This window comes from Centroberyx gerrardi, chromosome 3 (assembly GCF_048128805.1).
Source record: "Centroberyx gerrardi isolate f3 chromosome 3, fCenGer3.hap1.cur.20231027, whole genome shotgun sequence".
NCBI lineage: Eukaryota > Metazoa > Chordata > Actinopteri > Beryciformes > Berycidae > Centroberyx > Centroberyx gerrardi.
In genome coordinates this window covers 10,120,276-10,192,154 of record NC_135999.1, presented here as the reverse complement: position 1 = coordinate 10,192,154, position 71,879 = coordinate 10,120,276, and the positions used below count along the sequence as shown (strand labels likewise).

Here is a 71,879-nt window from a genome sequence, read left to right as displayed (position 1 = left end):
TTGAATTAAACAGAAAATGCGAATGAAAAATAGATTTTTACTGTTTGCCAATATCATTCGAATCCAAATGTTTCAATTTCAAATTTAACCTGAAGATCTCAACACTTTCTGACAGCTCCTCAAAACCTTCTAATGGTTTCTAGCATTTTGTATTATTATTGTTTTATTATTATTATTATTATTAATGCAATTTTAAATCAATATGAACTTCAGACCTCTCTCTGCCAACCTTGGTTTTATTCTAACCTTGGAATGGAATTGTTTTGTAGTCACTCTCAATCTACAATACTCTGGGGTGCTTACAAGCAGCCCTATCTTAAGATAAAATACAAAACAATAGAGGCTGGCCGTGAAAAACAATGGCACAAAACAATATGAAATGTTCTTTGAAGAAAACTGCATATATTTTCATAAACAGCAGCATTTGAGGAAAACATTAAAACGCAAAGAGAGTTCACGTTGTGGTGGGTGGATCATGCTGGAAGGAGGAAAACAGTCAGCAAGAGACCAAAATCAACCTTGACAAGAGAACATGAATCAACATTCAAAATAACTGCCAAGCATTACCTAAAGCATTGTTGTTTTCCCAGTTTTTTTACTTCTTAAAACCAACACGACTCTGGGTGTTCATGTGCTCATGGCAGTAAGCTGCATGGGTTTCAACTCAATTCTGCTTTTACTGTACTACTTTCCCATTTTTTCTCCCTTTCTCTGTAATGTTTTGGTCTGTTTTGGTCTTGGTTTGGTTTGTTTAGGATCTCCAAGCTGTTTGTGTTGGATGGAGGTTCTCCAAATAAACAGATCACTACTGCTTATCTCCCTGTCCAGTGTGTATCTCTCACTGCCCAGGCCCAAGTCCACTTTCCAGAGGCAAGCCACCATTGGTAGTGATGATGGTGGTGGTGGTGTGTGTGTGTGTGTGTGTGTGTGTGTGTGTGTGTGTGTGTTGGTGTTTGTGCGTATGTGCATGTTACACCATATTATTCGTATTATTCAGCAGACTGTTGGAAGTTTAAGGCCATACTGTATCTTGAAGTTGCATACAGACTGTTACACAGAGTATCACAGTGATAGATAAATAGCAGCGTGTATTAACAGAGTGAACTGAAGTGTTTCTCTGTGGTATGTTTCGTGTATGTATATTTCTGAGTGTGTCATTGTTAAAACGTATAATAAATGGATTGAGATGTGATGAGAACCTAATCTTTCATGTACATACTGAATCCCTATCTGCATCTGATATCTCCCCTAATTTCTAAATCAGAGTCATTCCAAAACAACCAAGACCAACCATGTCTCTGCCTCGCTGTTGTTGTTATTGTAACTTAAAAGCACATTTAATGTACTTTTTTTTTTTTGCTGCATTTCTCTTGCAGTTCTTAATATCTTAAAATCTTAATTCCTTCCCATATCTCCAGAATCTAATCTCATCTATGATGTAATTTCCCAGTGAATATCTGAAACAGTGTAACTCATTCCTAATTCTAAAAGTATCTCACTCCCAGTCATTCTGTTTCTCCCCTGTGAGTGTGCTGGTACTCTGGCATATCTCAGGTCCGGTGCCATGGCTTCTAGGACTCCCAGACAAATAGAATTATCTCAGAACATGCCATTCCAACCGAACAATCATAATAAGGTTTGCATTCCGGAGCTGCCATTACAGTCCAATGCATATTTTACACTGCTGTTAGACCTGAGGGGAAAGACCAAAACACTTCACTCCAATCTAGAGCTCAGGCTCACAAAAATATCCTTAACTTATCGCTTTGCCCCCTTCACCAAAATTAGTGTTGTTTTTATACATTTATTATAAAAATCAATGATTGAATGAATTAAGTCTGAACCAGAATTAATCTAAATTGAATTTCCTAATCTACATGCGCAGAGTTTCCCCACCATTACTGTAAATATACCATGCAGGAACTTGCCTTCTGGGGTGAATGTAAATATGTTGTTCAAATCACGGCACTGCCAGAGGCAGAACGGACAGCATTCTCATGTTGACAGGTGGTGCTTATGCAATCCGCCCCTGATGACACTCTTCTTGCACGCTCCTCCACCTGGAGATAGATGCCTTCTCCAAATGGCATTAATGAAGCATTGGTAGAGTGTGATACACCCCTCCATTTGCACATTGTTAAAACAAATCTGTGAATGCAACACATTTCCCCCATCTGATAAGAGTGCTCTTGTGAGGCAGAGTTGCAAGTCATAAAACAAAGCTTTTAAATGCAAAGAGGGTGAGAGGCGTATAATTCTGCTAGTAGTTTACAATGAGACTCGAGAGCCGAGAATAGATTTGCATAAAAGGCAGCAATGTTTATCTTCTTTGTTTCACCTCGAAGCAATGTGGTACCAATTTGCAATCTTTTAAAAAGGTGCTTGCTCATGGGACATGGACGCCCTCAAAATCTGCACAAACAACACCAAAATGCAATACCAGTAATATTTGACAAGATGTGAATGAGCATTGTGTTGGTTTTGAGTGAAACGCATGAACACATACATACCTGCACACCTACACACACACACACACACACACACACAAACATACATGTCTGCACCCTGGTCAGTTGTTTCCCTGGCCAGCACATGTGGCAAACCAAGACCCGATATGATAAAGTTCTGACCGTCTGACCTTTAGAGACAGTTGAGCATCCAAACACACTTATGTGAAGTCATATCACAGCATGACATGACACAGTGTGGCCGACTGAATCCCAGTGCTCTGTTGAGGACTGATAAGGCGGCACACAGTCAAAGTCTGGGGCGGAGGATTACCATATTGAGAGTCTGATGGAAGAGAGAGAGAGAGAGAGGGTGTGGTTGTGTGTGTGTGTGTGTGTGTGTGTGAATGTGATGTGAGTGTGTTCACATGCATGTTTCATGTATGACGGTCGGCCACAGCTATCTTGTGTTCGCCACAATCTGAGATAGGTGGAACGAGCTGCATCGTATCAATTGTAATAGTTACATATGGAAACATTAGATAACACTAACCACTTTCGTCCTCCCAGGTTTCTTTAGATATTGAGATATTGAGCTTGACGCTAGTCTGCTGCTGAATGACGGCTGATTTCCCTTCAAATCATAAGACAATATCCTACTGAGAATATGATGTACTCTTCCATTATATCATATTTTTTTAATGAAGAGCTAATGAATGCATATTGGTATTCCCAGTGTTATGCCAGTTACGCCAATGAGGGAGGCCAATTAAAGCTGTGATGGCCATCAGTGAGCCCCTGAGACACGGTTGCAAGAATGACATAAAATCCATCTGACAGTAAAACTGATGTCATTTCAAATATCTGGGTTAGCACCGTAAGAAATGGGAGCAAAAATCTGAGGAGGCAATTTCAAAGAGCAACAAAAATGCCCTTTCTTCTCCTCTTTTGTCAATTTTTGCAATATCATTTCTAACAGAGATTGAAAACCATAAAAACATAGCAACTTCAATTGGACATTCAAAGAATGGCACGTCAAAGATATTTTATTTGGAACATTTTTAGATCATTTTATTTCATCATTACTTTCCAAAATGGTCACATCACAAGAAGTAGGATGAAGCAGCATGTTCAGAAATCCACAGGCAGGTAATTAAATCCAAATGGCTGAGATTATTTTTCTACTAGATTTCTGCCATGCATGCAGATTATCAAAGGAAATACCAGGCATTCTGATAGAGGTCAAAGGTCATTTGACTGAGTGCAGCTGAAGGGACGGTTGTGTGTGACACAGACCGTCAACAGTGGAAATTACATGAACCTATTAGTGATTTACATGTCAGAAACAAGGCAGCTAATTAGCTAATGAGTCACAGTGCATTACAAATTGTCTGGATGCATGACTTGTATTCTAATAACTGCATTCCTATTACCCTTATGTTTATGTTTATTTAATGTGAAAATCTAAATTATGGTAAAATTATACTACAAATAGCATGTTGGACAATACCATAGAGATGTTACCATTTCCTTTGTATGGTTAATGGAATCTTAGAAATAGTGTTGGTCAGAATTGAATTTTAAAACATTTAATGTTTTTGTATGTTCTTTATTTTCTACATAGATGATGATATTTTCTACATGATATGTTGCAATAAGATACCCTAATCTAAAATACAAAGGGCCACATTCATGAGATTCAATGGTAACAGCATTGCAGTGCGCAAAATCTGCAGCTCGATAATTTGAATTTATTCATGAATTTAGGCTACCAGGGCCGTGATTACACCAAGGCAGGCATCTCACATAGGCCTATATGACTATTAATATATGCTGTGAAAGGACATTTTGCAGTTTCACACCATATGCATTGTATAGATTTATACAATTTTTCTCATTCTGTACACCCTAACAAAAAATTTCTCTTCTTTCCACAAGTGATAACATTTTCGCTTTTATTTTGAAGTCAACATCACTTTACTTCCAGTCTTACTGGAGTTCTCTGCAGCAGCTGCGGTTCACACAGGCGTGGATCATCAGGGTGGCTGTTCAATATGCAAAGTTTAATTAACATATTGATTTTCACTGGCTGTCATCTGGGTTGTTGCTGAGAATAAGGCAGAGGTAATGAATATGAATTATGAATAATTTCAAATTACTGAGTTGTAGATTGTGCACAATGTTGTTACTGTGTTTTCTGTATATATCGCCCAGAGTGTTTTCTTATTCTTAAACGTGAATTACCGGCTCAGTCTAAATATACCGTCTTACTAGAGTAGGAGGTATTTTTACCGCTGCTGTGCGCTCTTATGAATTGCTTCCAGAACATAAAACGATCAAAGGGAGTGATGGCGGCACAAAAACGCTGTGTAATGCTGGATTTATAGGTACGAAAACACTCTACCTTGACTGTCTACCATGACTGTCTGAGCCCATAAGTCACCCTAACCCTGCTGGTGAGTTCAGGGACAGCTCTACCCAAAATGCACATAGACAGCATTCTGCCACAGTCCATCACAGTGCGATATGGAAACTGCACGAGGGGGAAGGAAGGCAGGAACATCAAAACAGCGTCAGAGATCACAGGCTGTGACCACCTGAATATCAGCTTAAATTGGGTCTGCAGGAGATTTACCCCTCGCTCATATGGAGGAGCAGGTGGTTCGGATGAGGTTGGATCTTGTGGCTGGATCCGATAATGAGGATGTGCTTCTGACAGATGAGCAGACTCACGTGGAGGAGAGACAGAAATGGTGTCGTTCCCTGCCAGAACACTGACTCTGCATTAGGCCTATTTCGCCAACGGACCCTGTGTTCTTTTCTAAAATTGGAAAACTAATAACAGATGATGTCGATTGGAGGTAAACAGATGCAGAGGAAAGGCAACAAACTTGTCTTTTATTGGGCTTCTGTTTCAGATGGGCACCAGTACAAAGACAGAAATAGAGAAGTGAAATGACTGAGTGGATTTGGAGAAGTCCATAAGTACTGTACCATATGGTGGGGACTTTGCTAAATAGCATTGGCCAATACATCCTTAAAAAACAGACAACATGGTGAAGATGAAAGATATTGTTACAATAAATAAGTGCTTGAAAAAGTTATGTAACATGAGGTTTCTGCTTCACCTGACAACTTGATCAGCTTTAATTCTGGTGTTTTTAATTTATCTGCATCTCACACACAGAGGCCAGAGCGTTCTCCCTCTGCAAGGCTATCCAAACAAAATGTATTCTGACAGCTCTTTTTTGGCAGTTTGCCTGCACAATATCATTTTGTTTATATCTATTATATCTATATATCTATCTTTTGTTTTCATATCTTGTTTTACTGGAAATCAGTCATTCAACAGAGTCATTCCTTTTGAATATCCTTTATTTTAGTGTATCATTTTAAAATGTTTAGTAGATGGACTATATGAGAGTTGCAACACAGAATGTGAATTCACAGCATACAGCGATGAAATCAAGGTGCACTGGACAGCACTGACTGACAGCTGCCAATTTTCGATTCTTGGCTAAGAGGTGAGAGAGCTACCAATTTCTAATTATGGGTCTTAACGGGGATTTGAGGTGCAGGACTAGGAAGTTCAATGCATTACTTCAAATTGGACTTGAGTAATTTGGGCAATTCTGACCACATCAAAGCCCCAGTCAGTAGAAAATTCAATGCACGCAACAGTAGTTCAGCCCCAGCTGAGAAACGCATAGTACTCAGTCTTCTGAAAAATTCTGCCATTGCATTCACTCCTCTAGGTAATCTAAGGCCAACACAACTGCCAGAGTGTTTTTGAATGCTTTTCACCTTTGTACTTTTGAAATTCATCATCAAAAAAAAAGATGGAGCTGGATGTCGAAGCACAGTGTGTCACCACATTTGACCACAGCGGTGATTCTGCATCCTGGGCTGATGTGTTTTCCCAGAGCTTGTTTGTCCGCTCTGCGATTTCTGCCTCTTAACCTTTCCTCTCTTCCAGGCTCCCTGGTGGCCTTCCACTCAAGCTATGCACGCTAGGCCTGGGGACGGCAGCTGCACAGCGTCACTGGGAAACTTCACAGCTCTGCCTCAAGGCACTCAATTTTCACTCAAATGGTCAAGCTGGCTTGGTGCCTGGTTGTGGTTTTGAAGCTCAGTTTGATGCATTGCCTTGTTTATGTCTCAGCGAAGACAGGTTGGTTCAGGTTGTTGTTGATGACGGTGGTTTTACTTAACTTTTACATCAAGGGACTGATACCAGTCAGGTCTAGCAAAACCATACATAATAACACCTAAAGGTCTAATACAGATGCACACACCCATGGCATTTGATACCTAAATACAACCAGGACAGATGAAGAAATTAGTCTTAGTATATACACTACCAGTCAAAAGTTTGGACACACCACATTTTCCCTTATTTTTACTATTTTCCACGTTTTAGAATAACAGTAAAGTCATCAAAACGATGAAATAACACAAATGGAATTATGCAGTGATCAAAAAAGAGTTAAACAAATCAAAACTATCTTATATTTTAGATTCTTTAAAGTAGCCGCCCCTTTGACTGGTAGTGTAGTCTACTATCATAGACCACTGTTGCCGTCACAGGCCTATACATAAAGCTTCAATTAGTGTGTCATTTGGTGCACCTCGTGCCGCCAGAGGCAAAGTGATGCTCTCTTGTGGAGACTGTGCGCGCAGCAGCCAGTGCGTGACGCGCCGGGGTGGAGCCGAGTTCAGACACGCTGTGGCAGCTCCGACTCTGTGGTCAGACATGGAGTTGTTACCAAGGATGCCACCAATGCAAAACCATCGGCTTTACGAGTTGCATGGCAATAGAGACAAATTTACCTGATATTTTCATTCAGTTGAAGAATATTTTTACTGCCTCGAGAATCAAAAAAACAACTGTTTTTTTGTTTTTGTTTTGGTGAGTTGAATATTTCTGATTTTTACAAACATCAGCTTTCTAGTCGTGCATACATTTTCACCTATCTTTGTACGAGGTTTTTTTTATTTATTTGTATTTATTTTTTCAATATCCTGGCCACCACTGGACCTGTTGCAAAAATGTGAGGGCACCCGCTTGAATGCCTCTTACTTCGCCCACAATTTGACTTATTGGAATGAGAGGCCAGTGGGACTGAACACAGCAGGCTATGCCCAGCATATTGTTTTCTTCTGGAAACGAACTTTAAAGTCCTCTTTATGGAGTTTCAAAATGACATATTCTAACTTGATGAACGAAAGCAACGATGGGATCTATTTTGCTGAGGCTTACAATTTATCTCTTCTGGACCAAATCTTTCCAAACGACAGCAACACCAGCTGCACGAACTTCACACTGGACTCGCAGGTGGTCGGGGTCGGGATCTTCCTCTCCGTGTTTATTTTGGTGGCAATCGTGGGGAACATCTTGGTTATCCTGTCTGTGGTGTGCAACAAACACTTGCAGACTGTCACCAACTTCTTCATCGTCAACTTGGCCATGGCAGATTTGCTGCTGAGCATCATCGTGCTGCCCTTCTCTGCCTCTTTGGAGGTCCTGGGATGCTGGGTGTTCGGACGGGTTTTCTGTAACATCTGGGCAGCGGTGGATGTGCTGTGCTGCACCGCGTCCATCCTCAGCCTCTGCATCATCTCCATTGACCGGTACATAGGCGTGAAATACTGCCTTAAATACCCCAGCATCATGACAGAGAGGAAGGCAGGAGTCATTTTAGTCATAGTGTGGGTATCGTCCACTGTCATCTCCGTCGGCCCGCTGCTGGGATGGAAAGAACCGCCGCCGCCGGATGAGAGCATCTGCAGCATCACGGAGGAGCCGGGCTACGCGCTCTTCTCCTCGCTCTTCTCCTTCTACCTCCCGCTCATGGTCATTCTGATCATGTATTTCAGGGTCTACGTGGTGGCCCGCAGGACTACTAAGAGCCTGGAAGCGGGCGTCAAACGGGAGAGGAACAAGTCGATGGAAGTGGTGCTCAGGATACACTGTCGCAGCGTGCTGGAGGACGCGCGTCCCGCCAGCGCCAAGAGCAGCAAGAACCACCCGTTCCGAAGTTCGCTGTCGGTGCGCCTGATGAAGTTCTCCAGGGAGAAAAAGGCTGCTAAAACCCTGGCGATAGTCGTCGGGATGTTCATCGTGTGTTGGCTGCCTTTTTTCTTCTTTCTGCCTCTAGGTATGTCCTGTTACTTTTATGTTATATTTCTGCACTCTTCAGCCCATAAAATGCGCTCCAGTGCGCCTGCTGGACTGTTCAGGTCCTTGCGTCTGTTTCACCTGGAGACTCCTCTAGACATTATTACTTAGAAATAATTCACTATCCTCACATCAAATGGCATTAATCTAATGTGTTTGAAATCGCGTAACATGTTAAATCTTGATTACTTTCCATTTAATTTATATCCGTCTCAACGCCTCAGAAGGCCATAATCTAGACTATAATTTGTTAGTGACATTTTATCAATACATTTATTTCGATTTTATTTCTATTTCATATTAATCATATGGAATGATTCGAGTTTTTTTTCTGACAAATGGATTCAAATTTAACGTGAATAATTCATTAACGTGCATTTGCGTCACTGTGACTTGATGAAACTCACAGTGACTCAACTGGCCTATGCAGCTCTTTCTGGAGAATTGTTTTAGCGGCTATAGGCCAAACAGACCCGTGTGGATTTGGACCCATGTTCATGCCAAAGCTGCTACCTATTTCATACTGGCTATCCAATCAATAATACACTGCAGCCCAAGATAACCTACACTGACAAGTCAACAGCCACTGCAAAACGAGTTACAGTAAAAATTAGAACATAGAAATAAGGCAATGCAATAAAGGATTTCATTCCAAAACACTATTTTGGAAAAAAATACTGACATTATTCAGTAAGTACTTTACTTAAAAAACAAAACATGTTGTTATCCTCAAAAACAACTGTTTTATTAGAACAGGTCTTAAGATGACTTGTAACTGTAATGTAAGCATTAATGTGCTTTATGCCAGCAAGCATTTTGTAAGAGTAGGCTCATTTTTTCAAATGACTGACAGTCCTAATAGATCCATTGTTATTCTTCAGTAATGAATACTCTAATAGTAAGTGTTCGCATCCCTTTACAGCCATCACATCAGTTCCCTAATGTCCCAATCCTAGTAAGAGCTCCAGTAGGCTACCTGTTGCAACACAAAAGTGGTTCTGATTTGAAGTCTTACATCATGATATACAATCATGATAAATGGGTGCTACAATGTGTTTGTTTTGGGTGAGTCGTTACATTTTTAGTAGCGAGGGGCTATTGCTAAATGAAACAGTACATCATTTGTGTACTGCATGCACTGCTGCCTCAAAAATAAAAAAATGATTTGGATTTAAGAAGACAAATGTTTATGCTGAGCAAAATGTCTGGACACAGTGTGATGGATATGTGAGATTGGACACAGAGAAGGAGAGTCTCTCTAATCGGACTGCAAAGGACCTTCTATGGAGATGGCCTTGTGAGTCATTATGGCTTTACATAAATCAAACTGAATAATACATAAATGCACACAAAGATGTGCTTACAGAAACTAATGGCATACACACACACACACACACACACACACACAAATGGGGGGCTCATGAATTTTTATTTTACATATAATTCATGTAATGGATTGTAAAAGTCATTAGGAACAAATGGCCAATATTTTATCAGGAACAGCACTCCCAGCACTCTCATTCTTGCTGCATCTCTAAACTTTAAGAACAGAATATTAGAACAAAACCTCTGGGGAGATAAAGCGCACATCCAATGAAATGAGTGATTGTAATCACTCCATTCAAATAAGTATGAGTGGTGAAAAGGGCAAGTTTATTCTTACTTAATAGTATCTGAGAGTCATAATTTTATATAATGAGGCTGCGTAATTAAATAAATAAATGGAAAATCATTTGACACCACATTTAGAATTGCCACGGAACAGAGAACAGCTGAGAGTGGTTTTCAATTTGAGTGTTGTTTGCATAATGAGGGTCAAGGACAATCCAATAACAGTGGGGATGCACATTCACAGTTCAAGTTCTATTTGCCTATTGATTCATTCAAAACAATTTGGCTTTTGGGATTTATATTGATCTCAGAGTTATACATAGACCAAATCCTCTCCTCAACTTTCCCGAATAATCTCTGCCCATAACAGCATGGCCGCATAGTTTGACAGACATGCCTACAGCATAACTCTCATGAAATGGTGCCAAGTTCCTCCTCCCTGCTTGTTATTGTGGATGCATGAAGGAAGTCTGGTTGATAACATTGCCTGGTAGGACAGCAGCACACCCAGAAAGAGGCCAGGAAGCCAGCAGTCCCCGTAGAGGACTCTGACCATTGTTTGACCAGCCCAGCCTCCTACCCTTCCCTGCAGTCCTCTGGCCTGATTACCGCAGTAATTAAGTGACATTAAAGAGTTGGTCGTTTCCTTGTTCCCTTTTCACTCAAATCACAACAACGTGCCCAAAAAACAGGAGGAAGAAAGGAAAGGGTGAGGCAGAGATGGCTCCAGTCCACACACACACACACTGTACGCCACGCTCACTTTAAAAGACCAATGCAGTAAATGTTCTTTTGCCTTGATTCATTTGTGAATCACAAAGAAAAAACAGAACTTTACACACAGGATTTGATGTTACAATCCCTTGTTCCACAATCCAAGGTGAGCATTCATACAGAATCCCAATTTGTATGTCAAAAGAATGATGTACTAACCCACAAATGGTGACTATAGAGGACATCCGGCTATATGCAGCCATAAATCTGCAGGACCATCAGACAGGCTGCACCATTCACCGGCCACCTAATCTAAATGTTACAGGGTCGAGTGTGTGCAGTGCCAGTCTTTGCCTCCCCGGAGCCCTAAGCAATCTTCTAAGAGGGGCCCACTACCTGACTCACGTAAACCATTTCCCACACAATCGCATCGCAACACTGATGTATACTGCCACTGCTGTCCCAGTGCAGCCCTCCCTCCTTTGAAAAACAAATCAATACACCAACAAACAATGAAATGGTAAGACAACATTCTTAAGATTTATGAATAATTCAAATTCTACACACGTTATTAATCCAATATTTCAGACAACATCACAAGAACATGTGTGCACTTGGAATACAGGCCTTGGAGGCGATCTGAAACCTTTGCAGAGTGTTAGATTGATTATAACAAACAGTACCAGATGATAACGTTTTAACACACGATATATCTTATGACAACTTTGGAATTACATCAGACCCGCTTCCCCCTGGGGAACTTCATTCAGGGCCCCAATTCTACGAGGTTCCTCAACATGAGTGTGGCACAACGCCGCATGACAAATTTGTTTTTGTGCTTTTTCCCATGACACTGCGAACATCGCCATCCCAGTGGCGGTATTCAAACGAGAGGGGAAAGAAGAGCTCTGCCAAAGGAAATAATTAGCTTAGGAAAATAGGCCTGATGTTATCTTTTGGAGTTTCTCTCAAATTCTTGGTGGATGGTAGGGGCCTTTAAGGAGCCTGATGAAGGATGTCAGACCATTTCAAAGATCATTATCATCATTTTTTTTTTATAATTACTTGTCAGATGGATCTGAGCTAGTGCTCTCATAGGTTATAGTTGTAGCAAGTTATGCATTAAGCTAGGGTACCTTCTATATGAATCCATTAGAAAAATCCCACAGTTGAAGTGGCTGATTTGAAACCAATACTTAATGGATGCATGGATGCATTGGGATCGTTAAAGCCGTTTTCCTGGAATTCAAACCCTTATTTGATTCTGATTGGAAGCCATCGTGTTTTATGAAACTTAAGGGTGGCCGTGGGGTTCAGGAGACTGTCAACCAGATCACCCAGGTGTAAGCCCCATGCTGAAGTGCCCATCACTGAGTCCCTGCCAGCTTCAGGCATGCTGCTCTGTAGCTGACCCTGCACTCTGACCTCCCTGGAGGAAGTAAACAAAAAGATAAAGTCCCCACAGGGATCAATAAAGTATCAGATTACTGTTATTACGGAATCATTCCTAAGGGGGTTTTCTATTCAACTGCTAAATGACCTTTTGACTAGTGTGCAGCAGTCACAGGTCATCATTCCTAGGCTTGCTTGTCCATAGTTATTCAAAGTAAGAGTAGTTCTTAGCTCAGTGTGTGGCCAGTCGGATGGGTTGATGTTGATACGGTGTGGACAGATACCACTAATGAATCATCTTTTGCTGAGAGGCAGACGTGTCTTGTTAGCACCTCTTATCCCAATCAAGTCCCTCCTCTGTGATGCTCTCAAGCTCATCAGTGTAGTGTGATTCATCTGAAACTCCAGTGAGAGTGCCGTAACACTGCAGGCCAATATTAGTGCATCAGACTTGCAAATACTACTCTGTTGCCAGCGACCAACAGAGAAAAAAAGAAAATAGCCTTTCAGATTCGCGTTTTGTATGCAGTCTTTCATTAAGTCGATCTCTCAGCGTGATGCGTATAGCTACCACGACTCCACAGAGCAGGAGAGCCTGGATAAATCACCAAGCGCAATCATACACAGAATATAGGAATAGCTTTTCAGCTGGGAATAGCTCAACAATGTCCTAATTGGCTTGTGTTCCTTTCTTTGTTGCGGACATGAATACTGTCATTTGAAATGTGGACATTCCTTCGTGGCAGGGAATAAACAGGTTCCCAATTAAAACCTCTTTCTATACTTCTGAATGTTTTAAAGGTATACTGAAATGGTAAGGGAAACTCTTCAGCAATACAAGAAGTGTGTTTCCAGAATATTACAAGAATACACTTGTAGCAAGAGCATTGAAACAAGACACTTGCTCTGATGAAGATGTGACCTGAAATGTTATGTGTTCTTCAACTCATCCATCTTTTTTTAATTTGCATTTGTGAGCAGATAAATACTCTTTCCCTCTTGAAGAAATGCCCATTATCTTTTATAATTATTTTCAAGCTGAAACATACTTCTAGTTCAACTGACTCGAATATGAAGCTGCAGTTTTAATTGTGATTTAAATTACTTCAAGCTTAAAATACTTCTTCATGCGGTGTTTCCATTATTTTGTCGACTCCCTATGTATATGAACTAGCAGTATGTATCAAGATGTATATGTGTGTACTAATATGTGCATACTAAATACTAAATAGTTATATAGGAATTGATAATACTATATGGTAATACTATATATGAAGTTTGTCAATATTCACATTCATATACTTATACAATGTTCAAACTTGTAAAGTTAATAATACATATAATGCTACTACTACTTCATTATTATTAGCAGTAGTAGTAGGAGGCTATTTGTATTATTATTACAATAACCTCTGACAATATTATAGCCTTTGGCCAGACTACAGGGCAACTGCATGTGGCTTACTTTAAATGCATGACTATGGTCACGCATGCATTCATCGAACTATCACAATACTTTGTGGCCTTAAGTTGAGGTTGCGGTTTAAAAAGCAAAGCATCAAATATTGACCTTCACTTGGAACATCAAACATCAAAGAAATAAGCCCCCTAAGCTCTGCAACTGTGATTGACAAGAAGTCTGTCTGCTCACACAAAAGAGCTGTCACAATTTTTTGTCTAAGAGACTGAGTAAGTCCCTAGACTACCTGACTGGCTTTCTTGTACAAACCTCTACATATTCAAAGCCTTAATTTACTGCTTAACACATTGGACTGGGTCTTTGAACCTAGATCAACTGCTATATAACTTTGAAAATCATATCTTCAGAAAAAGCTTAAAGTGGCAAACATCTGAGACTCTAATCTAAAAAAAGCAGACAAACAAAGAAGTAAAAATATTGCCTGTTGTCATGGTATTACGGTGGTGTGTCAGAGCAGTGAATCACTTGATATCTGCTTTAAATAACAAATCAGTTCCCGCATGCCAGAGTCAGTCACATTAAGGGGATTTCAGTAAAAAGAATCAATGGAGAACATCAATTCCTCTGATGACTTGATTCGTCTTAATCCTTTACGGTGAGTCAGAGCTGATTCACAGATACAGAAATGAAAGCAAAGTAAGAACCAGGTAGAGGATGCTACTTAGAAAATAAATACTACAGAAAAACTAAAAGGGAAGGATTGGGATTTTTAGAAGTCTGCTCTATTAATCACAAATTCAAGGCCTGTCTTGGGGTATTCAGACATTTTCATACCAGAGTTGAATAGAAAGCAGTTGTCACTAAGAGATTCATCTTTTGATATAAACATTACATTGTATAGTTAAAATAATCATAATGCAATTTTTATATGCAAGAATGCGCAATAGCCTATCACTTCAGATTTTGTTAAATACACTTTATTATGTTGTTATGCAATTAATGATCCAAGGGAAAGTTTCCGATTCAGTCTTCATGCTCCATCATCCTAAACAAAACTGAAATAAAGGTTCACGATATTTAAAGGTGGTCCATGGCAGGATTTTCCATCATACCAATGGGAAGGACGAAGAAGCCAAGGTTTTGGATCAACCTGTGCACAAGCAAAGGCGCACCCCAAATCCTCAGTGCACACATCAAATTTTGTCCAAGTCTGAATAGGAAGAGCTCAACATCCAGATCTCAATCCACGTAAGACCTGTGTAACTGTACGCAGTCTGAATCAGGCCCTTTGTGATTTTGAGAGGTTCATTTCTAACAAAAACAAAGACTGGTGAACACTTTTTGCCTGAAGGGGGGTCTTGATGAATTGCATCTTGATCAAAGTTTTGTCGCGATGAATAGGATTGGCTTTTAAAAATCCTGAACCTTCCCTTTAAGACTAGAACAGCATGTATGTGATAATGTATATGTGCTAACTGTGCACAATAGTATAGTTTCCATGTTGCAGGGGAAGAGAGATGTACAATCCTAAACTCTTTAATGGTTTGGAGTTTATTTTATGGCACCCTCATGTGTAGTTGTTAATAATGAGAACAAGAAAGCAGTGCATTGTTTAAAGCCGTGGTCTCACCAAGGTAAAACAAAAATGTCGATGGTCTTTGCCCTCATCTAATGAGTCCGGGCTTCCTGTGGGGCCAGAAACAACACTAGTAATGGTGTCATCAGGCACTCGATGGGGATCTTCTGTAAAGGCCATTTTCCTTTCACTAGTTGCTAAGCATCCTGCCTACAGGGACTGGTAGCATATAATCACATAGCAATTTCAGATCCAAAAGAACTTGCTTTCATCTGAGAGATGCGATTACACCCAATTACCTTGCCACTGACCAGGAGAAGACCGCTGTGACAGCCATGCGAAGGCTAACTGTGAGGCTGAGGAGTACCTGAAGATTTTTTAAACATAATGAATAAAGTACTGCTGCTTTGAGAGAGTTTGTGCCGGCCCCTTCCAATTTAAAGTTCTAGGTGCACCTCACAGAACCAGGAGTCCTTTCTCTTTCCTCTCTTTTCTCCTCTCTTTCTCCTCTTTTCCTCTCAGAAAGCATCTTGCAACAGGGAAAATTAAAGTGCACTTTGTGTAGTTAGCAGCCTGGTTAACATGATCCATCAGTTTACATAGGTAAGTATACATCAGTAACACTTAACTAGTGTGCTGTTGAGCACTTCTGTGCTTCAGCTGTGCCTTCAGAGGTTGTTCGAATGTAAAGAAAATGGTTAAAATACTTGACACTTATTAGAAAATACTTGACAATTATTAGAAAATGGCTCATGATTGCACATATTTTTCTCAAGCAAATGCATCATTTTATCATTTCTGATATAAATAGTTTGAGCCTGTCTTCACACTGGGGGCTCCTGTTTGAAGCATATAAATGCCTGGTCCATTAATTGAAGTCCGTGGAATTTGAAGCCTTCCCTCTGTTTGTTTATTTATTATAGTGTATTTATAACAATATGATTGCACAATTCATCTCTGCCATAATGGTGTGAATTTCCTGCTGTTATTTGAAGGGAAGAGGGTTGACAACTGTGTGTATAGCATAATACAACAGTGTGTACACTGCATTGTTGTACTGTATGAGTCAAAGTGACAGTGGAGGCTTTAAAGACACCAGCCATTCTCCTTAACATTCCTTTCCTATATTGTTCCTGAATGAGATATTCACATTGAAAAATGTGACATCTACTAATGACTGATAGCAAATTGTTAATTATAGTTATTAAAGTATAATTAACAAATTATAAGATTACTTTAAAGGGATAGTAGGCAACTTAAGTCCATGGTTGACAAAATTACAGACTGGATCCTCTATAGTTTAGAGATATTGAATGATAAATGTCAGATAATAATGTTTGTCAATATAGATACATTTAGTGTTTTGGGACAGAACTCCTCATACCAACATTTTGGTTAACCAGGGATTTGTCGAAGAAGTAAACTCGGGGAAACTATATCAGCGTTAGGATTCTTAATGGAACATTGAATGGAATATAATTGTATTCTGCGTTAAAGTTTACTTTCTTACTGATGGCTCCATCTCCCTCCAGGTTCCTTCTTCCCAACACTGAAGCCATCCGAAACTGTGTTCAAGGTGGTCTTTTGGCTGGGCTACTTCAACAGCTGCATCAACCCCATGATTTACCCCTGCTCCAGCAAGGAGTTCCAGCGAGCTTTCACCCGGCTGCTCAGGTGCCAGTGCCACCAACGACGGAGGGTCCTGCGTCGCTTCTATGACCAGAGGTGGCGGACAGCCGTCAAGGGAATGACAAGGGACCACCGGGGGGACTACAGGCCCGGCTTTCCTGTTCACGAACCCTGTGGCAGCTCTTTGTTATACAAGGGGAAAGGGCGCTCACTGAGCTTCAAGGGATGGAGCCTGTTTCCGCCGCTGCAAAAGTCCTCCTTCCAGCTCAAAGAGAAGGTGAACAATCTGTCGAATAAAATCAGGGGAGGGACGGGGAAAGGCGCCGCACCTGCCGTGGGCCGGACTGATATCGATACGGTTTCTATGGGGATTTACAATGACTGTGAGCAGAGCCGGTATCAGTTCTATGATCTGACAGAGTGCTATGGCCTGAAAGAGACAGACATTTAGAGGGCCACCAGAGAAATCTTACATTGGATGTCTTTTCATGGGGGCCATGTTGGATCAACATGCAAGCAAGACTGTGATGGGGCATCATTTTGTGTTCAGAAAATATCTGAGAATCACACAGCAGTTTTGATCAAAGCTATGGTCTGCAAATGAGGGCTTTGATCCAAGCACAAACTTGTTTAAAATATTATCTCAATCCCTCATGACCACCGTGTTTATCTAGATGAAACTTGTTTTGACTGTTTAGGGCCATTTTTTGGAAGTGGACCTAAAAGTGCTTCTGTTTTAAAGCTGTCATTTGGAAGCACTGTGCATGGGACGGTCCTTGGCCCACAGTTGACAGGTATACACAGTACACACACCTTTGGCAAGATAATTCCCATCAGTCTGTGCCATTGTTATGTTTCACTGCTTTCTTTTAGCATTATATCAGTCAACCTCTGCCAGCTAACCCATCAGCCAAATTACACTATCTGATCATCAGTGAATGGCAAACGCTTTGTTTGATAATCAGTTGATTTTGAACAAAAATCATATAACTGTAACACATTAAAATGTTTGTTTTGAAGCTGTACCACAGGGAAGTTATAGTGGGTCATAAATGCAGTTTGCATTACCACTAGTATGTCTGAATTTTGATGAATTTTCACTCGTCTGCCATTTATTTGTTGTGTTTGGACAAGGCATTGTAGAAATAGTGGGCCAGCTAAAAACGTATGATATAGTAAAGTATTTATTATAACAAGGTGAAAAGGTGAATTTACCCTTGATAGGCTCACTTGCGAGGAAGAAACCCAGTAATCTACTTGGCCTACCTGCCTGTAATTTATATTGCTGACTGAGTGCTAATGCTAAATGAACATGCTTTCTTTGTTTGTATTTGCTGATGTTATGATGTTTATTAATGTCTGATGTAAAGCAAAATAAAAAGGAAAGAAAACAGAACTGGAGCCAGTGATCATGTTTATCAGCAATAAGACTAGATCCCTTTATATTGATTCATCAGTAAAATAAAATCTACACCAACCAGTAGGATCTACCTGCCATATCCAGCAGATGTCACTGTTGATTTTGGCTGAATTACTAAAGCGTACCCTTTTGGGTTGTGAGTATAGGTGGTGTTTTTGAAAAGAAAAGCAAGTGTCAGTGCTAATGCTGTCTGTATGAGGCAAGCAATGTGCGCCGGGCAGCCAAAATCTCTACAGTGCTGACTATAACAAAAAAATAAACCTACGAATGGACTTTAAGTACTGAGATTTGGGAAATTCAAAGAAAAAGAGTTTTGCACACACACTGGTAGCAGCAGAAATGTGGAGAGTGAGATTGGAGGCAACTTAGAGAGAGAGAGAGAGAGAGAGAGAGAGAGAGAGAGAGAGTGAGTTAACATCCCTTTATTGACCAAATAAAGGAGTGTACTGTCATGGCCAGTTTCCTCTCAAACACATAAGGTAAGCAGTAAGTTGAGACTGGACCAAAAACAGACACACCAAAACAGTCAAAGAAAAAACAAAGAAAAAGAAACAAAGAGCAATATACAGCAGTGAACTGTCAGTCACCTCCCATCACCTCTCTACTAACCCTAACACAAAATGCAACTCATCATTGCTTTACAGTAAAAAAATAAAAAAACAAAAACAAAACACCTCAGTTAGGTCTTGTTATTAGCCTGATTCCACCATGTGTTTCAAACTCAAATCTTTTCTTGACCTAGGAGAAAGTCAATCAGCTGACAGTGTTGCTTTTATAATGATGTCCAAAAATAAACCTGACAGAAAAAAAATCACCCATGGAAAAAAACAAAGAAGGAAATAAATGAGAAGCAAATAAATGAGTGTAATCTCTCGGAATGAACAAAGTAATTGCTAACATTGGGATACAGGACAGATACAGCTATTACACCATGTGCAATACTCCATTGCAAATTCATGGTGGTATGTAGAGTAGCCCCAGGGTCTGTCTGGGGCTACTCCATTTAAGCCCCCCCCCCCCAAAAAAAAAAAAAAAAAAAGAAAGAAAGCAGTGGTCCATCTGCAGCAGGGATGTCCAGTGTAAACCCCCATTTAGGGAAAACATCCCTTGAGTCAGGCTGCAGCAAAGCCCTGATGTCCTCCTCTGTCAAGACCCCGCTGTAGATCTCCAACAGCTGCACAGTGAATCTCATTGACCTCTGCCACAAGTGTTTCCATTTCCTGCCAGTTGCAGCAGCCCTCGCTGTGCGGTGATGTGTTCTCTCTCCTGCAAGTCTCTGACAAGCCTGGAAGTGTTAGTGCGAGGTCCGGCCTCACACTACGGATCAGAGGCTAAGAGTCAGTTCAGGGAGGCTGATGGTGCCGGTCTGCAGAACCCTGTTGAATGGTGGCAGGTTATTACCGGACATTTTGCAGCCAATTCTGATCTAACCCTTAAACTTCCACTTGGTGCAGAATAAGCCCTGGCACTGCCCTCTAATTTCCCTACTCTGTGCCATAGAGAACCTCTGTACTAGATGGATATGGAGCCGCACTACTAACCAGATGTGCGAATGCCTGCCCAGCCTCACCCTTAATCAGTGTGTGGGTCATACACACTCCAAAAACAATTAACTAATATACTGCCTGGACCTTAGCTATAGTTCTAATGGTGGGCCAACCGATGCCCCCATAAGACAGGCAGGGTACCAACAACCGCCACCCTTTCAAACGCTGCAGGACCATCTCTAATACTCTAATGCCTCTCCATATCTTTTGCATATACTCATCTCATGATGACTCAAACTCATCTCTTAAGTAAACACCCAGGCACTTGAAACCTCCCGAGTCCAACTACAGTAAGCCCCTTCCTCACCCCAATCCCAGCTGAAGAGCTTGTAGCCCAGTTAACCTCAGCTGAAGAAATAAGAAATAACTCCAGATTTCAGTTTAACAATTTCACTAAGTTTGTCCCCATCACCCTGGGTATTTACTATGAAAATAAAACCATTAGAGAGAAATGGAGAGAGAGAGAGAGAGATGAAAGTTTGTAGGCACACAGGGAAATGCCAAGTTGAAGAAAAGATATTTGGGTAACAATCGTGTCATTTTGATAGCTGGCACATTATAGCCATGTGTGGCCTGCTGACAAGATTGAAAGAACATTGTAATTGCACTAAAGCGATCATATAACTTATGTGAAATAAGTCAATGGTTCACATGGCATCAAGGTTATTGTAGTTTCATGTTTTTCTATTTTCAATAATTCAGGTTAGTTTTTTACATGACTTATATTGAATTTCCTTGAAGTTAGGATGTTCAATGTATAGTTCAGAGATAAGATACATTTACCGCAAGCTGTTTGAAAGACACCAGGGGGTTGTTCCAAATATAAGGAAATTTATCTCAAGTCATGATTTTATGGACTTTATGTCCATGTTGCCATTGCCTGCGGCTCGTTGTCTCTCTTCCTGTCTCTTCCTGTCTGGCTAAGAAAGCTTTGTCAGCCTCTTTGTACGGACTTAAACTTGTGACATTTTCCCTTTGATTCGCATGCCACATACCCCACTATCAGCATCAACTAAGTATACTCAAAAGTATTCCCAAACAAGACTTGCACACCACTCCAAACTTGCATGCTAGCCATTGTTGGTTAATGTCCTTCTTGCCAGTGAGCCAAGGACAACAGGGCTCACTGTGGGAAGGGGGGCGCTCATCGGCATCTGGCAATCAACAGAGAAAGAGAATAATTTGCCGTGACAGAAATTACTTGGGACTGGATCAAAATATAAACTTCAAATATTCATTCCATTTTATTTGTTTAACTTCATTTTGTTTTTATTCTTGTTCCAGCTTACAAAAATATTTTTTGACCTGTAGTTGTCATTTTAGTTTTAGTTTCAGTTTATGATAATTACCTCGTGTAGCATCAACTATTTTTTACCCTGCTGGTGAGTCCGTCTAGGGGCTCTGAGAGCTCGCTGACAGCCTGAGGGATTATGAAATTAACCAACCACGGAAAACAACAACATTCTGATACAACATGATGCTTAGTTTGGGTTTCAGTATGTTTTGAATGTAATATGTTGGAGTTGGTGCAGGTACAAATGATTCAAGGGGCCCACCCTGTTGGGGGAACAAAAATGTCTAGTGTAAATGGTCCAGTGGTTCTACAGCGGTGTGTCAGGCAGCAGGTATAGATGTCTTTGCTGCATCCCTTTGGAACTTAATAAATCTAAATCTAATTACAAATCTGGTTATCCATATGTGACGGTTTCAGAAAATATGGGTAAGGACACTGAAGACTTGCTTCTGCGTCTTTCCAGTGATTTATTCAGCACCAACAAAAATCAACCAGAACATAAATTCTGCAACAAAGAAAATCACTGTTGCCCTTTTGGGGTTGAGTTCACAGTCTTTCACAGGGATCCATCTGACATCAGATTTGCACAACATGGTGATCAGTGTTGGTTAGAGAAAATAGACGATGAAATGTACTGATAGCAAAAGTTCTTGCTTCCAATTCTGCCTAATAAGAAGATGGAAGATGTGAGTTTGATGCTCAAAATCTACATGGGTGAAATGAAAAAGACATGGCACTTACCCCAAACTGCTCAGTGGCTTGAAGTGCAAGACATGTTCACCTGAATGAAGTGAATGCAATTGATTTCATTGTATCCTTTGCAGGAAATTCCTTTTGTATCACGATGCAGTATTAGCATGCCAGAGTGTCGCAAGTGAAAGATACAGAAATTGGATGTGTTTGTGCTTATTTTTCTATGATCATTATTTCTCCTGTGATTTGCATGTGAACTCTAAATCTCATCTAGTGTAAACACAAAACAGCAGCTGACAAGGCAATGATTAAAGACATATTTTGTCTGTATTTGTTTTGCACTGGTATTCATGTTTGTGTTACACATTTTCATACTCCACTTGAGATTTACTTCTTGGCTTTTCAAACTCAATTAAACAGTATTCAATGTGTTTGCATTTCCTTAAATTACATCATTTGTATTGTCTTTAAAATAGCAAGTCAAATGTTTTTCAAGTGGAAATGCAACATGGTAAAATTAGAAATTCAATTCTCTCTCTCTCTCTCTCTCTCTCTCTCTCTCTCTCTCTGAGTCATAATATCCTGAGGTCCAATCTTACTTTTTATTATTCTTAGTTAGTGTGGCTGGACTGGGTGGTGCCACTCCCGAACCCAGTCTGTCCTGCCTTAGACAGCAATCTTTTCATAAGCACCGTTTAATCAAAACACAACAGCATTTCATATTTCTATTTTTGCCCAGCGATTTCCTCCTGCAAGCATGTTCAGAGAAGTAATCTTGCCTTATGATTACATTCTGGCCACTGCTTTATTACAACAATCACAATTAATAATGAGGTACAGGCTTGGTGGAGAAAAAAGTGAAACATTAATGATGTTGATATTGGGGATGAGTATTAATAGCTCACATCGTGCTCTCGTCACAAAGGATTCCATGCAAAAATAATAATGCTAGTTGTGCAAGTTATTATTACACCAGAAGTAATCAAATGAGAAGGTGGTCAAATTAGCATCTAAATACAGAGAAAAATATACTTTATTATATTTTATATATTTATATATTATTTTATTATTATTTTATTATAATTTATAATTTTATGGATGTGGGTTGTGTGTTGGGTGTTTTGAATTCAGAAATTTGAATTCTGCTCCTGTATAAATTCAGCCTTTCTTCTGAACACTCAAAAGGTCATAGAAAAACAGAACAACCATTCCATTTATTTAGACGCTAATGTATTACAGTATGATGTGTGTTTGTACAGTATCATTTGTGGCTTCACAGAACAACAATGTGTTTATTTTGTTTACCTAATTTTACATTTTTAAAGTTTTACAGCTTTCACTTAATGGTCAGTATTCTTAAATGACAACCAATATGATTCTTTATACAAGTACAATGTTGTCAAATGGCTTTGTTACGAGGATACATTTACTATTCACTGCTCTTTCTATGTCTACATGAAACGTACAGATATCTGATAGAAATCTGTAGAAGTAGAAGTAATTCTATTGTTGATCTGCACGTTCATTCCCCTCTTTCCTAGTGTGTGACAGGTCCATCCCAGGAGAAGATCCGGGCAGACATATCCTACAGCCCATGATCATGAGGAATGCTCTACGGAAGGAACGGTTGAAGAACCCATACAGGAAGGGATTGAGAGATGAGTTGATATATCCTAGCCACAAGAACACGTCCCACACTACAACTGCGGTGCTGTAGTCAATGAACGGGTCCACAATGTTGACCGTAAAGAAGGGCAACCAGAATATCAGGAAAACTCCCATGATGATGCCCAAGGTTTTCGCCGCCTTTCTCTCCCGCCTCATCGCATTGCGGTGTCTTTGCTTCTTGCTGGAGTCCTTGCTCACCCCGGCGCTCATCTGGCTTTCCATGGCGCTGATCTGCCTGGCCTGCCGCTTGGCTGCCTTGTAGATCTTCCAGTAGGCCACCAGCATGATAGCCATGGGCAAGTAAAAGGCCACCAGGGAAGCCATGACGGCGTAAATGCGGTTGACCAGGAACACGCACACATCGTCCGGCAGCGGGACGTCCACGCCGGCCATGTGGAGGCCGAGCATGATGGGGCCGAAGGAGATGAGCATGGGGACGGCCCAGCACACGACGATGAGGAGCGCCACCCGACTCCGGGACATCTTTAAGGAGTAGACTAGAGGGTTGCAGACGGCGTAGTAGCGGTCGAAGGCGATGCAGCTGAGATGGAATATGGAGGCGGTGCAGAGCATGACGTCTAGGCTGGAGTGAAGCTGACAGAAGAGGGCCCCGAAGTACCAGCAGCCCTCCACCGTCCGAATCATGCTGTAGGGCATCACTACCAGGCCCACGAGGCAGTCAGCCACCGCCAGCGACATGACGAAGGAGTTGGTGGGCGACTGCAATTGCTTGAAGTAGGCGATGGACAGGACCACCAGGAAGTTGCCCACCACCGTGCAGAGAATGCCTACAGTGAGGAAGGCGTACAGGAACATGCGGGAGGCCTGGTTCCTCAGCGTAGCGCAGGACTGAAGTTCAATCTGGAGAGAGGTGTTAGCATCCCCATGCAGGTCCAAGCTGCTGTTATCCATGGTCTGATCAAAATCTGTCAAAACACACAGATACACAGTTTTAATGCATGTTTTGGCCTGACTTTGCAGTAAGCGAGGAATTTCAAAGCAGTTTGCTTATAATCCTGTAAGGTAGAATAACAGGCAAAAAGGTACACAAACCACCCAGACCTCTTTGTTTGTTTCAGACCCAATTCCTGCTCCATGGAAATCCCTCATTAGTTAATTTCTAAACTGTGTGCTTTAGTTTGACATATGAATCACTGTTTTGAGATCGCCCATAGAGACCACGGGCCTAACAACACCTAGTGCTGCTGCTGCTGTCTTATCTAGGCTGCCATCTCTCCGCTTGGTGTGCTGAGCAAAACCAGATGCACTTTTCATCTACACAGTCCTCACTAGTTTGTGGAGAATGACACATGATTACTTTTTGATTGTGTAGTCTGAACCAAGGCAAAAAAACAACTGAAGTGTCAAATAATGCCTGGAGCGCTGGAGCTTGGAGGCAGCCGTTTTGGAAAACTGTCAAGTAAAACAGGACAAGACTTTATAAGACCGCTCTCTGGGTCCATCTCCCTGCGGACCTTAAAGGAATTCTCCCCGAGACGACTGTCATCAGGTCTGTTGGAGGGGAACTTGTCACCAACGTAACACAATGTGACAAACACACACAAGATATTTAAGAATCTGAGCCTCGTGCGTTGCATTTTATTACCTTATAGGTTTCTTGAATGTTCTTTGGTGAGGAATTTAGGGATTTAGTGAATCTCGCCTATGTGTTTTTGCCTACTGAGAACAATTAAACACTAAATGTTCATCCAAGTCATGCGGCATTGCACACATGATATCACACAGCGGAACGCATAAAAATGACTCAGATGAACAGAATCAATACGACTTTTCCGGTGCCAGTGGTGCGAAACCTGGAGGAGAGGAAGCCTAGAGGAACGGTTCTAGCTGACTTAAAATGGGTTTTTAATGAACACCAAAGGGACTGTGCAGTTGTGATGGAAAGTGATGCTGAGTGAAAACGTCACCATGCGTCTGCCATGGAGACCAGGTTTTGAACCGTAGGAGCTTATCATCATGATCGTCAATGTCAATGTTGTCAAGAGAAGACTGATTTAACTGATTTAAAACCGTAAAACCTATCCTTAAAAATCTTCTGATTAATGCTTTTGTCATCATGATCATCAAGGCTTTAGACATTTGAATCATTTTGATTATCAGTGGAAGCAGTTTTCTAGTTTCACGTTAGGAGGAAGACTGGGAAAATATTTCCTTGGTCTCATGTCAGTTGACCTAATTCTATCAGTTACATCACACCTTTTAGTATTAACACTGACACTGCATCTGCAAGTCAGGACACACTCTGATACCTACTTGAAATCTAAACAGAATTAAGAATGTCTAGCTGTTAATAACTGAGGGTATTATCATGACAACAGCAGATAAAATTAGACTATCACACTCTCCACGTTTACATTGTAGAGAAGTTTTATTTCAGTTCGTAAAGTCAAAATATTGGACTTCTCTGAAAGGTAGAGAAAAAATACCGGAAAATGGTGTGAGTATGGTCTATTTTGAATTCAACAACCATAAATGGATTCTATCCAGACAAATAAAATCTCAGTAAGGACTATCTGTTGGCTTGCTCTTGCCAGGACACGATGGCCCTGGCAGGCGGCGTAGGACAAAGAGTCAAAGATCATGACCCGGTCAGAAATGCAGCAGCATCATTAGAGAAATATGTGTGTTTACCGTGAGCGTGTTCCAACACCACAAACAGGCCAACGTCCGCCCCCAGGCTCCCGTCCTGACCTCCCTTATTGAACGCTCCAGCGTAGTGCGTCTCAGTAACAGCAGACTGCCGTGTCTGTATGCCTTTCTGTCTGTTTGCCTGCCTGCTTGCTTTTCTGTCTGTCAAACTGTTCCTGCAGATGTGCAGTCACACACATGCCATCAGTACGCTGTTGCTTTATTTCAGCTTGGAATGATCTCTCTCAAGTGGATGTGCATAAAATCTCTCACTTTGTCATTGTGTTTTTAGTGCCGTCATGGCTTCCCTGGTGTAACCTTTCAAAACTCTTCATGGTCAATTGCTTGCTTTCATTTGCTGGTGATCCGAGGCACATAACACTCAACAGACCATCGCACTATGCTCATTAAAGTCCATTAGTGTGGAGTATCAGAGCAGCAGCAAAAAGTTCCAAAGTCTCTACCATCTGAGAGAGTGCAAAGCAAATTTTGGAAATCTCCTGAGTTTCTCCTTATCTAATCACTGCTACTTCTGACAACAATAATTTCTTGTACATCCCTCTAATCTTTGTGTTAATGTGAGAAGGATCACGTCTGCAGGAACCATATGATTGCATTAGAGCCTGTTATTTTGTACAAACCCCATTTTCTGCCATTATCCAAATAATCAGCTCATTAGACTCAATCCGGTGCTTCATACTGCCAATAGACAGAAATTACAACTTTAAGGCAAATCATGAAGCAATATATTTATCAATATGAAACAATTACTGGTCTTCTGCTCTGCAATTTTCATAGTGTGAGAGCTTTTTATCCGTGCCCTCTTGTCAAGCTTATAAACTGTAATTCGGTGCATATAAAACTTAATTCATGTTCATCATAGCTGATGCCAGATAATAATAATGTGTTTTATAGCATAATGGTGTTCACAGGCAAGGCCCATTTATTAGTCTCACAGTAGATTAAAAGCATGTGATTATATCTTTTTTTTTTTTGCAGCAATATTGGTAGTAGGCTACAGTTATGAACTTGCACATTGACTGCAAAATGTACTGCAAAATATCAAATGATAAGGTTCCAAAATGTTGTTTCGTTTATAACATATGGTAAGTGCAAAGGGTAATTCTTGTATTTTCACTCTTACCACCCTGAAACAGCCACATTTAATGCATCATCAAAATATTCAGCAGAATCCTTACTGCTACATCTCCATCTGTTTCTATCATGAGCAGTTAAAAATGATGTGTTTCAAATGTGGTTTTATTTTAACTATGATTTCCAGGTTTCCTTCTGATTATAAAAAAAAAATGCAGTTCACATCACAGGCTATAGGAGAAAATGCCACTCACCTGTAAAGAAGAGAGATGATCCTCTGTCCTCATGTCTGTATCATACTGCAGGTCTATGATCCTTCACATTCGCTTGATTTTTACATAGTGATGAGACGGATGGGAGAGGTGGAAAGCGGGCTGTAATGAACGAATGCAACAATAATCACAGTAACAAGAAGCGGTCCCCTGCCATCCAACTCAATAAATAGCAAGTTGTGTTTGTGTGTGGGTGTATTTGTGTCAACATGCGTGTGTGCATAGGATCCAATGAATTGTAGAACTAATGCAAACGATCATCTGCAATATTCTGCCATCAGTGCTTGATGATATTAGGGTTCATATAGAATAGTCTCATTGAAAGTATCAGGCATTAAACTGCCACTCCCATTCCTTGAAGATTAGAAAACAATGCAGTTTTATCTTGTAACCATATCCTTTATTCCAAATTCTCACTTTGAAGTGTACAGTTGTGTATTACATGAACTTAAAAGCACAGTGAAGTTTTGGCTGTGCTTTGACACGTATGAAATATGGAAGCAGACATATTTCAGTGAAAAGAAGAGAGCATACGGAATAGAGCCGCAACTGCAAGGCTGCAACCTTTTACTACCAGTCAGGTTAAAACACCAGAGGAGACAGTGACTTAAGTGCACTTCTGGTTCTATCCCAGATCATCTCACTGAAATAAATTACACTCATAAAAGTAATAACTTCACTCAACACAATTGAGACAACAAATTACATCTGGACACTTGCAGTGTAACAGCTTCTATTTGGAGTATTCATGACGATAAAGTAACATATTTATTTAAAAAGCTGATCTGATTTTAATGTTGTAATTGGTGCAACTGACACTTCCTACAGTGTATATACCCTTAACAGCTCTGATCGTTCCCTTTCATGTGACTCAGTGTGCATTAGAGCACAGCCAAATGCTGCCTAGCCTGAATACCTTGGGCCACAGCCAGAGACAGACGTATCTCAAGTGTGGCGGATGCGTTCTAATTAAACATGGGGGGATTTTTAATGAAGGACGCAATAAAAGGAACATTGGCCCTATGACTAGTGTTTTTCCAGACCAGTCATTCATATGTGTAATGCAAGTGTGCTCGACAGACAGGGTAGACCGGCTGCACATCTGCTCTTTTGTACCAGGAAGAGCAGTGAGCAGAGGTTGATTCCCGGTCTTTGTTGCATTTACTAAGGGGCAAATAGAGCGACCTCTCTAACATGATTACACATTTCATTATCAGCAGTACGCTACTGACGAATGCGATTAGAACTTGGTATGAACTTTTGATTGAAATAAAATAATTATACTATCACTCTGACTAACCGGATTATGTATTTTATATTACAAAATCTCATTAAAGTTTATTTAATGTATTTTGGATTTTCACAAGTTTGGACAATCTATGACAAATTAGGGGCTTTTTCAGACAAGATGAGTGGCTTCCCCGTAAATTACCACAACATGACTCGACTTGACATGGCTCTTGAGAATGGCGGCACAGGCTAACGCAGTAAATTAGAATATTTCCTTCCCTCAGGTTGACCGTGCTCACCAAAAACAACCAAACATGATTGATCACTGTGCTCACAGAGGCATTGCTCTTGGCCTATCACACAATCTACCTTTTGTTATCTTTAAATAGCTCCTTTTGAATGACCCATCACTTCTGTGACGAACAGGTATGCCTATCAGTCAGATAAGATGGATCTTCCCTTGGAGCATTGCTTGAGAGAGGTGTAAATCACTGGAGCACCAGGGAAGGGTCGCCTCGGGCCGCTCTTCAGACCATCTGCACCTCATTTCATGTTCGCTCTGGCTCAGGACAGGCCAGAGTGCAGGACAACCCTCTGAACCAGCAGCTGTAATGAATGATTGTACTCTGCTAAGTAGCCGACAGGCAGCAGACCAAACAAGGGGTCTGAAATCTGGAAAATACAATTTCCGTTACTTACATGCTTGTCGCCTAAAGATCTTGCTTAGAATAATGAAAGGACATCTGTCAATTCTTATAAGGAGTCATAAAGAATACTTTTCAGAACCAGAAAAGGAAGGTTTTTTACTTCTTTAGCCTTTCTTTTTATCACTGCACCAGCAGCTATTATAATGCAGAACGTAGTGTCTGATAACTACTGTAAACTAAATTACTTTCCGATCGATCATTCAATCCAGTTCAATACCGCTGACAAAAATCCATTTCTTTCACCTAGTTTGTGCCCCATCATATAAGCCTACAATAACCAGAGCGACATGAATCTGGAAAGCATTGTGGGTTGATTATTTATTTATTCATAAAAGTGAAACATTCAAGACTGGTGAGATCTGCATCACTAAATGTCTTTTGTTAGACTCTAATTAACAGAGAGCGTAACAAGCTTTTAGCAGTGATTGTTCATTGTTTAATTGCTTATTGTTCATTGTTTAATTTATTGTGGGAAAGTACACATATTCAGCATCATTATGCACACCAAAATACTTTGAAAACTATACTGCATAGAACACAAAATGATTATCCTTCCACCAGCTCCTGAATCCCTGCATGGTCACATTTACTTTTTAGTTTGGTTTAGTTTGGTAGCATCCTTTTAGAAATGAGTTTCAGGTTACAGAATGATAAAACACACAGAAATAAGTTGTCTTTGAGTTGCCATCTGCATAATGTATACAATTAACTGGTGAATTAAGTTGCCTCTTTGATGGTGTGTACTCATATTGGAGTCTCAGACATCATGCTGGGAGAGACACCAAAAATCCAAGTGCAACAAAGCTGGAGCACTTGCTTTGTCATAAATAAGTTGCTTGAGAAATATTTGCTCCACGAACCTTACATATAACTTTTATAACCACAGAATCAACAATAATCAAAGTAAATGGCAATGAAAAAATACATGTCAATCATGTTAAGGCACAAGACACACATGATTACATTTCTTAGATAAAATAGAACATTTTTACTCTCCCAGTTCCTCTCCCAAAAGCCAAAATGTCCTCACAAGTCCTTTCCCCTAGAGAGAGAGAGAGAGAGGGAGAGAGAGAGAGAAAATGATCAATGTGACAGAGGGATATTATCATCAATAACAAGCTGTCCAAACCCCAAAATATTTTCATCTCACATTTCGGCTAAACATGTCAACTAAAATTACATCTTTTACAAGAATGTTGTGTAAAGTCCTTGTTTATCTTCCTAAAATCAAACCAATTGAGAAAAGGAATAAGCTTTTTTGTTCAACTTGGTTCCATTTGGTTTGTCTCCAATAGCAAGTGACAAAGCTAAGATCTGTACATATGTCTTAAAATTAAATTAAGAGGAAGTCTTCTGTTGAATGCGCAAATGGTATTTTTAGTGTGACTGCATTACACCCCATCTTAACGCAGTCATTTTATTTTTCTACAGTAGCACCAAGAAGCTGACAACCACGGTGGAGAGGTCTCAAACCACAGATGCCACGGAAGTGCCAGAAACGCAATATATAGCTCCAAAAATCCCCAAACTTTCAGACAAGGCCCTCACTGTACCTTCATGGTGATGTCTCCTCTCAGCTCACAGTGGAATGTGCTGAATGTGTCCAGAAGAGCTTTGGTGCAGCTGCTCACATGGATCTTTAGTGCTGAGAATCAAATAGGAAACTGTCATTACTGCTGTTGGAGACCTAACAACATGCAAACATACAACTACCTGCCTACATGTCTGCCTGCCTACATAACTATCTAACTACCTAAGGTTCTTACCTACCCAACTGCTTAGCTACTTAATTAGCTGCAATGCTAACTAAGTAGTTTCTAAAGTTGGCATTAAATACAGAGGAAACTGTCATCTGTCATTAAAGGATCAAGGCAAATTCCCATGTCTTTTGTTTATCCACTTATCTAATCAAATGTTGACAGGAAAGTGTATTGTGAATAAAAATATGATGGAGGCTGCATACGTGATCCATGCGACTCCATCCTTGATGCAGTGTTGACCGTATCCCCAAACAAACAGTAGCGGGGCATTTTCAGACCAACCACACCCGCTACGCAAGGTCCTGACAACAGCAGAATAACAAGCAGAGAATGACGCTTTGTTTACAGATAGCCATGATGATTTCCTTTTCTATCGTTAATGTTTCAAGTGTAGCGTTAGTATATTAGGTTTTTGTCGTTTTACATATCTGGAAGGCAGCGTATTTCGTTGATAGAAATAAATGAAGAGAAGCCTGCAAAGCTAGATGAGGCAGCCCACCAGGGTCGGTGCAACAGCTCTGGATCAGTTGATGTGTCAGCGGAGCTCAGTTATTGCCATTGCCGATTGGGCGGTCTATTTAAGCTGTCAAACTCACTTGCTCATGTGCATCAGAGCACATACTTGCTCATTCTCTCCTACTGTTCGCCCTGCTGCCACTGTTGCTGCTGCTTCTCTCACCCCATCACCACCTCAGCATCCAAGAGTTGGCTCTGTTTCGTTATGGTTCCCCACAGGGGGTTGATCTTAATTGATCAATTGAGAATGATTTAATCAATTGATCTCTCCCTGCTCTCACTTTTGGCTTGGCTTTAAATGATGCTGTGCAGGGAGTGATATGAAACAGAGCCTTGATGCAAAAATAAAATCTGTATTGTACATTTATTCTCAATATGTTCATATTCATTACATGAGTAATGAGACAAATCTGATTAATGCTTTTGGAGTTTATTTATTACCTGAATGTAAGCCAATGCGAACCTTGAGCTGCTGATGTGGCACATGTGGGCTCTGGTACTGCCTCAGACCCTCTAGTATTGCTAGAGACATTCGGGCAATCTCTTTAGCATGATCATCCCCATTTCTGATAGGTAAACCAGACACTACCATGTAGGCGTCTCCAATGGTCTCTACCTGGAAAACAAGGACAGAAATACATTCTAAACTTAGAAGTTGAGATCTTTTGTTCATTGTTCAGAATTGTCATTTTTTTTATGGAATGTATGGTAGAGCATTTCAGCAGAAAATTGTTAGTTTACCTTGTAAACATCATAGTTGTCAATGATATTGTCAAAATATGTATACAAGTCATTCAGTAGATTTACCACCTGAAGGAAAGAAACGTATTTTAACACAATTTGTTTTATATAAAACATTGGTACACATACAGATGCATATATGTACAAGTGCATAATGTATATTTATGGACTTGCATGCATGCATGCTCACAAGTATAAACAATTCTTATAAACTCCAACTGTTCTACCCCATATTTATTAATACTAATCCTTTTCTCTAGTTTCCCCTTTACCTTAACTTAACCTTTAAGCCTATCAAGCACCCTTATCAGGTCTTCCCTAGTATTTTACACTGAATATAACTGAATAATAATAACTGTTTGTCACCCAATATTACCATTAACACCCAAATGAGGCTTCAAGCCATTGCCTGCTGTGCTTCACAGCAGCTGCAGCCACAAAGACACATAGTAGCCTACGCTGATCCCATGTTGTCTGTTGACTTTCCCATACATTTGAAGGTTTTTGTTAATATAATTGTACAACATGGGGTCCCAGTAAATGGGACTAGTTCAACCTGTTTGAATGACTTGAGACTTTCTTTTTGTTCTATTTTATTATTTAGACCTTTTCATCTTTTTCACAGAAAGGTATTTGCCCTACAAGTCTGGAGTCAGCTGGTCACCTGCATAGGTGTGATTCTGGCCGACATGGCTGTGAATCCCTCTATGTCACTGAAATAGATGGTGACACAGTTGTAGGTTTCTGCCTGCACCGTCTTCCCAGCAATGAGCTGCGCAGCCACAGATCTAAAAATACAGGGAGAGCGTGAGCAAACAAACTCCCATATGGAAGAAGTGCAAGGAACAATCCTTAAATGTTTATAATAATATCATATATATAATAATAAGATCATTAGATGGAAAAGGAAAGAATAAGAGATAGAGGCCAAGGTTATGCTCTAGGCAGACAAAGACAGAAAAAGAGGCATGCAAGACAGATTTGAATAAATATATGATAAAGGAGCAAAGAAAGAAGTTTCACTCTCTTTCTTTGTGTGGCAAAGAAAGAGAGAGAGAGAGAGAAACAAGAGAGAGGATGATCCAGAGCCTCACACAGAAAAAAAAAAAAATCCATATTTATTTTTATCACCGTGGCAACATCTGGGTGAGTAGGCCCTCGGCACGCCTCTTCTCCTCCAGAAACTGGGCAGTGCGCTCGCTCACCACCTCCTCCAGGTTGGTGGCATACTGCTCCAGACGAGACAAAAGGTTGTCCAGAATGTTGTCGCTTCCACTAACAAACACAAACACACATGCAAGCATGAACACAAAAAAGCATTTATTTATCCAGAATGGTTTTGCTGTCTAATTGTTTAGTTTATAAATAAAACAAGAGGGCAAAGGTTGAATCAAAAGACAAAGACTGAAGAGTTTCACAAGGAGCAAAGAAAGAAGTTTCACTCTCTTTCTTTGTCCGGCAAAGAAAGAGAGAGAGAGAGAGAGAGAGAGAGAGAGAGAGAGAGAGAGAGAGAACAAGAGAGAGGATGATGACCTGATGTTTTATGATATATTTTATGAATATTCACTGTGACATGAAATCACTTCAAAATTAGGTGTCGGATTGTTTGAGTAGTATTTGTATACTTATATTTTGCTTTCTCTTCTTTCCATTCGATCTCACTTTCTCTATATCGCATCTCACTATCTCTCCCAACACACATTTCCCCCTCTCTCTCTTTCTCTCTCTCTCTCTCCCTCCCTTTCTTTCTACCCCCTCTCTCTCTCTCTTTCTTTAAAACTGTCATGTCTGTCCTTGCATGTTGCCCTATTAAGAGTTATCATTGCTAACTTGTATTAAGGAGCCTCCTCCTGTGTCTGTTGTACTTAATTACACACTCAATAGGACCACTCACAGCTCCTTTATTACAGGAAACATAATCACACTTCATAAGTTTGACAAGTGTAGCCAAGGACTGGGGCACTTTAACAGTTTTGAACCTTATTTCAGCGTGGTAGCTTTGGTAAAAAAAAAAGAAATAACCAAAAAAGAAGGAACATACAGTGTGTTCTTGCTCTTATCCAGATTAGAGAACAGTTCTGTGTTTTTCCATCAAAAGGCAAACTCAGGTCAAATTCAGGTCAAAGTCAGTCAATTAAGTCAAGAGTGAGACATTTTTCCTCTTTATCTGTGACAAACGTTTTCACAGTGTACATCTTGTGAGACTTGTTTCTAAAAAATCATATCTGCTCTTTACTGAACTGTATCCAATTAATAAAAGGAGATAAAAGTTAAATTATTATGAAAATGTAACTCTAACTATGAAACTGCACGCGTGTGCTGTAAACTCCCACAATCCTCTTCTTATATACAGAAAGAACCACTGTATTTATCATCGCCATGAAAGCACTGTGGGACTGTACAGAATCTGCACTTGTAAAGTCCAGAATTTCTCCAGGAGTTAATGTACTGGAATGTTTCTTTATTGAGCCTGGCAAGAGAGATTTGTGAAACAGACCCAAAAATGTTCAACAGGGAATAAAACTTTATAAGGTGTGATTCCTAGTTCCGTACCCAGTGGGGCAGAGCCTCTTGACGGCGAGGCGGAGGGAGGAGAAGTCGGGTCTGTCAGCGGGCCGCTCGCTCCAGCAAGAAGTCATTAGATTCTCCACGCTCTCTGGACACTGGCTCCTGTCTGTGTGGGGCCGCAGAGGACTGCAGCCACCTGCCTTCACCCGCTCCACTATCTCTGTGGAAGGTGGGGGAAGGGATAAAAGAAACAGGAGGACAGGGAAATGCTGTAAATACTGTGGAGTATGTGCATGTGGAAGCATTTGTTTGTGAGTGTGCATGTGTGCACATATAGCTGTGTAAGAAAGGAAGTGGGTGAGAAAGAGAGAGACAGAGAAACTAGAGAAGACACACAAATACACGCACATGCATATATGCACACTACTGCCGCCGCCCTGCATGACACTTCACATATTCCCATCATTGCACACAAACACACATCAACAATGCCACAAGGGAGCAAACAAAAAGACACACACACACACAAATATCAGGCCCACCTTGTGCCGTGAGCTTGCAGTTGGGGATATAGAAGGGGCCACAGCGGTAGACCACTTCTTGAACAATGATACCAAAGCTGTAAACGTCACCTCTTTGGGTGCCAGAAGGAGGCATGTTGCCCCTCAACAGCTCTGGGGCCCGCCACAGCAAGGCTGGGGAGAGACGCAGCAACAAGGGAGACGGGAGAGAATACACAGCAAGTTCTTTGTTTAAACAGAGGCAACAGACTCGTTTTCTTAGTCTCTAATACACTAACATGGTGATAATGATGGAGAGTCGACTCCAAAAGAGTCGATTCTCAATTCCATCATGTCAATTCTGAGAATTCTAATTCGATTCTACTAATAAACGGAATTGGAGTCGACTCCAGCTGCAATCTCAACTCCAAACTTCTCCAAACAAATTTGTAATTAATTCATTCAGATTTAGGCCTATCCTTACTAATCTGTGTTCGATTGCCTTGGTCTGATCCATTTCACAACAAGTGTGGAGGGGGGAAGGAGAAATTCGAAGCTCATTGGTTGAATTTTTTTTGTTGATTTTCATTTGGAATCAGAATCAATTTAGAATCGATTCCATCAATTCCATTACAAGGAGTCGGAGTCAGACTGGAATCGTCCATCCCTACATGCTGATGTTCTGTATTACACCAACACTGTGAACTGGGGTATGATAGTTATTGAGTATGTAGAGATAAGCAAACACTGCCGATCAATGATAATTCTCTTAGCTTTACTTTTTGCCCTCTATCCTTCTCACCCTCTTCTATTCTCCTCTGCTCATCTTCCTAGTTTATTTCTCTACCTCCATCCATCCCTGTCCCTGTCTACTCACTGGTCCATTGCTCTGAGGAAGGGTCCAAGCTCTCCAGGCTGGGTGGTGTTTGTCTGAGGTGGCTCAGACCATAGTCAGTCACCTTCAGCACAAAACGACTGTCCACCACACAATTTGAGGAGGAAAGGTGACCGTGAGAATGCAGAGGACTTCGGTGCAGATAGTCCATTCCCTACGGATGAACACACACACACACACCAGACAGATGGGGTCAAGGACCATCAATGTTCGTATCAAACAATTATTGACAAGGGTCCTGGTTCTGATCGATGCTCAGTGGTGTAGAAATGTAATTACATCGGAAAAACATCCAATCTTGTGATATGCAATGTCTCAAAGGTGATATAAACGTGATATACAATGCCAAGGCTGTAGTCCTGTATTTTTTATTGAGGTAAGACATGAGTATAATTTGGAAACATGAAAGTGCATGAAAAATGGGAAAAACATTCATACCTTTACAATGTCCAGCATCAGGGAATATTTGAAGCTCCAGTCAAGTTTGATGGAGCTATTCTTTAAAATGTCCTGGAGTCAGAGAAGCGGGTAGTAAAAGGTGAGGTCATGTACAGTTAACATGCACCTTGGGAAGTTCAGGGGTATAGTTCTCTCTCTTTCTCTCTCTCTCTGAATGTGCTATACACTATGTGTGACCGGACTGTGTATGTGTGTATGTATGACAGAAATAACCATCATTAGAGAACCAGTACCTGGAACCAGTACCAAAATTTTACATAAACTTACAAAGTAGACATATGTAGCGCAGGTGTCATTGGCGTAATGTCTCTCATTTAGGAGAGACATTTAGCATTGTCTTAGTGTGTAAAGGATGCCTGAACTACACTTAGGCTACACTAGATTTATTTTGTATGCATTCATGCATTTACACATTAGAGGATGTTGCCACATTGATAGTTATCTCCTTAGTAACGTCTGCATATCTGCACGTGTAACCTACCTAAACACTGACAGTCAAGTGCTATAACAAAATAAAAAAATACAAATAAATAAAATACATATTTCAAGTTTAAGCATAATGCATCCTGATCCACTGGTCCTGACCAAAAGAAAAAAACAGACTGTGATGCACAACTGCACTAAGGTGTATGTATGATAACATAATAAACTTGTGCAATTATATACATGTATGCATTGTATATTCATTTGTGATCAGCACTGATGTTTCCATCAATTTTGTTGCTGTTCTCTAGGTCTAGGTCTTATCGCTTGCTGGTTTTACAACATCCTCGACTTGGCTGCCATCAGTGCACAAATTTGATTCAAACAACAGCTTCACAAAACAGTGTGCAGGGGAGACTTCATCATGGTCCTTGCATGTGAGCTGCATGAAGGCTAAAACGGGAGCAGCAGAAGCCAAAGCATGGCTCATTCCCCGCCACCATCGCTCCAGGGAGGTAAACAAAGACAGGTGGCCAAGTGTTCAAGGAACGAGGCACAGGAGACTGTCTTGTATAAAGCAGTTCGTATGTGTGCGCAAAACAGTGTGTGGTGAGAGTGGGTCGGGTGAGTAAGAGGAGAGGAGACGTACATAAAAAACACATTCCAAGAAGGATTTAGTGGACCGAGCTTGTTGTAGATATATTTTTTAACATTTAGCTAATCATAAACTTAAATGTTATTTCCTATTATTTCATTCTATGTAATACTGCAAGGAATAAGAGGAAATGAGAGGTGAGTGCATGCGTAACAGCGCACTCACTCAATCTGTCATGTTTTTATATACCCTATGTTTTGTTACTGTTTATCATTCACACAAAATACAGAGTGCACAAGTAGTCAGTCAGAAAACATCAGATCAGACTGACCATTCCTAATCCAAGCTACAAATTAGGCTACTTCCATTTACATATCCACATAAACAGTCTAGATTGAATCAGAACCATGGACAGCACACTGGCCTGGCAATAGCATATCATAAAATAAGCTTATTCAGTGACCAAACGTTTTCTGCTGTAATGAAGATTTGCGCTAATTAATGGTGTAAATATAGGTCTTTTCCACTCACTGTGCATATGGAGTAATTTCAAGGTTACTTTTTGCTCCTTTTGGAACTGAGTGACTGAGGCGGGGGTTGCATTTGGTTCCCTGCTTGCATGTTGTGTTTTGACCACTTTTGATATAACCTGTACAGCACAATGCTTTTTGACACGCCCCTCCTCCATCCCTCGAGTTGACAGCGCGCTCCTGTCCGCACAGAAGGCAGCACCGAGTGGGAGGAGGAGGTGGACACAGTTGATGGGGCGAATGGCACGAGCGCATGAAGGGAACTACTTTGAAACGAATCTTATAATAATAAATAAAACAGCACTATGGTGCCTCTAGCCAGCTGCCGCTCGAGCCGACTGCCTATATTGCCCGTGCCATTCCCCACCACTGCTCTCACCATCCTGGTCGTTCCTCAGCAGTCTTCAGTCTGCGGCTCCACGCTCTCTGGGCTGAGGAGAGACTGATGCAACTGATGTAGGGCAGAGTAGATCAGTCAGAGTAATGATGAGCAGGTGTGTCTTATTCCCAGGCGCGCAGCTGCTGTGAGTGATAGTCCTGGTTGCTGAATCTCATTTCAGGAGTGTGTAAACTTTAAGCCCTCACTCCACTCTGAGAGGCAGCCTCCGTGTGATGTATTATGTACGTCATGTGGAGGGACACTCGTACGGAGGAGAGGTGAACCGGTGTAAAAACGGGAATGGAACAGCATCATAACGGTGCCACTTTATCTTCTGTTGCCATGGAGAACACTGTTGTTCGTGTAGCGGCGTTGGTCTTGGAGATGACATGTACCCTGTTTTAAACATTTGGGATATTAACACTATAAAAGAATCTTTGCTATTCATCATCATCTGTCACCTGTTTGTGTATGTCAACAATTTGAATAAAATATACTTTAAAAGGGATTAAGATTAAAATCACTTACATGTATATATAGTTTTGTCTCCATCTATGTTCGCCATTAGTCAACAAAATATTCAACATTTTAGGCCATTTTATACTTAATTCGCAAAGAATTATGGGAAATCCAAATCAAGAAATTGGCTGGAGTCTGCACCTGAACAGAGGAGGAAACATTGATATGAAATGGGTCGGCACTCCAAAATGATGTGTTAACACATCTGGGTGTTGCAGGGGATTCCCACCGAGTGCAGAGTGAGGAGGGAATGTAAAACGTTCACTAATGAGATTCAGTCAATGACCTCACTTGGGGTGAATCCAAAAGCTTTTTCACTTTTCCTCCTTTCCTCCCCTCCCTCACTATCACTCCTCTCCTACCAGGAAGTAACTTGGAGGAAATGAGGGGAGGAACGGAGTGGAGGACGGGAGGGAGCGAGGGAACGTGGAGGCCATTTTACCTGCTACTCCATCATCAAAAATGGACGTCTGCTGTTGATGAAGTGGCCCTATCATTACTGATGTAGCCCAAGCCCACAATACAACTCATAGCCAAACACCGACTGTAACATCAACTGTAAGTTATGTAAACTGTTATACTCGCATTTATGAGCTGGTAATTCCCCTGCCAAGTTTTTTCAAGTTTTGTCAATGCTGTCATATTCTGGACAAGCAGAAAAACTTTCAGCTATCTAAAACATCAACCATAAACGTCAAGTTTTGGTGTCAGTCCCTCAGAATTAAAGAGCAAAGGCTTCTTTCTAGCCTCACCATTTGCACTAAGAACAATTTAAACCTTTCATTGCACTTGACATTAAACACGCTTGTTTACAAAGAGAATGGGATTTTTGTGAATAAATATGAATCCACTCATTTGTACTTAAAGCCGCAGTAGGTATGTTTGACGAAAAACAAGAAGATGAACGCACTTAGCCCCCTTCTCCCCTCCCTCCCCTTCCCACCCAGCGGCAATCAGCACACAGCTGATTGACAATTTGGAACGAAGCTCTCCTGCCAAAGTTGACCTCAATTGGTCAGATGCCCGAACCACAACATTTACTTTGAAAGCAACAAGCAGAGCAATGTCACTATCAATATTGCCAAGAATCTGACATATAATCTTACTAATGTATGTTCACCCAACAAGTGCATTACTTTTCTGAAAACAAACAAAACAAAACAAAATGTCAACTTATAAAACCTATGTGGCTTTAAATATGTTTAGATGTTTTTGCTGTGTTTTACTGGAAAATGTTGACCCGCTCACTTAAACTTAGGCTGGTCAAATTGTAGTTTCTGCCTTCACCATTGATGGGTTTAATTATTTTTTCAGGCAGGCGGTTACATGTGCAGACATTACAAAGGAGATTATCAATGTAGCGACATCCTTTGATAGGTAAAAAGCATGAACGTGTGTGTAGCATAGATGCTCCAGGTAGGCGAGTGAGAGAGAGTGAGAGAGAGAGAGAGAGAGAGAGAGAGAGAGATAGAGGGGTTACCTGCAGGCTCCCTTTAGGGCAATACTCGATAATAAGAAAGAGCTGTGGGGTCTCCAGGCAAGCACCAATGAAGCTGCAGATGTTTGGATGGCTCAAGTCTCTGCACTAAAACAAACAGTGATGTAGTGGTAAATAAAGAGGTTAGTAAACCCTGATAATAATAATAAACTAAATGTATATGGCACTTAACAAAACATCGTTACAAAGTGCTTCACATAAAATAAGTCAACAAAGTTAAAAATACAAACATTAAAACAGAAATGAAAAAGTCATATAATAATAATAAATACAGACAGTGCATTTTAAAAGTGATTTTGTGTTGGAGTTGGTGATAATACGGCAAACAACCACAAATAAAACCCCCCAAAAAATAAAAATAAAAATAAAAAAATAATTCATGCTTTTTCCCTTCTCCCTTTATATAGCTCATTTTGATACTTTTCTACTTTTCTTTTGATACTTAAAAGCTGGTTGAACAGAGTTTAGGTTGGTTTACCGTCCACTACATCCCTGAAAACCAAAGCATGCATGTATACACAAGTGTGTGCAAGCAAACACACAAATACACTTAGGCACATGCATTCACACAAACATGCGCACACAGTAAAGCAACGCTTGTGAGAGAACAGTTACTTGTAAAAGTACACATCGCATACTCAGAGGTACTTTTTCAAGCTTTGCCTTGTCTTTTGATAATTCCCTCTCACCTGTTTCAGCTCACACAACAGCTCTCCATTCAGACACACACTCTTCACGGTTAGGAAACGCACCCAGCGGATGCTCTCCTGAAATAAATAATCAAGCACTTTGATTCACAACGATTAAAAGGCACAAGCTGGCATGAATTGAGCATGATAATTCAAATAGGAATAGATAGTTGGAACACTGTTTTAACAAACACTGCATTGAAGATTTGAATATCAAAAGTACTGCAGTTCAGACGCTAAGGATTTTCTTGTCTTTCATGCTAATTAAAATATAACACTTAAAACAAATTTTGTTTTACTTGATAGATGCCTGTTCTGTGAGTTGGTTTGTCTGTCATGCTGGCGAGGATGTACTCCATCGAGTGTGTGTGAAAGGCCTTGGAGTTTGGATAGGACACCTGGAATGTAATGTTATGTTCATTGGTGAGGAAAGTAGTTAACGTTGGGCACTGAAATAGAAACGGGGATCAGCAAGACAAAATGCATGCATGCACACGCAATCCTCCTGACCTTGCCAGCAGGGGAGGAGGCCATTAGTGTGACCTGACTGGGGTCAACCTTCCACAGCTTCACCCTCTCATGGAGACTCACACGCAGAATGTACTTCCTGTAACACAAGAAGGGGATTGTCGCGTTAGACTTCCTCGCGTAAACAGCTTCAGATAAATACAGCATATGAAATCATGTATAGACTCCATAGACTGGTCTTAGGTTCAAATCTAAACATTGAGAAAGTTTACTAAAACAACCTCAGTTGAAGAATCCAGAACATTTTCATTCACTCATGTACACTACCACTCAGTTTGGACACACACATTTTTCTTCATTTTTACTATTTTTCACATTTTAGAATAATAGTAAAGACATCATAACTATGAAATAACACAAATGGAATTATGCAGTGACCAAAAAAGTTAAAGAAATCAAAACTATCTTATATTTTATATTTAAAGTAGCCATCCTTGCCTTGATGGAAAGGCAAAGGCTTTGGAAAGAAATTCATACACAGGCATTAACTTAACTTAACTTATCTATATTTGTCTAAGAAACAAATTTCAAGCATGTAAGCAAAAGCCTTTAGTTCAAACTGGCTTTAAGATAATGAAAAACATTGTACATTCAATCAGATGTGTCCAAACGTTTGACTGGTAGTGTAGATAACCTACGATTTTATAGAACTGAATTATCAGAAAAGATAGCTAGCCAACTTCATTAACCTGCCTTACTGACACAGAATCATAAGCTTCCAGCACACATAATGAACACAGTGCATACTGTGTACTAATTACCCAGCTAGAACAGAACCTTCCCATAACATTACATAACATTCCCTACAAGTTCTGACAATGTTACAGGAGAAACGTTTTGATTGCAATGTTCACAGAACGTTTTGAGAGTGTTTATTATATCAAGAACGTTCCTGCAATGTTACATGGTAACAAAGCTGGAACGTTCTGACTGCAACATTCTGAGAATGCTTTGAGAATGTTGTCTAGGGCACAGGTTACAGAATGTTTTTTACAGACCGTTTCTGCAACGTTACATGTTAACAAAGGTGGAACATTCAGGCATCCAGCTAAGAGAAGCCTTGATTGTCAATATATTGGATGTGTACTAGATCACTTTGAGAAACTTGCCGTAAGTTGAACTTGCTCATCTACTCATTCAAATCAATATTGTTGTATTGTATTGTATTGATTGTGGCCCCAACTCTCTGCCACATTTTGCCTCTCTCTGCCTCATCTGTTTTTCTCGTGTTATTTTACGTGTTATTGTCACGGCTTGTCCTGGCACCTATTGCACACTCAGCTGTGAAAAACTAATGGACTACTACAGAAAAAAGGACAAAAGCCTTGCTTGACTCATAAGCATATACGTATACACCTGGCCATTTTTCAAAGAGATATACTACCACCACACACACATACATTCTGGCACACAGACACATCCCACCCCACCTCTACACAAAAACACACACCCGCATGCACTCGCTCACACATCCCACCCCACTCCCATTGAAAAAATCTTAATAAAATAAATTATTTTTTGAAATGATTTGTTTTGTTGAATGAATTTATTGAGACAAAATAACTTTTTATTTAGTTGGAGTTTAGCATAGGTCTGATTAATATAAGAGATACAAAAAGATTACTATTTTAAGTTATTGACATTTTATATACATATTCTGTATTCAAACAAATGCTCTAAGAACCTTTAGGGAATGTTAGATAAGGTTAAGTACAACATTAAAGAAACGCTATTGAAACCAAGTACAAAGAAGAAAAATAATGTCATAACTAGGGAAAGAATATTCTGGGAACATTTAAAAACATTTTAATTATGTGTCAGAACGTTATAGGAATGTTGTGTCACTTTGTTTTAAGAACCTTTTCAATAACGTGGCCATAACTAGGGAAAGAACATTCTGGGAACATTAAAAAAAAAAAGTAAAGTTTTAAGAATGTTGTGTCAGAATGTTATAGGAATGTTGTGTCAGAATGTTATAGGAATGTTGTGTCAGAATGTTATAGGAATGTTGTGTCAGAATGTTATAGGAATGTTGTGTCAGAACATTATAGGAATGTTGTTACGTTACATTTTTAGAACATGTTCAAATAATGTTCTCCTAACTCTGGAAAGAACATTATGTTTTTAGAACATGTTCAAATAACGTTCTAACTCGGGAAAGAACATTCTGGGAACACTTAAAAAACTTTCCGCTAAAAACGTCAAAAGTAACGTTTTCATAACCTAATGGGAATGTTAGGGGTACGTTTTTGGAACCTAAAATTGCTAGCTGGGTAGCTGTATTCTCCATATATTAAATTTCAAATTCAGATTCAAATGGACACTAGCTCTAACTGCTTCAGGGAGCTTCTCTTTCAGCTATGTGAAATAAGTTCACCACCTTATTAACACTTCATTTGGAAATGACGTGCCATGGTGCTGTGGTGATACATCATATACCAGCATTAAAGTTTTCACTTCAAAGAGTAAAGTAAAGCAATTCTTTGGGAAAAGGAAAGTCAGTTTCTCTCATGAAAGGGCGATGTAAGCTGGAAAGCACCTTAGGACCCCTGTCCTGCTCAATGTCAATATACAGTATAGCTCTAAAACATATAATGAATTCTCGAGTATTCAGATTTTATTGAGAGTGAGAGTAGTGCTAGAGGTAAGAGATTTGTCTAGGGTATAGAATGATAGAGGAATTATTCAATAAATTAATGAATGAGGTTAAAAAATGTCTAAATACTGTACCGAATGAGTGTGCAAGCACATGTATGCATGTGTGTGAGTGAGTTTGTGTGTTTGTGTGTGTGAGTGTGTGTGTGTGTGTGTGTGTGTGTGTGTGTGTGTGTGTGTGTGGAGTACCTGTAGAGCAAACAAACAACAACTGTCACTGCGGATAAAACACCAGCAATCATTCCCATGACGATCAGAAGCCTTCGTTCTGAAACAGGAACATACACCACATGACTTTATAACACACTTTATCATTAACATCATTAATAAATGGTAGATAATTATTACCCTAACCCTACATTTTATTAATAGTAATTGATATAGTGTAAATTATTCAAAAATAATTTGTATGCATGTTTGTATGTTGTATCATAACTGTTAAAAAGGAGTGAGGGGCTGTGTGCAAAATATTCTGTATTCCTCTGTTCAATCTATTCAAACAATAGACTTGATGTTGTGTTTTTAGTTGTGTGTGCTACATCCCAGTGGAGCTGAGGCAAATCTCAGGCTGCAGAAGGAAACGGGGAAAGCTGGGAGGAATTAGGAGACGACTGAGGTAACGAGGGACTCGACCAGCCTTGCCCTCAATTATTCTCTCCAACTCGCGCTCCATCGCTAACAAAGCGGGTGAGGAGTGGAGTGTATTCAAGGTATTCTTATGAGTTTAGGGAAGCGTTCCTCTTGTGGTTTACAGAAACTTGGGCTGCATTCATCAGTACCAGACTCATTGTGTGATATTGATGGCTTCTCTCTTGTGTGGGCGGACAGGAATGGGAACTCGGAAAGAACAGGGGGAGGCGGCATTTGTGTCTGCATTAAAGATTAGTGGTGGTGCCACTGATACACCATTAAGGACACCACATGCAACAAAGAGGTTGAAATCCTGTGTTTGGGGTTAAGAGCTTTTACTTCCCCAGGGAATCTGGCTGCATCATTTTGTTGTGTACTTTCCACCAAGTGGTAGGGCCTCTAGGGCCACAGCAACAATTGCAGAGTGCGTGTACAAACTCCAGCAACAATTTCCTGATGCCCTAGCTATCGTGCAAGGTGATTTAAACCGGTGCTGGAACGTACAATGCCCACTTTTCAGCAATACATGAACTGTCAAACATGAAGGGGGAATATATTGGACAAATGTTACATGAATTTGAAAGACGTCTGTACATCCAGGTGTAAACAACCCATATCAAACTCAGACCGCTATGTAGTGCATCTTGTTCATACATATAGAACTAAGCTTAAAATCAGGAAACCTGGCCTAAAAGTGGTCAGGCTGTGGACTAAGGACAGTAAAGAGGTGCTGAAGGCATCTCTTGAATGTACAGTGTGGGAGGTGTTTAAAGGAGACACCCTATACATGATGACCACAGATCATATTAATTCCTGTGTGCAATCACTAATACCCACAAAAACAATGAGGCTATATCCAAACAACAAGTCCTACATAACTAAGGATGTCAAGGAAACTATGCGCTTGAGGAAATTAGCTAGGTTGTCTTTTCATGAATCTGTAATTGTTTTTGGTCAATGAATGTAAGACAAATTTTCATGCAAACAGCCAATAAAGTCGGCTATAATCTAATCTAATCTAATTTAATTGTAGTTGCATTTTATTGACATTTTGCTTAGGGAGCTAAGAGACGTAGCAACTTTCCTGGTTGCTACGCCAACAAGAGATGGTTACATTTTATGAATGTTTCATTCAGGGAAAAGAGCCTCCTTTGCTTTTATGCATTTTCCTCCATCCCCCATTAACTTTAATTAAAAATCCAAACAACTGTGAATTCCTGTCATTTTTCCAGGCCCATCAGTATGGAGTCATGACTGCCAAGGGAAGCTGGACACAGCAGCAAGGATAGCATTCATTATGTGTGTGAACTAAATCCACTGAAAAGCCCAGAAATATAACAGAAGAAACAGGAATAAAACTCTGCTTCACAATAATTTCCAATCTATCATCTATCTGTAAGCTGTGGGGGACTGCAATAAAACTGTATTAAAGAAACCCAGAATTGGTTCCTCTTGGCCAAGATACAGATTAATAATTTAAAGTATGCTCTCCTGGGTAGTCCCCTCTCTCACTTGTCCATCTCTACTTTCTCTCTATTGTTCCCGTTCTTCTCATTCCCGTTCTGTCCCTGTTTCTCTTCCAGTTTCCATCTAAAATTGCACTCTCTGGCTATTCTTTTTTTAATCAAAGCGAAGTCAGGTCCATGGCCAGGGGTGATGGGCTGTGTGACCTTGACTAAGAGCAGAGCACACACAGTCCGCAAATATAGCTTTTCAGGGCTGGAAGCAGAACACACACACAGTTTTGGATGATGCATGGGGTAATGCAGCCCCCTTCTGGTGTTTCATTCCCATTGCATGTACACTGTGACGAACATGGCATGCAAGTGAGTACAAATACTGTAAATTGTAAATACTGGATTTATTCATTCTGTACCAACTAAGGCACACCATTCTGTCTGGGTATGGATAGAGAGGTGTGGGGAAAAAGGGGCCAGATGTATAAAACTGTGTGTAGATTCAAGACTAAAGATCTGTGTATGCACTACATTGGAAACATACATGCACAGTCTTTTTGTCAGATTTATACAACCCCGCTTACATGGTCGTCATGCATTGTTATGTTTTATAAATCTCAATCATTGTGAAACTGTGCACATGTGCTCAAGCTAATGCCCACTCCTACAATTAGCCATAAATGGATGTCGACACACTACTATTTCACCTGGTTTGCACATACTGTAAATGCCAGTCATGATTAAGCCCAGAAAATCAGCAGTCTTTAAAGACTAAAGCCTTAGTGTTGCACTGGCATGTGCTCTAATAGCACAAAAGCAGCCATTATATCATTACGCACAGCCATTATGCGCCACAAATTATTATGAGCCATGACAGCCTATTGATTGATGAGACATGTGTAGATCTAATTTATCATCCAATATGTGTGCTATTCCACAATACTGTATGTATGATTTGGTGACAATAGTAAACCTATTTACTCTCGCTGGAATAAAAATTAGGAAGGAAGAAAGGATGATAATCACACACATACATCTATAAATGTTATCATCATGAAACTCTATTAAGACCTAATAGACTTCTAGTTTAACATGGTGTACTGAAAAGATCTCCAAATGAAACGTCGTCAAAAATTCTCTCTTTGACGTTATCCTCCTCTTTACCACATTATCACACTCAGATCAGATGACTCATGAAAGTCTAAGGTACACATGTTGTAAAAAAGTTTGTGGAGGTATGCACATTCTTCACATACTTTTTTTTATAAATTCAGATTTTTGTGTGTCAAGTGGTGTAGCCTATTCATACATTTTGTGTGTTTGCATTGTTTATACAACTGGCCCCAGAATTTATTCATGACACTGTCATTACTGTAGGAACTCTGGCTACTCTAGGAACGCCCACAATAACAATTTAAAAAGGCTCCTAAGCTATTTGCTGGTTTACAACTCTGATCATACCACAGCTAAGACAAATAGCCTATTCACGTCTGAGAAAAGAATATATTACCAGTGCAGAACTCGCCGTTGTAGCCACATTCAGGTGTGTCCTTAGGTGGGCTCTTTCTCCCCCCCGGCCAGATGATTTGGATCCCCATTACTGCCTCATATTCCTTTTTGGTGCCAGAGTAGTTGGCTATAACCTGTTCAGGAGGGTTTTTTATGAGCATGGATGTTTACTTTACATGTTCAGAAAGAATACATTCATTATAAGAACAGTGGACACTAACACATTGAATTGACACATTGAATTAAAGACAAAAGATGCTAGCAAGGTTTAGAAATTAATGAAAACCTTTACACCCTAATAGGAAGTGAATGTGGTTTCAACGGTTCTGAAGAATTAAATATTAATGAGCATGCTTTTGAGAGCCACCCATGTATTCCACACATTACCAGAGTACTAGGACTCAAAATCTGGTCTGAATGAGGAATTAATAATAGAGGTTAATCTGTGGGTCTACTTCAACTTTGATGATTCCTTTGTTTTAAATAATGAAAAATAAGTACCTTTTTGTGTTACAACCTGCTCCACATGTGGGATTTACACTGGGATATTTTCTACTGATATAAAAATAAAATAGGCCAAAAACAACAACTAATTTGCATGGAGTTCACACACTTTTCCGTTATAAATAAAAAGCTATAAATTATAAAATATTGATAGGTTACTTTGAATTCTCCCTCCTCCCCTTGGATGTGTTTAATCATGTAGGCTGACTCTCGGTCTCCACTGACATCCATTGTTACTTCGCCCTGTATACCTGGTAACAGGTATAACAACGCATACAGACTGTCACCTTGCAATCTCGATATTTTTCATCATAGTTTGTTTTATGTATGTCATTTCGAGGTAAGGAGCAACATTTTTCACAATCATTGGTCCATTTTGCATGTGATTGAATGATATGGCTAACCTGTGATTGTCCTGTTCCACATTTTGCGGGTGATGGTGAAGCCGTCATAAGGGTCTCCATTCTCAGCTAAGGTTTCATTTAAGGCCTGTGCATACAGCCACACTGAATCATGGGCGATGGCTGCCAACACTGAAACCTGCCATAGAACAATTACAAAGGCTCACTCTTTTGTGTCCAAGATGCTATTTGGAACTTACTATGAGACAATAAGAAAGACCATTTTTTTCAAGCTCACCTTTTCGTTAGTAGCATATCTGTAACCAAAGTTGTCTCTGGAGCGACGAATGACCTCAGAGGAGAAATTCCAATACCTCTGATCATCAGGCTCGTACAGAGACAACAGGAACAAGGCCTGGTATGCTTTTTTAGCCACAGAGTCCTCCTCATCTCCTGCAAACACAGACCCACTCAGTTTAATCATCTCAAATGGGGGACGGGTGTGTAATGCATATAGAGCGGCTGCTCCATGAGAACAGTTTCAATAAAACAATTTCAGTTCTAACCCTTTTCTAAACATTACTGTTTGTTAAAACTTTGAGAAAACTGAACAAGGCTGAACAAATGCATCTAATTGAGATTGTTCCACTAAATAGAACCCATTATCTCAGAATGCTAACCTCTTTTCCAGTCAAATTTGCCAAATATCTCCGGTAGCTGATAAGGCTCAAAGCAGAAGAAGACATAGTCCCCCTTGATCAGCCCATTCCTGTGGGCCTGAATCATGAATTTCCGGACTGCCTCTCCTCGCACTGAGATGAATATGACTAGGAAAAGATGAGAAACATATCCTTATACAAGTGGGTACTTTGGGAAAATATAAATGTGCTCAGTAAAATCAACACAAAGTGATAATTTTTCGGAAATGAATTTATGATTAGCCATGTTACAGTCATACCGTGTTGGCTCATATCAGATAAGATTATTACTTACTGCGTGAGACCTTAGCTACTTCCATCAGTATATGGGAAATTTTATCTTGGCCAAAAGGAGTTTGGAACTCTACATATTTAGCCACCGTGATGTTATAAATCTGAGCTTGGTACCTATAAATAAAGCACAAATAGAAAATATTCACATAGCTGTAAATGAAGAGTTTCATTCCACTCTGAGATATCCACCATTTGAAAAACACTGATTTGTGAGAGCCACAAATAAAAGTGCTATTCTTGTTGAAAATAAATTATAAATTAAATGATCAGCACTGTCAGGTATTAAAGAAAACCAAAAAACCCCAAAAACAAACAACAAAGTCAGGAGACCACATGGTCAGCTATAACCATCAGGACGCCATCTCCATGTTTCACTTGTGTTTAATACATTAAGGTCATATGGGTTCTAATAGGTTTGCAAGTTTTGATTTAGACCTAATAAATTTATATTACTGCACAACCATGATATGTCAACACTATCAACACTGCCAGGTTTTCTGTTTGATGGCGGTGACAAAGCATCTTTTATGGTATTTATGACCACAGTAAATACTAATGTCTTGTCATGTTTCATTGTTGCATGTGTATTTAATGTAAAAATACTTTAAAAAACTATTTTTCCCCATATACATAACAGATACACCTGATGTTTCCTTATTACGAGATTTGATGTACACTTGTAAACACTAAAAACATATTAGCAAAATGTTATTTTATTGTAGGCTAGTAGCCTACATGGTGTTTACTTTATAAATGTGGACTGCCAGATATTATGTTTTAAATCAGACATAACCTTTATTACTATTAAATACTGCAATTAGATAGTAAATACTGTAATGACATGGATTTTATAAAAAAAATAAAAAAAGGTAAAATCAGGAGGTTGGACTGAAACACTGCTTGATAGCTGGGAACTTGTTCTGTAAACATATTGATTTCTTAACATGTAAAATTCTATTTTTTAAGACCTGGTTTGTCCCAGTTCTCAAGAATCAGTGATAAATTTTGCAAGCTTTGAATTAAAACTTACTATGAATAATTACTGCACTCATTATCTAAATTAATACCCTTTGCTACAAAATAAAACATTTAATAGGATATGATATTTTCTATGATCAACAGTATGTTCCTTTATTTTATGTTACCTGATTCCTTCGGCTGGGATTGTCCAGACTGGGCTGGGGTCATATATGATACCAATACGCTTCCAGTCAAACTTCTCACAGATCTTCACAAAGAACGATCCCATTTTGGTGAAGGGGCCAAAGACGCGAGTAAGAGTTTGATATCCCTGTTCTCACAGAAAAAAATAAATAACATGAAGATTAAACATGAAAGTATAATGGATATTCAATTGCACATGGCACTCCTATTGTTGGAAAATCTATTATTTCACCGTTTTATTGAGGAACTGCTGGTCTGCACATGTGGGACTGATGACAGGTATATTCCAGAAGACTGCAAGCTTCGCAGCAATGGCACATACCTAAGGTATATAAGAGGCTATCATTGGTAAATCAATCTATAAGACTTATGCATGTTAGAATGTTATTAATGTTGAATTCATGCCATTTTTGTAAGTCAAAAAACAGTTAAGGTCTCACATTGGAGCAACTGGGGCCAATGAAAGCACTGTATTTCTTTTTATATTGCATCTCCACTATCTTTCCTGGACCATTTACATCAGAGCATTCATCATCCACATACTCATACTCCAGGCTGTGACCTGAATGAAGACAAGTATGGCATTTAAAATTATAACTGGTCAATATGAGAGAGGAGATTGAAATCTCTATGTCTTATTAGCCTTTTGACAAAGCATATGTAGCTGCGCTCTACTAAGTAGAGTTGGACCCTTGCTGGTCAGTCTACACATTTAATATATACAGAAGAGGATTAGAGCCACATGTGAAACATGTATTTGAGTTCTGACTTTATTCTCAGAATTCTAACTTTAATCTCAGAATTCTGACTTCATTCTCAGAATTATGACTTTAAACTAAAATTTTAAAGAATTCTGAGATTAATCTCAGAAATTTAATATATTTTTCACGTGGCCCTAATCCTCTTCCGTAAATATAGCTACATGAGCCTCCTAGAAATAATTTGAATGGAGGTTCACTGTGAACTGGCACAGTGAATGGTTTAGCTTGGTATTGCATATAGCAATTACCTGTCAACAGGTCGGGGCTCTGGTTCACAGTATCCATGGCGATGAGAGCACCTGCCCCAATCCTGCCCACACTAAAGGGCACAGAGGTGTTAGGCAGAGACAGTAGGAGGGTGAACTTTGAACCTTCAACTTCACTCACCCAGGACAGGAGAAGTTGCAGCATGAGAACCTCATAGGGGAATGCCATTGGCTCTGGGAGACACAGGAATGGGGTTATAACTCACAATGAATATCCCATAAAGTAGTACAGTTCATGGAGTTAATGTTTAGACTGTCTATGCATTGGCTGAAATCATAACAATTTACATTCTTTATTGAATGTTACTATTACATGATCTATGTCAAGATAACAAAGGAAAATCAGAGACTATTGCATAATTTGCAACAGGAATAGCAATTGTAGCTTATTTATTCTGTCAGATAAAAGTAATTTACTTACCAGTCAGCCCATGAAATATTTAGTGTTGGATTATAACAAAGAAATCCATAGAAAGCAGGTAGAGAGAGCAGGTTGTTTGCTACCAATGCTGCAGTGAACTATAGCAGTGATGAGAAATTCCCTTCCCAAGCACCACAACAGCTGGCTTTGGCCGGACCAGCTCCGAGTCTTCTATCATAAATCGAGTGGTTTTCATTTTAATCAAGTTCACATTGGGGAGGCTCTGGGAAGACAAAACCACATGATGCTTGTTGAGCTTAACAGCTGCCTAAGTAAACAGTTGACATGGACATTAATGGGAACACTCTGGTGGGACTTGACAGTGAAAAATAATTATCACAGAGAAGATTGTTTATATCTGCGTGTAAACAATCCCCTACATTCTGCTATTTCACATGGAAAAATAAGGGAAAGTCATGATGTTTGTCTGTTTTTATCATTGTTAAGTGTTTGTCATCAATGTGCTAAGTGGCTCTTTGGTTTTGTATGAATCAAAGATTCCAAGGTCAATTTTATCTTAATGTTCCACATGGTGAGCAGACAGCATCACTTCTGTTCAACCTCTTAATGAGAATCCTTAATCTCAAAACTGGCTTTCTTATCTAGAATACAGTATAAATGACTGTGCAAGTCATCCTATGGGTGCTTAGACTGGGTCATGGGAAATGCTTTGAGGGTCTTGGTCACCAACCAGATGGTGTAACTAAAGGAGTTATATATAGACAATGCATAACTGTCTTCTATGAGTGAGACAAATGGCCTGCAAACAATTATGTTTGCTGGAAGAGGCAGTTATTGTTGTTTCCTTAAGATTCTGGATAAGCAGAGTTTCCTAGTTATAGTTTAGGAAGCCAATATTATGGAAAATAGATAATAGCTCTTTGCTTGTTTTCGGCACGTACGCCTAGTAGCATGAATAACTTAAAATTCTGAACTCATAATGCAGCACTGGATCATCTTGAGACACTTGAGTCACAAATGAGCCCGGATTTTCTAAAAAAAATCTGGTCACTGTTAATGCAATAAACACACTACAGAAATAGCTGCCTGTGCCATGATGCACTGCACCTACAACTCAAAATATTCTGCAGATCACAGCATAATTCTTTGGTGGCAGCAGGGCAAGAAGAGCAGTCCAGATGTCCTTTTCCCCAGCAGCCTCCTCCAGCTCCTCGGGGATCCCCAGGTGCTCCCAGGCCGCAGCTGGGAGATATAGTCCTTCCAGCGTGTAACTCACTTAAATTTCTTTATAAGTGAACACATCAGTAATTACTAGTACTAATTACTAGTGCAACAATCAAGTTATTTACCATTATATGTGTTTGCTTAGCTTTATTCATGGAACCTTACTGTGTCTATAATGTGAGGTGATACATTTCCAGTTAATGAGCATGCAGTTCCAGCATCTATTGGGCGGAAAGCAGTGAAACACTCCAGACAAGTCACCAATCCATCACAGGGATAACACAGACAGACAATCACACTAATACGTATGGGCAATTTAGAGTCTCCAATCAACCTGACCTGTATGTCTTTGTAATGTAGGAAACTGGAGCACCAGGAGAAGACCCACACAAACATGGGGGGAACATGCAAAGTCCGCACAGAAAGAGCCAGGGCCGGGAATTGAAGCTCAGTCCTTGCTGTGAGGTGACAGCACTAACCACTGAGACACTGTGCCGCCCTCATGGAAGAGGTCCACATTCATATTTTGCAACCGTATTTTACAGAGGGCAACCTTTTTTTTGTCGGGCCTATGGGACCGGCCTAGATGAGTGAAAGTAGCTAACTGACTGACCTACGCGTGAAGACCTACACAGTTATGGTGGTATACGTGATATCGCGTTGTTTGCACTGTTAGTGTTACAATAAAGTTGTATTTCACTACAATGCAGAGGGCAGTTCAGAACACGTATTATACTAGGGTGTGAAAGCCAAGAGGCCAGACATTCCTGGCCTGGCTTGCCTTAGGTCAACCTAGTCTTGTTATTACTTTAGGCAGACTTCCAAAAAATGAAAGGCAATTTTTTATAAGCCTTTTTATTTTGTTTCAAAATGGATATTGACAAACAGAAGGCAAACAGATTGTATGCCCATTACTTATTTTTCATGACAACAAATATGTTGCTTTTAATTTAGTTCTAATTAGATACCATTTTAGAACACAACTAAAATTTATACTGGCATTTTTAAGTTAGTTTAAAACTCAGGAAAAACATAAGAGAAAGCATTGTATTATCTTGACAAATAAAAAAAATAAAAAAAACAATTTCAGGTTAACTGTGTAGCAAGACAGTTCAACGTAAGTGGAAAATCCACACTAGGAATTACATCCACAAATATGTTATTCCTATGACTGTAGTTTAGTCTTGACTTGTAATATACACAAATCTTTTCCAAATCTAGAAATAAGACTAACAAGACTGTCAATGTAATTGAGAGACAAATGATAGAGCTGGTCCATTGATAGTGAATTAGAGATTGACTTTGAAACACTGTAACAGTATGACAATATGACAATATGAACATGTTTTATGACTGCATACAATTACTGCTATTATGAAATCATGCAAATTATAGCCCAGACTCACTCTCTAATACACTGTTAATGTATCCGCTTCTTGTTTTATGTCTTGATTACATCACAATTTAGAGGTTTCTTTCTCTGATTTGTAGCTTTGGAAGATAATTGTACATATTCAATAATAATGTTGAGGGTACTGTCTGAGAAAAAAAACAACAAAAAAACAATTGACATTTGAATATTCAACGAAATAAAATTACATGGACAAAATCAATTAACAAGCTTAAATAACCCATATTTAACAAGAGGGGCTTACATAATAAAAAAAAAAATCATTTTGATATATATAAAGGGGCAATAAGTAAAAGTTTTACTGCCCCAAAGTACAAAATGACCATAATATATCTGTGAGGGGTTGATAGGGTTGTTGATCAATACCGATGACTCAATAATTACTTTGCCAGGGGCTGAAATTTCTGGCTTTCAAAACTCAATTTGTGGCCTGTACTGTTTTGGAACAAAAACTCCTCGGCTATTTCATGACGCTTTCAATATCCTCCCCCCACCTACTCCCCTCGCATTTTCAACTGCTCAACAATGGAGGATGGTGCTATGAGCAAGCGACCAGCGTTGCAACACATTTCAGCTATGAAGGTAAAAAAGCCTTGTTTTCAGCCAAACAGCATGTGACAAAGCAGTATTATTATTACAGCATTTTGGTTCATCATATATTCCCTATCACCACATGTTTCTTTTGTATCTGTGTAATTAGCTAGCATACTTGTCTTGACTGTGAAAATGTGACTGGTCGCTGAGAGAGGGCGATAAAGGTCACAATAAATAAACAAAATGCTGTAGAAAATGTGGAAAATACTGAATATTTGTTTTAATGTGTCAATGTTAGACACACGGCACACATCTTTTTACCGTATGACATTGCATTGGTAAAATTCATTATGCACATCTTTTGTTGTATTTAGTTCATTCTAGCCTGTTAGTTCTCGTCCACACTTAATAGCACTGCAAGATATTGATCCAATCAATGTCAGTTCGGTAACAGCTATAAGCCAGACAGCATCTGTGTCACAGCCAGTAGTGTAAGTGGCAAAACTACCAATGAGAAGGCTGTGAACTGAGGAGGACTGCCTGATGTTGTTGATGTCTCTGAAATATTAGAAAAGCAGAGGGTTTAGTAAATTAAATTCACTAGACTCAAAACAATTTCACACTTCCAAAAAAGCAGGCTTAACAGGAAGCTAGCCCAAGATTGAGGCCCACAACTTCTTTTAATAGTTAAACATGTTAATAGTTCTTTTAATAGTTAAACACTCTATAAACTATATAACAGCAAAGCAAAACTATATAACAAACAGTCTTTGAAATAGCATTTGTCTGACATTCCTATTTTTATTACTATTCTTACATATATGGTTCAACTACTTAACTATAAAAAATGTTATGTTATTTGGCAGAGATACTAAGCCATTTTCAATCTCAGCCTGTGTTAAAACTTTAAAAAAAAACAGTTCATGCACCAGGTATTGGAAGTTTTATGTTTGACAAACTAAATAATAGTATGCCTTCCTGCACACTAAGGACTCAACATTTGGTCCAGAATTTCATGGATCCAGATAGTGGCACTACTAAGTAACTCTGTCATTTTAAAATATTCTGTATTGGACAATGATTGTTGAGCCCAAGTATATTTTAACTATTGTTATTTGATAGATAATCACGGCATCTCTTTACATCTCTATTTGAGCAATGACATAGTGTTATCTTTATATTCTATGACAAGGTAGTGTAACAAATCAAATTACAGCAGATAAATAGTTTGATTTTGAAGTCTCAAAGAACTTACGTGCATTAACGCTGCCTGCTATAATGTTCAGGGTAGTAGAGTTGCTGGAAATAGCACTATTGAGAGCTGATGTTGCACTGCTTGGTGTAGGAACTGAGGTCTGATTTTTGAACACAAGGGTCATATTAACAACCACTGATCCATTCCTATAAAAAAGGGAGAGAAAACAGAACTCTGAAATGCCAACTCACAACCATAATTCTAGCAATTAGCCAGTGAAGGAAATGTAGTCTTACTCAAAGCTGTCGACAATAGAGCGAAGGAAAGCTTCAAAGCTCCCCTGGAAAACTGAGTTAACCTGAAAGAGAATTTAGCTGTCAGTTGCAATAATAAATACAAATAATGCTGATTGAATTGTTAAAGGGACCAATAGAGTAACCCAATTTGCATGTACCACAATGGAAAAAGTTTAGCAACATTAATCTTCTTATTTTCAATGCGCATGCTGATCTGAATGTTTTCAAAAAAGATTTAAGTTCAATCAATCAATCAATCAATCAATCAATAATCAATCAATCAATCAATCATAGCGCGTATTATAATGAGTTGCTGCACGTTTGAAAGGGTCAGTGGCTTTTGTAGTTAAATTTCTAAGGTGCTTTTCCATCTGTCGATGCTCATGGATGATTAATTTTAGTTTTAAAATCGATATCTTACCTCAGAGACCACATTCGAAGCCTTGGTCTTAAATGCTGCTGAGGATGAGTTGGAGAGATCTGAGGTGAAAGTTTCACTAAGACTAAACTGAAGACCCAGGGTGCCCTCACTGGATGAAGGAGGATTTGTTGATGCGGTTGTGATTGCTGTGGTAGCAGCGGTAGGAGCAGCAGTGGGAGCAGCTGTACTGGTGGGAGCAGCAGTGGGTGCAGCGGTGGGCGCAGCGGTGGGAGCAGCAGTGGGCGCGGCGGTGGGAGCGGCGGTGGGAGCGGCGGTGGGCGCGGCGGTGGGAGCAGTGGTGGGAGCGGCGGTGGGAGCGGCGGTGGGAGCAGCAGTGGGAGCAGCTGTACCAGTGGGAGCAGCAGTGGGAGCAGCAGTGGGCGCAGCGGTGGGAGCAGCAGTGGGAGCAGCAGTGGGAGCAGCTGTACCAGTGGGAGCAGCAGTGGGAGCAGCAGTGGGCGCAGCGGTGGGAGCAGCAGTGGGAGCAGCTGTACCAGTGGGAGCAGCAGTGGGAGCAGCAGTGGGCGCAGCGGTGGGAGCAGCAGTGGGAGCAGCAGTGGGAGCAGCTGTACCAGTGGGAGCAGCAGTGGGAGCAGCAGTGGGCGCAGCGGTGGGAGCAGCAGTGGGAGCAGCAGTGGGAGCGGCGGTAGGAGCAGCAGTGGGAGCAGCTGTACCAGTGGGAGCAGCAGTTGGAGCAGCTGTACCGGTGGGAGCAGCGGTGGGAGCAGCGGTGGGAGCAGCTGTACTGGTGGGAGCAGCGGTGGGAGCAGCTGTACTGGTGGGAGCAGCGGTGGGAGAAGCAGTGGGAGCAGCTGTACCAGTGGGAGCAGCAGTGGGAGCAGCTGTACCAGTGGGAGCAGCGGTGGGAGCAGCTGTACTGGTGGGAGCAGCGGTGGGAGCAGCTGTACCAGTGGGAGCAGCTGTACTGGTGGGAGCAGCGGTGGGAGAAGCAGTGGGAGCAGCTGTACCAGTGGGAGCAGCGGTGGGAGAAGCTGTACTGGTGGGAGCAGCTGTGGGAACAGCAGTTGGAGCAGCTGTAGCATTGGGAGCAGTGGTTGGAGCAGCAGTGAGAGCCGTAGTGGGAGCAGATGTAGGTGCAGCAGTTGCTGTATCAACGCCTGTATAAAACAAAATATAAACTGGTACAGAAGTTGGAGGAACACTGGGAGCAGTGATAACTGCAGCTCCCTGTATGTCATAATACTGAAAGAAACCAAAAAATTAACTCCTACTTGTTGCAACAATGGTTGATGCATTCAGTGGAAGGGTGAAGTTGGAGTTGTTCACAGCCTTCACTAAAACGTTAGCCACATCAATAGTGTCTGGCACTGAGCTGGCATTGTTAAATATCAGTTCAGCATCCACCACGATTGAACCTTGACTGTAAGATAAATTATTATCATTATTATTATTATTAATGGTGAGTTCTGATTTCATCTGACATGGCAATTGAACATGGAAATATATTTCAGATATTTCATGATTACCACAAAACTATGTGTAAAAAACATTCACCAAGCAAATAAACAAATAAATACCTTCGAAGCCATCTAAATCTGGTATGAAATTTGCAGTTTCTGGCATACATGTCCCATGTGAGTTAATAAACAGTCTGCTAACTATATTGGCTGTCCCAGCTCATCCATTGTGACGTAACTCACTTTGGCTTTGCTTCTCTGAGAAGTTTTCTTGTTTCCATAAGGAAAAATATGGATACTGTGATGTCATTAAAGCAATTCTCACATTTCCATTACCAACCTAAGACTGAAACATGCATACAGCATAGGTAAAACATAAATAACTTAATTTCTCAAATATAATATGAAAATCAATGTTGTATACCTGAAGCTGTTGACCACAGATCGATTGAAAAGAGCTTGATATTCTGCTTTATAGACAATGTCGAGCTGTAAAGATGAAATTGACACAAGCAATTTAAATAATATCGGAATAATCATGACAGAAGAAAGAGAATTAATATTATGTAACTGAGATCTTTGGGGTTTAAGATACAGAACTGATACTTAACTATATGTGTGTGTGTGTGTGTGTGTGTGTGTGTGTGTGTGTGTGTGTGTGTGTGTGTGTGTAATTTGATAATAAATTGGACAGTCATCAAAGATAAGAGGAACTACCAAAATGGACACAGGCATATATAAAATGCATGAGTAATAATTTTCATATTTCCTTTATATATTCAATATTCAATGATTTTGATGTTTTTATTTGGCATCTTCTTTGGGCAGAGGGCTAGAAATATGAAGGGACTTACCGCTGAAGTTATTGTGGCTGCCAAATTCTTGAACTCTGGTGAGTCTTTGTTTGAAAGTTCTTCTGTAAAGTTTTGCAGCAACTTAAATCCCAACTTGAGCTTTGCCTCTGGTAGTGGGGCAGGAGCAGCTGTTGTGGTTGTAGCCACAGCAGCGGGTGTTGTGATTGTTGGTGGTGATGATGTTCCATTCACTGGTGGAGAGGTTGCATTACCTGGTAGGAGTGAATTTGAATGGATTGGTAGCAAATCTGAATTGACTGGAGGTTAAGCTGAGTTGCACTGAATGCTGGTTAGTTGTACTGTTGTACTGACTGTTAATGTAACTGCATTTGCTGGTGGAGAGGTTGTATTACCTGGTGAGGATGATGTTGCATTGACAGGTGGTAAAGTTGTGTTGACTGCTGGTGAAGTTGCATTAGCTAGTGGGGGTAAATGTGTTTTGTGGTGAATTTTCATTTGCTTACAGTCAAATTCACTTGAGTTCTGATGAAGTTAGAATGATTAGAAGTGAAGTTGTATTGATGGATGGTATAGTAGAATTACCAAGTGGTGAAGTTGTGTTGACTGGTGGCGAAGTTGTGTTGACTGGTGGTGAAGTTGCATTAACTGGTGGAGCAGCTGTACCGGTGGAAGCAGCTGTGGGAGCAGCTGTAGCATTGGGAGCAGCAGTTGGAGCAGCTGTAGCATTGAAAGCAGTGGTTGGAGCAGCTGTAGCATTGAGAGCAGTGGTTGGAGCAGCTGTAGCATTGAAAGCAGTGGTTGGAGCAGCTGTACCGGTGGGAGTAGCAGTTGGAGCAGCTGTAGCATTGAAAGCAGTGGTTGGAGCAGCTGTAGCATTGGGAGCAGTGGTTGGAGCAGCGGTGAGAGCCGTAGTGGGAGCAGATGTAGGTGCAGCAGTTGCTGTATCAACGCCTGTATAAAACAAAATATAAACTGGTACAGAAGTTGGAGGAACACTGGGAGCAGTGATAACTGCAGCTCCCTGTATGTCATAATACTGAAAGAAAACAAAAAATTAACTCCTACTTGTTGCAACAATGGATGATGGATTCACTGGAAGGGTGAAGTTGGAGTTGGAGTTGTTCACAGCCTTCACTAAAACGTTAGCCACATCAATAGTGTCTGGCACTGAGCTGGCATTGTTAAATATCAGTTCAGCATCCACCACGATTGAACCTTGACTGTAAGAGAAATTATTATTATTATTACTATCATTATTATTATTATTATTATTATTATTATTAATGGTGAGTTCTGATTTCATCTGACATGGCAATTGAACATGGAAATATATTTCAGATATTTCATGATTACCACAAAACTATGTGTAAAAAACACTCACCAAGCAAATAAACAAATAAATACCTTCAAAGCCATCTAAATCTGGTATGAAATTTGCAGTTTCTGGCATACATGTCCCATGTGAGTTAATAAACAGTCTGCTAACTATATTGGCTGTCCCAGCTCATCCATTGTGACGTAACTCACTTTGGCTTTGCTTCTCTGAGAAGTTTTCTTGTTTCCATAAGGAAAAATATGGATACTGTGATGTCATTAAAGCAATTCTCACATTTCCATTACCAACCTAAGACTGAAACATGCATACAGCATTGGTAAAACATAAATAACCTTAATTTCTCAAATATAATATGAAAATCAATGTTGTATACCTGAAGCTGTTGACCACAGATCGATTGAAAAGAGCTTGATATTCTGCTTTATAGACAATGTCGAGCTGTAAAGATGAAATTGACACAAGCAATTTAAATAATATCGGAATAATCATGACAGAAGAAAGAGAATTAATATTATGTAACTGAGATCTTTGGGGTTTAAGATACAGAACTGATACGTAACTATATATGTGTGTGTGTGTGTGTGTGTGTGTGTGTAATTTGATAATAAATTGGACAGTCATCAAAGATAAGAGGAACTACCAAAATGGACACAGGCATATATAAAATGCATGAGTAATAATTTTCATATTTCCTTTATATATTCAATATTCAATGATTTTGATGTTTTTATTTGGCATCTTATTTGGGCAGAGGGCTAGAAACATGAAGGGACTTACCGCTGAAGTTATTGTGGCTGCCAAATTCTTGAACTCTGGTGAGTCTTTGTTTGAAAGTTCTTCTGTAAAGTTTTGCTGCAATTTAAATCCCAACTTGAGTTTTGCCTCTGGTAGTGGGGCAGGAGCAGCTGTTGTGGTTGTAGCCACAGCAGCGGGTGTTGTGATTGTTGGTGGTGATGATGTTCCATTCACTGGTGGAGAGGTTGCATTACCTGGTAGGAGTGAATTTGAATGGATTGGTAGCAAATTTGAATTGACTGGAGGTTAAGCTGAGTTGCACTGAATGCTGGTTAGTTGTACTGTTGTACTGACTGTTAATGTAACTGCATTTGCTGGTGGAGAGGTTGTATTACCTGGTGAGGATGATGTTGCATTGACAGGTGGTAAAGTTGTGTTGACTGCTGGTGAAGTTGCATTAGCTAGTGGGGGTAAATGTGTTTTGTGGTGAATTTTCATTTGCTTACAGTCAAATTCACTTGAGTTCTGATGAAGTTAGAATGATTGGAAGTGAAGTTGTACTGATGGATGGTATAGTAGAATTACCAAGTGGTGAAGTTGTGTTGACTGGTGGCGAAGTTGTGTTGACTGGTGGTGAAGTTGCATTAACTGGTGGAGCAGCTGTACCGGTGGAAGCAGCTGTGGGAGCAGCTGTAGCATTGGGAGCAGCAGTTGGAGCAGCTGTAGCATTGAAAGCAGTGGTTGGAGCAGCTGTAGCATTGAAAGCAGTGGTTGGAGCAGCTGTAGCATTGGGAGCAGTGGTTGGAGCAGCGGTGAGAGCCGTAGTGGGAGCAGATGTAGGTGCAGCAGTTGCTGTATCAACGCCTGTATAAAACAAAATATAAACTGGTACAGAAGTTGGAGGAACACTGGGAGCAGTGATAACTGCAGCTCCCTGTATGTCATAATACTGAAAGAAAACAAAAAATTAACTCCTACTTGTTGCAACAATGGATGATGGATTCACTGGAAGGGTGAAGTTGGAGTTGGAGTTGTTCACAGCCTTCACTAAAACGTTAGCCATATCAGTAGTGTCTGGCACTGAGCTGGCATTGTTAAATATCAGTTCAGCATCCACCACGATTGAACCTTGACTGTAAGAGAAATTATTATTATTATTATTATTATTATTATTATTATTAATGGTGAGTTCTGATTTCATCTGACATGGCAATTGAACATGGAAATATATTTCAGATATTTCATGATTACCACAAAAATGTGTAAAAAACATTCATCAAGCAATTAAACAAATAAATACCTTCGAAGCCATCTAAATCTGGTATGAAATTTGCAGTTTCTGGCATACATGTCCCATGTGAGTTAATAAACAGTCTGCTAACTATATTGGCTGTCCCAGCTCATCCATTGTGACGTAACTCACTTTGGCTTTGCTTCTCTGAGAAGTTTTCTTGTTTCCATAAGGAAAAATATGGATACTGTGATGTCATTAAAGCAATTCTCACATTTCCATTACCAACCTAAGACTGAAACATGCATACAGCATTGGTAAAACATAAATAACCTTAATTTCTCAAATATAATATGAAAATCAATGTTGTATACCTGAAGCTGTTGACCACAGATCGATTGAAAAGAGCTTGATATTCTGCTTTATAGACAATGTCGAGCTGTAAAGATGAAATTGACACAAGCAATTTAAATAATATTGGAATAATCATGACAGAAGAAAGAGAATTAATATTATGTAACTGAGATCTTTGGGGTTTAAGATACAGAACTGATACTTAACTATATGTGTGTGTGTGTGTGTGTGTGTGTGTGTGTGTGTGTGTGTGTGTGTGTGTAATTTGATAATAAATTGGACAGTCATCAAAGATAAGAGGAACTACCAAAATGGACACAGGCATATATAAAATGCATGAGTAATAATTTTCATATTTCCTTTATATATTCAATATTCAATGATTTTGATGTTTTTATTTGGCATCTTATGTGGGCAGAGGGCTAGAAATATGAAGGGACTTACCGCTGAAGTTATTGTGGCTGCCAAATTCTTGAACTCTGGTGAGTCTTTGTTTGAAAGTTCTTCTGTAAAGTTTTGCTGCAATTTAAATCCCAACTTGACCTTTGCCTCTGGTAGTGGGGCAGGAGCAGCTGTTGTGGTTGTAGCCACAGCAGCGGGTGTTGTGATTGTTGGTGGTGATGATGTTCCATTCACTGGTGGAGAGGTTGCATTACCTGGTAGGAGTGAATTTGAATGGATTGGTAGCAAATCTGAATTGACTGGAGGTTAAGCTGAGTTGCACTGAATGCTGGTTAGTTGTACTGTTGTACTGACTGTTAATGTAACTGCATTTGCTGGTGGAGAGGTTGTATTACCTGGTGAGGATGATGTTGCATTGACAGGTGGTAAAGTTGTGTTGACTGCTGGTGAAGTTGCATTAGCTAGTGGGGGTAAATGTGTTTTGTGGTGAATTTTCATTTGCTTACAGTCAAATTCACTTGAGTTCTGATGAAGTTAGAATGATTGGAAGTGAAGTTGTATTGATGGATGGTATAGTAGAATTACCAAGTGGTGAAGTTGTGTTGACTGGTGGCGAAGTTGTGTTGACTGGTGGTGAAGTTGCATTAACTGGTGGAGCAGCTGTACCGGTGGAAGCAGCTGTGGGAGCAGCTGTAGCATTGGGAGCAGCAGTTGGAGCAGCTGTAGCATTGAAAGCAGTGGTTGGAGCAGCTGTAGCATTGGGAGCAGTGGTTGGAGCAGCGGTGAGAGCCGTAGTGGGAGCAGATGTAGGTGCAGCAGTTGCTGTATCAACGCCTGTATAAAACAAAATATAAACTGGTACAGAAGTTGGAGGAACACTGGGAGCAGTGATAACTGCAGCTCCCTGTATGTCATAATACTGAAAGAAACCAAAAAATTAACTCCTACTTGTTGCAACAATGGATGATGGATTCAGTGGAAGGGTGAAGTTGGAGTTGGAGTTGTTCACAGCCTTCACTAAAACGTTAGCCATATCAGTAGTGTCTGGCACTGAGCTGGGATTGTTAAATATCAGTTCAGCATCCACCACGATTGAACCTTGACTGTAAGAGAAATTATTATTATTATTATTATTATTATTAATAATGGTGAGTTCTGATTTCATCTGACATGGCAATTGAACATGGAAATATATTTCAGATATTTCATGATTACCACAAAACTATGTGTAAAAAACACTCACCAAGCAAATAAACAAATAAATACCTTCGAAGCCATCTAAATCTGGTATGAAATTTGCAGTTTCTGGCATACATGTCCCATGTGAGTTAATAAACAGTCTGCTAACTATATTGGCTGTCCCAGCTCATCCATTGTGACGTAACTCACTTTGGCTTTGCTTCTCTGAGAAGTTTTCTTGTTTCCATAAGGAAAAATATGGATACTGTGATGTCATTAAAGCAATTCTCACATTTCCATTACCAACCTAAGACTGAAACATGCATACAGCATTGGTAAAACATAAATAACTTAATTTCTCAAATATAATATGAAAATCAATGTTGTATACCTGAAGCTGTTGACCACAGATCGATTGAAAAGAGCTTGATATTCTGCTTTATAGACAATGTCGAGCTGTAAAGATGAAATTGACACAAGCAATTTAAATAATATCGGAATAATCATGACAGAAGAAAGAGAATTAATATTATGTAACTGAGATCTTTGGGGTTTAAGATACAGAACTGATACTTAACTATATGTGTGTGTGTGTGTGTGTGTGTGTGTGTGTGTGTGTGTGTGTAATTTGATAATAAATTAGACAGTCATCAAAGATAAGAGGAACTACCAAAATGGACACAGGCATATATAAAATGCATGAGTAATAATTTTCATATTTCCTTTATATATTCAATATTCAATGATTTTGATGTTTTTATTTGGCATCTTATTTGGGCAGAGGGCTAGAAATATGAAGGGACTTACCGCTGAAGTTATTGTGGCTGCCAAATTCTTGAACTCTGGTGAGTCTTTGTTTGAAAGTTCTTCTGTAAAGTTTTGCTGCAATTTAAATCCCAACTTGACCTTTGCCTCTGGTAGTGGGGCAGGAGCAGCTGTTGTGGTTGTAGCCACAGCAGCGGGTGTTGTGATTGTTGGTGGTGATGATGTTCCATTCACTGGTGGAGAGGTTGCATTACCTGGTAGGAGTGAATTTGAATGGATTGGTAGCAAATCTGAATTGACTGGAGGTTAAGCTGAGTTGCACTGAATGCTGGTTAGTTGTACTGTTGTACTGACTGTTAATGTAACTGCATTTGCTGGTGGAGAGGTTGTATTACCTGGTGAGGATGATGTTGCATTGACAGGTGGTAAAGTTGTGTTGACTGCTGGTGAAGTTGCATTAGCTAGTGGGGGTAAATGTGTTTTGTGGTGAATTTTCATTTGCTTACAGTCAAATTCACTTGAGTTCTGATGAAGTTAGAATGATTGGAAGTGAAGTTGTATTGATGGATGGTATAGTAGAATTACCAAGTGGTGAAGTTGTGTTGACTGGTGGCGAAGTTGTGTTGACTGGTGGTGAAGTTGCATTAACTGGTGGAGCAGCTGTACCGGTGGAAGCAGCTGTGGGAGCAGCTGTAGCATTGGGAGCAGCAGTTGGAGCAGCTGTAGCATTGAAAGCAGTGGTTGGAGCAGCTGTACCGGTGGGAGTAGCAGTTGGAGCAGCTGTAGCATTGAAAGCAGTGGTTGGAGCAGCTGTAGCATTGAAAGCAGTGGTTGGAGCAGCTGTAGCATTGGGAGCAGTGGTTGGAGCAGCGGTGAGAGCCGTAGTGGGAGCAGATGTAGGTGCAGCAGTTGCTGTATCAACGCCTGTATAAAACAAAATATAAACTGGTACAGAAGTTGGAGGAACACTGGGAGCAGTGATAACTGCAGCTCCCTGTATGTCATAATACTGAAAGAAAACAAAAAATTAACTCCTACTTGTTGCAACAATGGATGATGGATTCAGTGGAAGGGTGAAGTTGGAGTTGGAGTTGTTCACAGCCTTCACTAAAACGTTAGCCATATCAGTAGTGTCTGGCACTGAGCTGGGATTGTTAAATATCAGTTCAGCATCTACCACGATTGAACCTTGACTGTAAGAGAAATTATTATTATTATTATTATTATTATTATTATTATTAATAATAATGGTGAGTTCTGATTTCATCTGACATGGCAATTGAACATGGAAATATATTTCAGATATTTCATGATTACCACAAAACTATGTGTAAAAAACATTCACCAAGCAAATAAACAAATAAATACCTTCGAAGCCATCTAAATCTGGTATGAAATTTGCAGTTTCTGGCATACATGTCCCATGTGAGTTAATAAACAGTCTGCTAACTATATTGGCTGTCCCAGCTCATCCATTGTGACGTAACTCACTTTGGCTTTGCTTCTCTGAGAAGTTTTCTTGTTTCCATAAGGAAAAATATGGATACTGTGATGTCATTAAAGCAATTCTCACATTTCCATTACCAACCTAAGACTGAAACATGCATACAGCATTGGTAAAACATAAATAACTTAATTTCTCAAATATAATATGAAAATCAATGTTGTATACCTGAAGCTGTTGACCACAGATCGATTGAAAAGAGCTTGATATTCTGCTTTATAGACAATGTCGAGCTGTAAAGATGAAATTGACACAAGCAATTTAAATAATATCGGAATAATCATGACAGAAGAAAGAGAATTAATATTATGTAACTGAGATCTTTGGGGTTTAAGATACAGAACTGATACTTAACTATATATGTGTGTGTGTGTGTGTGTGTGTGTGTGTGTGTGTGTGTAATTTGATAATAAATTAGACAGTCATCAAAGATAAGAGGAACTACCAAAATGGACACAGGCATATATAAAATGCATGAGTAATAATTTTCATATTTCCTTTATATATTCAATATTCAATGATTTTGATGTTTTTATTTGGCATCTTATTTGGGCAGAGGGCTAGAAATATGAAGGGACTTACCGCTGAAGTTATTGTGGCTGCCAAATTCTTGAACTCTGGTGAGTCTTTGTTTGAAAGTTCTTCTGTAAAGTTTTGCTGCAATTTAAATCCCAACTTGACCTTTGCCTCTGGTAGTGGGGCAGGAGCAGCTGTTGTGGTTGTAGCCACAGCAGCGGGTGTTGTGATTGTTGGTGGTGATGATGTTCCATTCACTGGTGGAGAGGTTGCATTACCTGGTAGGAGTGAATTTGAATGGATTGCTAGCAAATTTGAATTGATTGGAGGTTAAGCTGAGTTGCACTGAATGCTGGTTAGTTGTACTGTTGTACTGACTGTTAATGTAACTGCATTTGCTGGTGGAGAGGTTGTATTACCTGGTGAGGATGATGTTGCATTGACAGGTGGTACAGTTGTGTTGACTGCTGGTGAAGTTGCATTAGCTAGTGGGGGTAAATGTGTTTTGTGGTGAATTTTCATTTGCTTACAGTCAAATTCACTTGAGTTCTGATGAAGTTAGAATGATTGGAAGTGAAGTTGTATTGATGGATGGTATAGTAGAATTACCAAGTGGTGAAGTTGTGTTGACTGGTGGTGAAGTTGTGTTGACTGGTGGTGAAGTTGCATTAGCTAGTGGGGGTAAATGTGTTTTGTGGTGAATTTTCATTTGCTTACAGTCAAATTCACTTGAGTTCTGATGAAATTAGAATGATTGGAAGTGAAGTTGTATTGATTGAACTGGTGGAGAACTTGTGTTGACAGGTGATGAAGATGTATTGACTGCTGGTGAAGTTGTGTTGACTGGTGTTGAAGTTGTATTGATTGGAAGCAAACTTGCATTAAGTGGTGGTGAAGTTCTGCTGACTGGTGGTGAAGTTGTGTTGACTGGTGGTGAAGTTGCGTTGAGTGGTGGTGAAGTTGCATTACCTGGTTGTGAAGTTGCGTTGAGTGGTGGTGAAGTTGCGTTGAATGGTGGTGAAGTTGTATTGACTGGTGGTGAAGTTGTGTTAACTGGTGGAGAAGTTGCATTACCTGGTTGAGGAGAATTTGTTTATTTTGCTGATGTTTCATTTACTGCCAGAAAAGTTCAACTGCTTTTGATTCTGATTCTGACGAGTGATGTGACGAGTGTTTCTAAAGATATCCCCCTTTAATTTGTGTTGTAGTTTTCCTGAATACAATGGTGGTAAAACAACAAATGGTCCAATTTTTATAGTGTGGTCAGTAAACATCCAACAGTATAAAACCACAAAAACATTAAATGAATTGTTTCTAAAGATATTCCCCTTTAAAGGAATAGTTCACCCAAAAATGAAAATTCAGTCATTATCTACTCACCCCCATGCCGATGGAAAGTCGGGTGAAGTTTCTTAGTCCACAAAACAGTCCTGGGGCCTATACTACGAAGCAGGATTTGGGGTCAGCGAGCTAGCTTTGGGTTTAACCCTGGCTTTTCGGCCTCATGAAGGTGGTTCACTTTTAACCGGGGTAGATCACCATGGTAACTTATGCTGCACGGCTAACCTGCTCCGGAGCAGGTTAAGTTCAGGGTATCGGATCAAAACGTATGAAAGGCCCGCCTTCTGACCAATCAGCTCTCTGGAAACAGGGAGTCACCATTCCTACAGGATCCCGATATGGACAAATATACAAATGAAAATCCCAATAAAAAACTGAAAACTGTTATTTTTGAATTAACAGACAGTAAGAAGTGCTGTTCGCAGGGCGACATGTTTACAGACCAGTAGAATCACGTTGTTTTCCATGATAACTTATTATATCCGAGATATAGCAGGTAGGCTACTTAACTGACCATATTATTAATGGATTAAAGTTACTGTTGCATATATTAATTGCGCTGACTTTATTTAATTGGATTCCCAACAGTGTTTGGTTCAATGTCGGCTATTCATATTCCATTACCGCAGCCCTGAAGAACAAGAGACCGACTTTATGAATAGAAAATCTTTTTATAGCCTCAATGTGTCCACAAACTATTTTATCAATGAAAAATATGCCCACTGTGTCCTAATGACGGGGCAGTTCCTCCAGTAATCCTCTCTAGCCTTGGAAGCAGAAACAACTTTTACTTTTCACAGTTATGTTTTGTAATGCTGACAGTTATTCATTATAAGAATTTGTTCTTCTTGAGAGAAGAACCCAATGTTAGTAGCTATCCATTTCTTTCCGATACCCATGTTGAAAATGTCAGCAGGAAATATTAGGGTTTATATCATCCTATAATTAGGTCTATTGTTTATGGCTTTTATTGTTTGATTAGCCTATTTTATTATTTTGGCCTATTTTTAGGCTATTAGCCTACTTATTTTTATAGTTTTGCGCTTATATTCTATGTCCTTTTCCCCGCTGAATCATATTACTTTTGCTGCACAACTATCTAATTTCCCCACGGGGATCAGTAGTTTCATCTTATCTTATCCGAATTGTCTGATCTGGATCTGTCCATGTTGCAAGTGATTGGCTATTTGTTACAAACCCCACCTCTTTCATGTGAACGCGCTCATAGCTGGATAGGTCAATCGTGGGTTGACAGAGCCAGCTGATAACCAGCTACGTGAGACCGGTTATCAGGATCGCCAATGTTAGGTTTAGTGAAGCCGGCTAACTCAAACATACCCTGACTTTGTTGAACTTGCTTCGTAGTATAGGCCCCTGGAGCTTCACAGCAAAACAGCGTTGCAACATTCTCCTAAACAACCGAAGTTGCTGGGGACTTGTTTTAAAAAGTAAAAAAAAACAACCGAAAAAAAACATAAAATGGCTCCATACAGCTCGTCCGGCATAATCCAAGTCTCCGGAAGTCCCGAGATCCCAAGTTGACTTGAAAAGACGTCATTTACACCCTTTTTTTAGCTGAAATCTTCACTGTAGCCGCTGAGCTCAAAGCCGCATTCACGTTAGTGCGAACCCACTGAATTTTCATTTTTGGGTGAACTATTCCTTTAATTTGTCTTGCAGTTAACTGGTAGAGAAGATAGATTACCTTGTGGGAGAGAAGGGATATTTTTTGGTAAAGCTGCATTTTTGTGGCACAAATGAGGAGCCTCAACCAAAACAGAAAGAGGACTGTCTCAATCTACTTGTTTGTAGCATGGAAATATGCTATATTATATTATAGGTGAACAAATACACAGACAAGTACAGATGCTGTGCAGTCCCATAACGCCTAGCCAGGTGTGCAGCATCAACTGCTGTAGTTGAAGTTACTACAGTCCTGGAATAATCAGGATAACCACATCATTAACCTAATGTATTGTCAAGAAAAATAGATTCACTCTACAATACAGCTACACTCTAGTTAGTTGTTTTTCAGTATCATAACAGACTGTTAGCCAACATGTTCCGTTAGCTGCCCAAACACCACATCTGTAAGGAAAAACTGTTTTGCTCTCAACCCATTTGCTAATTCCAAACCTGATACACAAAAAAATATTTTTCTACCTCAGTCTAGTTGTAACTTATGGAAGCCCATTTCCGCCAGTGTGATGAAAAAAACGGTCCTGTAAGTCATTATAATAACTTTCTCAAAATAATGACTTAGTATCTCAAAATAATGCCTTAGTATCTCAAAATAATGAGTATCTCAAAATAATGAGAAACTTTCTCAAAATAATGCCTTAGTATCTCAAAATAATGCCTTAGTATCTCAAAATAATGAGTATCTCAAAATAATGAGAAACTTTCTCAAAATAATGAGAAACTTTCTCAAAATAATGACTTAGTATCTCAAAATAATG

At 39.9% G+C, this 71,879-nt stretch overlaps 5 protein-coding genes across 5 annotated transcripts; 1 reads left to right on the top strand and 4 right to left on the bottom strand.

Annotated features, from left to right (window-relative positions):
* Positions 1–7,624: 7,624 nt before the first annotated feature.
* adra1d (adrenoceptor alpha 1D) lies at positions 7,625–18,353 on the top strand. Its single transcript, XM_071913038.2, has 2 exons — positions 7,625–8,605; positions 16,871–18,353. Exons 1-2 carry the CDS (start codon positions 7,648–7,650, stop codon positions 17,416–17,418), a joined length of 1,506 nt encoding a protein of 501 aa, XP_071769139.1. The 5' UTR covers positions 7,625–7,647; the 3' UTR covers positions 17,419–18,353.
* Positions 18,354–23,424: 5,071 nt separating this feature from the next.
* Positions 23,425–24,501, bottom strand: LOC139922503 (5-hydroxytryptamine receptor 4). Its single transcript, XM_071913033.2, has one exon. It carries the CDS (start codon positions 24,499–24,501, stop codon positions 23,425–23,427), a length of 1,077 nt encoding a protein of 358 aa, XP_071769134.1.
* Positions 24,502–30,530: 6,029 nt separating this feature from the next.
* Positions 30,531–54,490, bottom strand: LOC139922502 (atrial natriuretic peptide receptor 1). The gene is made up of 28 exons (XM_078282728.1): positions 54,447–54,490; positions 54,273–54,331; positions 52,344–52,535; positions 51,775–51,896; positions 51,567–51,656; positions 51,316–51,461; positions 50,172–50,284; positions 49,859–50,005; positions 49,477–49,631; positions 49,242–49,377; positions 48,997–49,088; positions 48,335–48,467; positions 44,927–45,005; positions 42,065–42,161; positions 41,854–41,952; positions 41,555–41,632; positions 40,848–40,952; positions 36,901–36,972; positions 36,445–36,616; positions 35,610–35,762; positions 35,113–35,287; positions 33,691–33,834; positions 33,224–33,347; positions 32,560–32,628; positions 32,260–32,434; positions 31,506–31,604; positions 31,096–31,187; positions 30,531–30,584 (listed from the first exon to the last, which is right to left on the bottom strand). Exons 1-28 carry the CDS (start codon positions 54,488–54,490, stop codon positions 30,531–30,533), a joined length of 3,216 nt encoding a protein of 1,071 aa, XP_078138854.1.
* A 1,876-nt stretch (positions 54,491–56,366) lies between these two features.
* LOC139922499 (uncharacterized) lies at positions 56,367–63,191 on the bottom strand. Its single transcript, XM_078282725.1, has 6 exons — positions 63,107–63,191; positions 62,795–62,992; positions 57,825–58,942; positions 57,404–57,465; positions 57,168–57,313; positions 56,367–56,470 (listed from the first exon to the last, which is right to left on the bottom strand). Exons 1-6 carry the CDS (start codon positions 63,189–63,191, stop codon positions 56,367–56,369), a joined length of 1,713 nt encoding a protein of 570 aa, XP_078138851.1.
* An 809-nt stretch (positions 63,192–64,000) lies between these two features.
* LOC144538505 (uncharacterized) lies at positions 64,001–67,210 on the bottom strand. The gene is made up of 9 exons (XM_078282724.1): positions 67,098–67,210; positions 66,645–66,983; positions 66,455–66,520; positions 66,196–66,313; positions 65,064–65,218; positions 64,701–64,949; positions 64,511–64,576; positions 64,252–64,369; positions 64,001–64,016 (listed from the first exon to the last, which is right to left on the bottom strand). The coding sequence occupies exons 1-9, from the start codon at positions 67,180–67,182 to the stop codon at positions 64,001–64,003; spliced, it is 1,212 nt and encodes a 403-aa protein (XP_078138850.1). The 5' UTR covers positions 67,183–67,210.
* Positions 67,211–71,879: the final 4,669 nt, after the last annotated feature.

Bases quoted from the DNA above. Each gene is read 5' to 3' on its own strand.
- LOC144538505 (XM_078282724.1), bottom strand. From the start codon at position 67,182: ATGGCTAACGTTTTAGTGAAGGCTGTGAACAACTCCAACTCCAACTTC. The intron at 65,219-66,195 runs GTTGGGATTTAA...TTTCTCTTACAG, and splicing joins CTACCAGAGGCAAAGGTCAA to TCAAGGTTCAATCGTGGTGG. The intron at 64,370-64,510 runs GTAATACAACCT...CACTCCTACCAG, and splicing joins TGCAACATCATCCTCACCAG to GTAATGCAACCTCTCCACCA.
- LOC139922503 (XM_071913033.2), bottom strand. From the start codon at position 24,501: ATGGATAACAGCAGCTTGGACCTGCATGGGGATGCTAACACCTCTCTC.
- LOC139922502 (XM_078282728.1), bottom strand. From the start codon at position 54,490: ATGAATGTGGACCTCTTCCATGAGGGCGGCACAGTGTCTCAGTG. The intron at 49,089-49,241 runs GTTAGCCATATC...ACCTGTTACCAG, and splicing joins GTGGAACAGGACAATCACAG to GTATACAGGGCGAAGTAACA. The intron at 41,953-42,064 runs GTCAGGAGGATT...ATTACATTCCAG, and splicing joins CCTCCTCCCCTGCTGGCAAG to GTGTCCTATCCAAACTCCAA.
- LOC139922499 (XM_078282725.1), bottom strand. From the start codon at position 63,191: ATGGCTAACGTTTTAGTGAAGGCTGTGAACAACTCCAACTCCAACTTC. The intron at 57,466-57,824 runs GTAAGATATCGA...ATTCTCTTTCAG, and splicing joins CTTCGAATGTGGTCTCTGAG to GTTAACTCAGTTTTCCAGGG. The intron at 57,314-57,403 runs GTAAGACTACAT...CCTTTTTTATAG, and splicing joins TCTATTGTCGACAGCTTTGA to GAATGGATCAGTGGTTGTTA.
- adra1d (XM_071913038.2), top strand. From the start codon at position 7,648: ATGACATATTCTAACTTGATGAACGAAAGCAACGATGGGATCTATTTT. The intron at 8,606-16,870 runs GTATGTCCTGTT...ATCTCCCTCCAG, and splicing joins TTTCTTCTTTCTGCCTCTAG to GTTCCTTCTTCCCAACACTG.